Genomic DNA, 72,089 nt, shown 5'->3' on the forward strand with positions numbered 1-72,089 from the left:
CTGGCGGACAGCTACTATTGCACCCCCAGTAGTGTGCAGGATCATTGTGGCAGCATGTGTCCTGCACAATGTTGCAACACGGCGGGATGTACCGGGATGTACCGGTGGACATGGTGGTGCCCCCACATTCACAACCACATGCACAGGCGCTGCCCATGGAAGGGAAAAGGGCACGTGGCGAGGCAGCCCAGACCCAGCTTGTGGCCACATTTTTCACAAAAACTTCCACCCCTGCGGAGTGCACCAAGGGCTGGCACATACCAGGTGACAATCGATGATGACAAAGAGACAGTCAACTGTCACAACCTTACCACCCAGAGAATGTTGCCACGGAAGTGCTACATTGTGTGCATCCCTACCTACTTAAACATAACTAATCCTGTGTGACCAATACGAACACATGCAAAGTGTGTATCACACCACCCCTTGCAAAACAGGTCATGGCAATCAATGGTATGTCACCCAAACCGTCCCAACCGACATCACCCTTGTCTGCCACACCATGACATGGCATGCAACAGCAAAAGCCCAACACATGTCCAATTACGTACGAAGTGACATGTGATAACTGGAAAGAAGCCCGAGACAATCACACCTGACATGGAATCAGATGAAATGACTGACCAGCAACCTCCCACGCATACCAAGTCATACACAAATGCTTGCCACCAGTGGTAGCATCAACAAAAGACTGAATGCCTGTTCTCATGCACATTGGCCAAGCCAAATCCGCTAATCCCTAACCCGTGTGCTATGTGTGTCTCCTGCAACACACTGCTCAGCACACAGCCCAGTGAGCAGCCATTATGTTGGGTATACACCTTGAGCATCACATAAAAAGGACAAGCAACAAAAATAACATATTGATGCATGTACACAATCCCCAAATGGCAATTGATCATGCGCTGCAGGGACACAGCGTGCCAGAGAAGGCAATCTGTGTGCACGTGTGGGCATGGAAGGGTGGTGTACGTGTGGTGGAGCATTGTGTAAGTGAGTGTGTCAGTAGGGACATGCACTCAATATATGCATTTGAAATCAAGTGACCCTCAGTGTCCTGTACACATCACATGTGAACATTGCCCATGTGTACACCCTAGCATGTCAAACCACAACAATCCCCTGACACCTGAAAAGTAAACACAACACAGGAACAGCCATTGACCAGAAGAACGCATCATGTACATAGTACCCCACAATGACAATGTCAGAGAGTGTCCAAACACTGTAGTCCAAGCTTACTGTCCAACAAAAAAAGACCCTCCCTCATTCACACATCACCATGACCTTCTGAACAACTTTGTCTGGGGTCTGTAGCCTTCTTCCTTCTAGTCTACCTGGCTTCGGGATCCCCCTACCCATTGGTCTCCATGTTCCACCTTGCATGTAAATAGGGTCCAGCCCCCTCAGAGGCCACCTTGACTGGTAAAAATACCAAATCACGGGAGAATTCCAAGGAGCCAAACCCCCAAACCAGGGAAAAAGCCTGAAAGCCTGTAACCACCAAAAAACCCTGGAAGAGTCTCCAGTAGATGACTTGAAGTCGCACAAAATGTCCAAGCACATGTCCAAGCAGAATGATACAACAACCAAGGTAGCAGAGTTCAACAATGGTTCAACAGGATGGGTACCATTTTCAGTATACAATATACAATGAGGATGCAACAACTGATGGGTAGTGTCACAGCTCCGGTCTCCAGGCGCAAGAGTGGCACGAACCAACCACCCTCTCTGTGGTCTGGGCGCCTGCAAGGTAAAACTTACACAGGCCTCCGAGACACGGCGGGGAAAGAGGGTCAGGGATCCGTTGTTTGGATAGGCATTGGTATTCAGGATAACCGAAAGAGGGGCAGGAGAGGGGAGTTGGATGGGCAAGGGAAAGTAGGCGCTACAAAATACAACTATTGACAATAACACATACTCAATGAGAGAAGCCATGTTCTTCATGCACATTGTACAAAATGAGTCAAATGCAAGCCAAAGAGAGACTTATCTCTGGGGTGAGTGCTGGCCTCTTGCCCGCACACTCTCAGGTCCAGTAACAGGAGCATTTCAATGCTGCAAAGAGAGCGTGCGTTACTAATCTGTGTGTGTTTTCAACACACACACAACATCCTTCATGCCTCAAACTAAGTGACTTCTCCACAAACACTCTTGTCTGCTCCTTTGTTCGTATACTTTAGCTTGCCCCCGTGATGGTTCATACACTGTATATGCAGTAAGGCAGGTGCACCTGGCCGCGCGGTAAATGGAAGACCAATGTGTCAAGAATCACACATGATAGAATCATCCCTGGGTGAGCTGCAAGACGCGTATGTCGAGGTGCGACTTCAGTACAAGTCATGTTCTGCCAGCCGCGGATTTCAATAGGTAGTGCACGTGGCAATTTGCACATGCAAATGATATACACTGCACTCGAGTCTGTGCCTCGCTGGGTGCCCCTGTGTGCTGTATTAGTTTCTGGCTAGGAACGCTACTGCGCTAATAACTCAGCTTCTATGGAGCAGGGGGGGCTCGAGGATATGGGCGACGGCCCCTGCGTGTGCCCCTGACAACTTGTAAAGCTACTTGGCATTTGTTCCTCAATGACGCATCTTAGCTGTACTGTGCACTTCTTCCACAATGCCTGGCCAAGCTACCGAGCACTGGCGCTACTTAGCATGCATGTGCAAGGGGCCTGGTAGAAGGTTGGCTGGGGTGTGGCCCCTTGTGCTGCTCACCTTGCTTGGAGCTCCTGGAAACACGTCTGCTTCTGTCGAATGTCTGAGCACAAGCCCTGTGCTTCTGCTTACGCACGTATGCGCACATGTACACCAACCAACGTGGCCATGTTTCAGTAGTTCTTGGCCCCGTGTCTGCTGGGAAAGGTAGTCTGGAGGCTCCTTTTCCTGCAGAAAGGGCATACAAGCTATTAATAAGGTTGGAAGGTTCCCTGTGTATCTTCATGCTGGTTGTCACTGGGCCATGGTTGAGACCTACATCCGAACTCCTCCCACCATCAGGGTGATTTTGACAGCCAAAGGGTGCAGGCTACTGTCTACAGCATGAAGTGCATCAAGCACATATACAAGCAAGAAAAGAACATACATCACAATCAACATCAATAAATGGACAGATCAATTCTGTACTCACCAAAATTGATTGCAGACATGCCGTGGAGAAAACCTACGTAATCCCCACACAAGTATTACAGCAGCTGACAGGCCACAGATATGATGAAAGTCCAATGCCCTTGTGTAAATGGTTGTAACACCAAACCATCTTTGCGAGCCCATGGATAAGGGAAGCAGGAGTGGTATATGTGAGTCAGGACCCCAAGCTGCAAACACATACACGAGACAAGCTTAAAGGGCCCAGGTGGAACAGACAGTGGATGCTTTCAAAAGCCACAAAGCACCACACCGTCACATGAATGCACAATAGACAAGCAATTTCTAACTATATTAACTAATTAAACTAACTATAAAAAACGATATTAACTAATTAAACTAACTATAAAAAATCATATTAACTAATAAATCTAACTATAAAAATCAAAAATGGCCACATACCACCTGGGGGGGCACCCAGGAGAGGGGAGGTACAAGGTGCACCTCAACACCCACATGCAATGATGTGAGATAAAAAAACCTCCAAGGGCTCAACGCATGCACAGCCCGACCTGTGTGGGAGATAAGTCGTCGTCCTCCTCACCCTCTGGCTCAAAAAGTTGACCACGCCTATGCACAGCTTGCCCCTCATTGGCAGCAAGTCTGTGGGATGGGTGAGTCTGGTTCTGTGCAGCGATGACATGTAGGTCAGCATGCAGAACCTCACATGATATAGGTGCTTCCTCATGCGAGGTAACACGTGTAACACAGAGTTCTTCCTGCATGGCCTGGCTGGACAACTGATACACCTCCCAGCAAGCACGTAGCTCAGCCGAGATGGTATTAAGATGCTCCAACCTCTCCACTGACCGCTTCCTCTGGGACATCAAGAGCACACCCAGATTAGATCTGAGGGATTCATAGTCAACCCTCATGGCTTCCATGTGTGCCTCTGCGTGAGCAGCAATTGCTTAACGCAAAGACACCATTGCAGCCCAGCGTGCCCTGTCTGAGGCCTTGGACTGTGCCACCCGCTGCTGGAGATCCACCTGCCTAGCAGGGGGAGCACAGATTGGGCCACAAGCTCCATGCTCTGCGCTATATTATCAATTGCTGCCCCTTGTTGTTCAGAATTGGCAAACATGGCTTACTCCCAATCAGTATACCCCGGTGGCGCGTGGCCACCGTGTGGCCACCGCATTGCTGGGCTTGACACCTGCGGGGCCCGAGGAGCCGCCATCCTTGTTGGGTAGCACCGCCCGCGGCTGCAGGACTACATTCCTCCATTGATGTGATGCCCCAGACACATGAGAAACTGGTGTGGAGTGTGACCCTGTGTCCCGATCCACCACAGGCAGAGGTCCCACCACCGTCTGGCCCCTCAGTGCAGGTGTCACGGACAGAGGAGTGTCCACATCAGAATCACTCACCGCTGATGATTGGACGTGATGCACATTGTCGTCAGAGTGATCATCGGGCTAGACTCATTCCCAGCCCTAGACACGATGGTCTGTAACACAAGTGGGTTCTCGTGGTCTACCACCCCATGACCCCCACTTGTGCCAGGTTGCTCGTGTGATAGCAACCCTGTGCCTGGCATGACAACACCATCCTCTGGCTCCATTGCGTCATCATCTGAAAAGGGGAAAAGGGGAAGAAAAAAACATGAGTACACGCCAGAAGCACATAATCCACACACACATACACATCACATTGACAGCCAACACATGAAGCAGACATGTCACACACAAATGAGAACCTGGCATGCATCCAGTGGCCTTGATATGCAAAGACATCCCAAAAGCAGAAATGGATGTGTATGAATAGCAAAGCCTACACAAGTACAAAAAGTAGTATATGAACTCCATCAGACACCACCTCGGTCAGGCATATGTCACAGGCAGAAAAGACAGATGGCAACAAAGAGATGGCACACACCATAAACATGTCTGAACTGCAAATTGACCACTGCAAGTGAATCCAAACACACAATGACACACATAATATGCATGTACACATGCATCACTAAACCATCATCACCAAAATAGGTCCATCCATCTGCAGCTCGGCCCGTACCGGGTGACATGGGCCATGTAGATATAGTGAATGTCCCAAGCAAAGCAAGTGCCTGCAACCAGGCATGAGGGACCATAATACCCAGTACGGTCTGAGCTGCAGGACATGGAGCCTCCACAACACCCCTCAGGGCTTGATTCCTTGTATAAAATCTCCACGGCCAGGCACCACCATATTAGCTAAGTGGACCTGGGCGTACACATACTGCACAACAGTGCACCTTCAGGATTATGCCAGTTGAACATAACGTGCGCAACGCAGAAATCTCACCAGCATGAACGTCAATCAACTACATATTAGTCAGCCAACAAAAAAGCTGCAAAAGACACATGTGTAAATGAACACTTTCACACACACATAAGTGAGTAGTCGCAATGTTGCACTACACAACGTTGAAGCTGCTTGCATATGTACATGTGAAAGCGTTTAAAAACACCCCTTTCCCCATATACCTGTATTGTGAACATGAACAGCATCCAATACAGCAAAGCAAGCAGCTACAATGCTGTTTGCTTTGATGTATGTGGAAGTGTACACATACACACGTCAAGGCAGCTCCACAGTCATTACAACCTGATTGGCAGGCTACATTCAATCTGCGCCCTATGCCAGTTGGTATAGGCTGTAGATTGAGCAATCTACTTTGCTAAACATCCACTAGGGAGTTCCATTACTGAGTACATGTGTCACAGGATGCACCTGTGCCCGTGGCATTCATGACAGAGAAGGGATGAAAATCTGACCATACATGCCAGGTCACTTTGACATTGCAGCAGTGAGTATGTAGAACGGTGTAACACGTCTCAGAAGTGGGTTGATGCAGTGCAGGACATGTGTACATTACCCACTATCTACATGAACTAGTACATTATGATGTCTATCAATAAACGTGAAGGCAGTGTAAGGGCAAGTTCAAGCATCACGTGCAATGTACATGCAATGGGTTGCATAACTACAAACAACCCCCCCCCACCCCCCAAGTGAAAAAGCAGGGAGGCATTGCATGGCAGCGAAAGGGTGACCAGAGACCTGTGTATTGGCAGACAGTGTTGACTAGTGTCAATTGCATCATCTGAGTCAACTGACAACACAGTAGATGATAATGGGACAGTAAGCAGAACACATGATGAACCCTCAGTAGTACACCCATGTGTGCAGAAGCCACTACACCAGTTGAACAGAGTCAGGGGGGCTGAAAAAGGGGGAGGCCTGTGCCCCACACAGACTGTGACACCCTAAACATATGCGTGATGCAGGACTGAGCCAGAGTGGGCATGGAATGGATGATCAAATGCATGAAATGTAGGTCATCCTGGACATGTATACAATGATCATCCTGTCAAGGACACATAGGGGAATGCATGGAATGCACATGGAGCATGAATGGGCACTCATGTCCCTGCGGAGCATATGCCATCTGCATAGTCCAAGTGAGACACCCTGCATCAAGGACAAAGGATGTATCCCACTGTATGTGTCTGGCAGGTTGGCTGGGGGAAGTGTGCATGTACACAGGATCCTTGAACAGGCCATTGCAGTACTCCAACATGATACACACCAGTGCCATGGTGAAAGTGGGGTGCAGGGGGGTGGAGGGGCAAGGGAGCATACCTACGTGGAGTACCCACATGCAGGCAGAAGACACATGCACGTCAGTCATGCAATGACATAGTCCCAGAGCTGAGAGGAAAGACACCCCAGGCTACATGCAGAAGGGCCAGTGAGATGGAACATGGACCGGAGGGGCAGCCGGGTGACTAGCATGTGAGCAGGGTGCAAGTGTGGTGATGAGGACAGTCCCCATCTGCTATACATGTCCAGCATGCTGCACAGCAGGCACGCATCAGTGAAGCATTGCATGACTCGCACATGAGAACCATGTACACATGACATGTAGTGGCAGTCAAGCACAACACATCACACAAGTAACACACACATGGGGCCTCATTACGACCCTGGCTCTCCCGGATTCAAGGGGGCCGATACAGCACCGGCCCCCTTGAATCAGGGAGCGCCGATTACAAGCTTCCCATCGCGGGACCCGGATCACACGCCTGGTAAAACCAGGCATGCTTTCCGGGTCCAGCGAGGGGAAGAGGGAGGCAATAACGGGCCAGATGTAATCTGCCCGTTATTACCTCCCTCCCCATTCCCATTGAGCCCTATGGGGGCTCAAATGGGAATGGGGAAGGGTTCCTGCATGGAGGACTTACCGGGTCCTCCTATCTCGGAGTAACCCAGTAAATCCCCATTGCAGGAACCCGGTAATGGAGCCTGGAACGGTGGCAGCCATGGAGCTAATAGCTCCATGGCTACCGCCATTCTCGTAATGAGGCCCATGTTCTGGACGAACACGTGACAACACTCACTGGACAGGGCATCTAAGTCCTGCATCTCTCCCACTCCTTCGACCAATCCTGCCGGTATGAACCCTGCAACGACTGACTCGTGCGAAGTGAGGTCTTCCTCCTGAGCTGGTGACCCACCGCCAGTCAAGCCAGTCACAGCATAATTGGAGGCACACTTCGCCTTAGCACTGAGACGGAGGTCATCCCAATGCTTTTTGCACTCTTGAGCTGTGCGCACCTCATGTCCGAATGCACTCACACAATCCGCAACTTGCTTCCAATGGGACATACGATGGGCAGGTGTAGTGTGACAATTCGGCCCCACTAGCATATCACGGTTGTGGTCCCGCACGTAGTCCAGTTCCTTCATGCAGAAAGGCTTCTTTATCGACGTGCCAGAGGCCAGAGCTGTTTTTAGGGTCCCAGACTCTATTGCAGGTGCAACCTTCCTCCTCTTGGACAGTGGTCCGGACCCTGACTGGCAAATACCGCCCTGATCAGTATGGGCAGTGGCACTGGTGGATTGAACCAAGGGAGTGGCAGGTGTAACAAGGATGCAAGCCCTGACTTGTGTCAGTGGCTGCTGGGTGCCCCTGACTTGACCCTGCGCAGCAACATCTGCTGTGCTAAGGTCACTGACCGGGACTGTCCTGGATGGTAGACTCACAGCCGGGGTTGTGTCGGCTGCATCTGCCTATGCACGTGCCGACACCCCGCTGCTCGGGGCAGCAGATGACAATCCTGCCCCAGGGATATGTGCCTCGGTCTGGGCAGCACTGTGTGCACTTACCCTGTGCCTCCTGAAATCCTGGAAATCATCCTGGGACTCTTCCGGTGCCAACGCAGAATGTGCTGGCCCACCCTGAGCCTGGGTGGTGGTGTTCACATCTACACCTTCAGCTACCACTACCCTTGAGCCCGTGGCAGTCGATGAAACGGACTGCCGGGTCACATTGGGGCCAGTGCCAGATGCAAGAGCTGCATCTCCCGTAACCACAGGGGGTGGTGGCATGACTGAACCAACATGTGGCACAACATTGTGCCAAACTGGCGCACCCCTGCCTCTTCCCCCTCTGCGGCCACCCTGGATACCCTGGAGTCCCCCTACTCCCTTGTCATCCCGGCCACATCCCTGACCATGCCCGCCATGTGGAGTATGCCCAGCTGAGGCACCCCTCACCTTTCATGGCCAATCATGGCACAGATGGAGTAGTGCCGGCACAGATGGAGTAGTGCCAATGGGAGGTGTACACAACAATTGTCCTGGGCAATTGGGTTGAAGGGGGTGGGTTACAAGATGTTAACAGCACCTCTGTGCACCTGCAAGGCTGTATATGACTGTGGTGATAAAGTGAAAGGTCACGCAATGCTCAGGCACCCCAAAACTGCTGTAAAACCGTGCACGCAACCCCCAGTGTGTGGAATGAACCTCCCTCCCGCAGTACGCGGTGGCACCCAGGGACACAAAAAACACATACGCGTGGGACACGCAGGCTACTATGACCTCAAAAACGGGTACGCGATACATAGGGGCACCCCCAGTGGGAAAAATAGCATGCGCGACTCACCGTCAGACTAGAGTGATAATGAAAAACATGCGTAGCCAATACCCCCGCCAAAAGAAGAGATACGTCCTTGATTCACTGTGGAGTTGTGATGGCGCGCGAAACAACACGAAGTAGCAACACACACGTCGGTCTCCACGAAAGGCACGTACAGCGAACTGCTGGCCCCGCTCACTTTTAACCCATGCTGAGGGAAACGCCTGCGCCCGTCACTTCACTTAGGCGCTTAGGCCCTTTCCTTGAATTACATGCATTAACACACAGACGTGTTGTGTTTTCACATGCTGATTCACTATGCACCCGTCACGAGGGAAACACCTGCGTGCGTTATGTCACAGACACGCTTACGTGCTAAGGGCCTTTCCTCGAATTACACACTGATGTGCTATTTTATCACGTGCCAATTCACTCTGTATCAAGCTGGCCACGCGACAACACATGGAAGACGACGCTCCTGCCCAGAAGGCCATTTTCCGACCCCCCAGAGCCCTGAGCCCGCTCCCATTCGCCATCTGCTGCTGCCTGCCTGCTGGCCACGTGCCCCGCTATTTGGTGCCTGCACGTCAGCCATCTGCAGGGGTCCAGTTGCTTTGACCACCCCTGCTGGAACAGAAGACTCCCGACTGAAGTTCCATCACTCCACAGATCAGCACGAGGACCCAGTTGCCCACCCACACCTGCCTCAGGGGTTGCCATGTCAGGGGAAACACCATCGGAGACCACTGGCAACTCCCAGCCGGAGAGGCAGAGGGCTACCAGCTTCATTGCCGCAGAAGTTGGTATCCCGGAGGAGCAAGTCCTGGTGCTTTATGATGCCCTCTTCGGAAGATCACGCACTGCCAATGAAGGACGGAAGAAGATCTGGAAGGACATTGTGGCTGACATCAATGTGGAGGGGGTGGCAGCCCGCAACATGCAACACGTCTGGATGCGCTGAGAGGACTTCAGGTCCAGGACCCTCAGCAAGGCCCGGCGCCTCTTGGAGGCAGCGCATGCAGAGTGGTGCCGGGTCCATTTTACCAACATCCAGATGAGGGTCCTGGAACGTACACGCCCAGCGCTCCACCTCCAGGCCCTTCAGAGGCAGACCCGTCTGGAGTCAAGCGGTAAGTGTCCATGCGTACTGATTGGATACAGTGCATGTTGAGGTGTGCCAGGAGTGTGCAGGTTGGACATTTATCTTGAAAGGCCCATGTATGGATGTGTATGTACAGGGACATGAGCCTGCCACATGTGGGTCCAGTCATGTGTGAGGCACATCAATGATGTATGTATTCAAATGCATGATGCCTAAATACATGTGGGGGTGCATACATGTTTACATTTCTGTGTATGTACTATGGCATGGTTGGGGTGTGACACATGGATGCTGGTTCCACCTTCATGTACGTGCACGGTATACATGTGCATGTATTTGACATGTGCCCCACTGTGATACACAATGAATGCATGTGACACTGACATATAGGAGGCTGATTGGCAGATGTGATATAGTTGCCGATGATTTCACTGTGACAGGTGGTGGAGATGTACAAATGCATGTATGTCTGGTGGCGTGTGTGCATGGGTTCGGCACTCCTCGTGTTGCATGTGACATCAGGCTGACCTTCGAATGCTCATACTGTTGTATGTGTATGGATGGGGCTACCAGCTGCATCATTCCTGTTAATTTGCGCATGTGTGTGGGTTCAAATGATCTGTGTGTTGGGGAGTGTGATGCCATCTGTGAAGTTTGACACTGCCACTCATGTGCAACTGTCATGTGTGTATCAGACCATTGTACCGTGCCCTGATGCCTGTGTTCTGTCTCTGCCTGTCTGCACCGTCAACTGATGAAGAGGGCAGAGATGGTGCTGTGGAGCACAGCGGCAGGGATCCCACTGCCAGCCGGAGACTCAAGGCCGAGCTCCCCTCCCATGTTGTCATCTCTTCGGGGAGTGAGGAGTCTGGTGCTGCGTCCGCAGCCGCAGCTGCCGAGGGTAGGTCCAATAGGCGGAGGTCGGAAGTGGACTCTTAGGCAGCAGAAGTGGCAGCTGAGACCCCACAGGGTCTTATGGAGGAAGATGGCACGGAGTCATCTAGGTTGGTGGGGGTTTGGTTGAGGAGGAGGCCGTGAAAGGCCCATGCACGGGGCGTGGAGGGGGGTATTCCACTGGTGCTAGTGGTGCAGTCCAGGGGCAGGGACAGGAGGCAGCACAGGCGGCCGCGGATGTGCCTGTGTGTAATCCTGTCCCCGATCCTGTGACTGCATCATCCGGCACCAGCAGGGATGCCTTCGTCCAGACTGGTTTTCAGGGAGGGGATGCGCACACAACAACTGGCCTTTCTCTCCCTGAGGATGTTGCAATCTGGGACCGTGTTGAGCCTGTCCTGGCTGGGGTGGCGTTGCGTCAACGTGGCATTCGGGATGACGTGCAGGGTTCCCGTGTGGACAATGCACGTTATTTCGGATGCCTCGTTGACCGGGTCGACCTACTAGGACGGGTCGCCAGTGCTGGGTTCCTCCATGTGCTGGACCTTCTACCGACCCCCTCCTCAACTGAACCCCCTATGCACCAGTCGTCCTCCATGCCATCTTCCTGCCCATGTATCACCTGGGAACCCTGTGGAGCTGCCCCTGACCCAGCGGCCAGGCTGGTGGAGGACACATCCCTGCCACAGTCGGGAGTTGGAGGTCCAGCAGGGGTGGCCACCCCAACAACTGGACCCCAGCAGGAGGAGGACGTGCAGGCATCGACAAGCAGGGCACATGCACGGCAGCAGCAGCCTCAAGGTGGGAGCGATGATGGCTCAGGCCAACAACATCACGGGGCAGGCATCGGCCAGAGGGCAGGAGGACCCTGGATTGGGAGTGTCTTCCATGTGGCAGCGGTTGGGCTGGCAAATAGATGCGGAGCAACAGCGGGTGGAAGAGGCACGGCTCACAATGGTCAGGGCGGAGAACTCCATGCGCAGGGCGTTGAGGCGGACTGAGTGCCTCGAGGCAACTCGCAGGAAGTTGGAAGAGGCCATGGCTGCGTCCCTGCGAGACCTCAGGGCCAAGGAAGAGGCCCGCCTCCAGGACGTTGAGGAGGAGTTCGATGATGCCCTGGCCTGGGATAGCAACAAGTGAGCCGCTGGACTTGCCCACTGCCTTTGTACATAGTTCTTTAGGGTTAGGTTTCCTTTGTTTTTTCTTTATTTTGGAGTCCATGGACTTTGCTCCACTTTATGTACATAGTTATTTTTATAGGCTTTTTGGTAGGGTTCATTTTGTTTAGGCATCATGGACCCTTCGGACTTTCACAGACCTGTACATACTTTAGTTATTTTGTCATCCCACGGATCAATGGTTTTGAAAAAAAAAATCATGTACTTTATTTGGACATTTGAAATGGACCACTTCCCTTTTTTCCTCTTGTGGATTTTTGGCTTACATTGGATTTTTTTTTTTTTTTGGATTCAATCATTTCTTGATTTGCAAGTTTGATATTTCTTTATGTTTTTTAATTACGTATTTTAATACAAATCATATTTCTTCACTATTGGTGTTGTGTACTCTCATTGTTTTTGTGCATGTCTCAATGAGCATTGCCTCAGTCATGTGTTGCCACTGTATGGCTCTGTTGTACATTTATGAATGGCCATGGTGGTTCTTTTGAGGCTCTCGTGGCATGGGTAATTTGGGAGTAGGGGCAGTGGATGCTTGCGTGCTTGTACTGGGGGGCAGGAGGGATTTGTGTAGGCATTAGGCCCATGTGTCTCTTTTGTTAGAACATGGTGTTTGGTGGGCCACATATCGGGGCCTGCTGGCAGGTGCCCGTCAATGTTGGGTGGGGGACATGAGTCGGGGCCTGCTGGCAGGTGCCCGTCAATGGCGGGTGGGTGTGTGGGGGATATGAGTCGGGGCCTGCTGGCAGGTGCTCGTCAACGTTGGAAGGGTGTATGGGTGGGGGACTTGAGTCGGGGCCTGCTGGCAGGTGACTGTCAATGGTGGGTGGGGCCATGAGTCAGGGTACTGCTGGTAGGTGACCGTCACTGGTGGGTGGGTGGTGGACATGAGTCGGGGCCTGCTGGCAGGTGCCCGTCAATGGTGGGTGGGTGGGGGACATGAGTCGGGGCCTGCTGGCAGGTGCCCATCAATGGGGGACATGAGTCAGGGCTCACAAGTGCATGGTGCCATGTGGGCTGCCTTCAGGACATGGTCAGGGGTGTAGGGTAGTCCCCTGTGTTGTGGGCTTCCTACAGGGCATGGTCAGGGGTGTAGGGTAGCCCCCTGTGGTGTGGGCTGCCTACAGGGCATAGTCAGGGGTGTAGGGTAGTCCTCTGTGGTGTGGGCTGCCTGCAGAGCATGGGGAGGGGGGAAAGGGCACAGCCAGGAGGGCCCATAATGCCAAATCGCATGTATAACTCCCTGTGCACCCCCAGAATATGCACAGGCAGCTCATCCACCCTCCCGATGCCCTGAGGCAGCCCATTCACCCTCCCCATGCCCCACAGGCAGCCCATCCACACTGGGCATGCCCCACAGGCAGCCCACATCACAGGGGGGACTTTTTCCATGCAACTTACCTGGTGCGAGCGGCGTATGTGTATTCCGAGGGGTGCGCAAGGAGTTTTACACGTGATTTTTGCTGGCGCGAGCGGGTTACGTGTATTCCAAAGCAGTGCGCGGGGAGTTTTACATGCATTTTCGATGGCGCGAGCGAGGTACGTGTATTCCGAGGGGTGCGCGGGGAGTTTTACATGCAATAGGCCTGGCGCAAGAGGGGTACATGTATTCTGGGGGTGCGCGGGGAGTTTTACACACATTCTCATGGTTATGGGGCGGTATGCTGGTCCACTGGCCTTTGCGCCATGTACTGGATTTGTGCGATGTTTTTGGCGCACAGGGCAGGGTTGGGGGCGTAACTGGCGCTGCTGCAGGGTCGCTGCGCCACTTTGCACCACAGCTGCTTATGGATGTATAAATCCATGAATACGCCGTGTGCCTGAATGGGTTTTGGGGCATGAGGCTGGCAAAGACTGCCGCACATGCACTCTGTGCACCAGCCGCGTGTGCCACTTGTGCGCCAAAATTCTATGAATTATGTTTGTTTTTCCATAAATGTTTTGTTGCAATCCTGTTGTATCATGCATTGTGTGTTTTAAAAATGTTCTCTGATTTGATCTGGATTTTTTCATGTCTTTCTTGTATATTGTTTTTTCACATTGTATTAGCTCTGTATAAATTCATCTGCATTTGCACTTTATGGTCTGTATATAGGACGAATTTGATATTTGAACAGATGACCTATGTATTGTATTTACCTTCAATAAGTAAGCAATAATGCCACATTCCTTAGGCTTTACCTGCCAGTAATCCCAGAGGCCCGAATTACAGGCCGCTGAAGCCGTCAGAACGCAGTAGAATTGCCATTAGCACCTGAAGCAAACCCTTGAGATGATAATATGAATAGAAAATAAAAACACCTATGCTGCTTCATTCACAACATCGGCCACAGAGAGTCAGGGTTGCCATGGAAATGTAAGGCAGAGCTCCTCTTCCATATCCATGGGTTCAACATGAAGCTGCATGGCCCGGGCGGAGGAGCCTTTAAGAGGTAAGGGGATGATTTGGGGGAATTTATAGGGGTGCGGAGGGGCTGGATTTGGGTCTGGGAGGCAGGGGAGGAGGGAAAACAGCAGTGCCGGGTTTCCGCGACCACATGGGTAGCTCCGAACTTTGGCTTACATCGGTAGATTCCGCCTGTGTTTGGAGCAACCTAATTGACTGCCACACCCATTAAGGGTGCTGAATTGAATTATATTTTCTACACTCCCTTGGTGTCAAGTATAAATGAAATGATATACGGATTGAATGTCTTAAGTAATATATGGAATTTACAAACACTAATTTATTCCATGAAGAGTTCGTTTTTAGATTTTCTGTTCTGTGCTCTACATCTTCATGAGTTAGGGGGACACCTCAGAGTAATTGTAGTCCCTGCTTGCTCTTATTTACATTCTATCTCCCTCAGGGTTAATACAGAGAATGCAGGACACAATTCAGACTAGGAAACTATAATATACTATTCCCATTCTGTTAATATTAATTAGGGAGTCCGGTTTTAGGGTTTACCCCGATATCTAGACCCCATTAATATAAATCAATTACTCACGGGACTCCAATAAACCACAGTAATTGATTAATTCATACTTACTATGTACAAGGAGCAGGATTTGAAGCTGTGTTCTTATGTATTCAAGACAGAAGAGTTGCCAGTGAGCTACACTGGCAGCTCTATGAAAGAGTTGTATTTAATGACTTAAATGATTATGCCCCATATTTGAATGTATGTCCTTTCTGATAGCTTTTTGCATATTATGCACTGCCACAATACTAGGTATATTAGAGAGTACTCAATGTTTTATATAGCTGGAAAATGCTAATCATAATCGTATTACAGAACTATAGTTCTTTTTACAGAGTAATTATACTGAATTCTCCATTTTCCCTTTTATATCCCTGAAATGATTTATACATAAATGTTACAAAAGTGACCTGACATGGATCCCGAAAGATGTTCTGTTCCTGACAATCTAGACCTGGGGAGACTTTGAAAAGGAGACCGTGTGATGGACAATTACACCACATTTTCAGGTATCATTGCTTGATACAGTAAGGATAAGGTGAAGTGGTTACAACATCTTGTGCTGAGAAATATTACTGTACCTATGCACGCAATTAAACAGTAAAATAAAATCTGTGGTTACACTGGAAAAAACAGTTATCCATGTTTTTTTAAAGAGTGACCGGGAAAACACTGACAAACACTGATTGTGGAAAATGTTGAAAACACTGAAAAAACACCCCGGAAGTAAAAATAAAAAAAATTTAAAAAACACCTAAAACAGGAAACCCTCATAATAATGTATGATCCCACGTGCACAGAGACATTCTATGTTTCCAACAAGAGGTCAAATCCCACTTAGCTTTAAATATAATGAAAAAACACTGTTGCATTTCACACAGAAAATATCACTACATTCTGCATGGAATGAGTAACCCCCAGTGGAAACCACCTCGTCTGTATTCTCCCACACTAGGCACTTAGTAGGACAATGATCTTTGCTGATGTATCATTTGGGGGGATTGTTATCCTCACTTTGGAATAATTCTTTAATGTGCTGAATTAATGATGGATACTGAGGAATTTTCAAGAAACCCTGTGTCAACCTCTACTCCCTCTTGGAAAGCAGGTCTGCTCCAGGAAATAGTCTCCTTGATGATACTGTCACCTCCTCCAGTAATATTCAGGCTAAGCTCACCTCTAGCTGGAACAGGTGTTTCCCTCCTATTCATCCTTTTGATTCCAAAGAGACATCCCTATCACCTGTGTGTTTTTCCCTTCGCAATGGATGGTTTCCCACGCTTTGTCATGATTATTTCACACTTTTTGATGGTTAAATATTTTCATTGGCTTGTACAAAGGTCAGAGAATACCTCCCCAAAACTGTCATAGGTGGATCATATTTTCAAATATCAGAAAGGTGGGCAATGCCTGCTCTTACCATTTTTTAATGCAAAACCACATTTATCCCATATTTAATCATAGCAAGGTGCCACATCAATGAAATATGGATTTCTGGAATCCCGTGGCCTAGACCGACGTCTGGATAGGGCCATAAATATGTGCCATTTTTAAAATAAAGTTATTCATATTAATAATTGTTAAAAAAAAAATAAACATGTAAGGAATTTGAATTTGGATTTATTTGATAAAGGAATATTTCATAACACATTTTCGATTTGTTTCTAGGTTATATGGTTGTAGATTTACGATCATACATTATTTTCAAATGTATAAATAGTTTTGATTGAAATAGCCCCATTATATTCTAGCAACAGAATACCAGTCTCAAGTTTGATTTCTTAGAAATGGGAAATCATTAGCCAGCAGGCCTTTCATTAATGATTAGCTTGGATCTGCTCATAAGGGCCAGATTTGTTAGGGTTCCCATTATGCTGACCATTTGGTGTACTGCTCAAGTGTCAAGGTTCAAAGGTAATGCTCTAAGTACAGTAGTGTGCTCTTTGAAGTGTGGACTTCTGGGAACAGGCTAGGTTGTTTTGTGAACAGTCCTGATTCCTATCAGATCAAAACACCATGGATTCAATTTTGGTGGAATTTTAATTTGTATTTATTAGAATATTCTCTTGGAAGGAGCACACAAGCATTGGGCCTCTCATTAACTTGAAGGCCTTCAAGAAAGTCCTATGTTCTGTGAATAACAATAACCTTGTGTTTTCATTTTTACAAGGCAAAAACAAGTTAATTATGCCAGAAGGCCCAGTGAAATCTCCTAAGAATCATAAAGCTGATACAATGTATACTCCATATGGTGAGTGAGCATGAGCCGACAAAAAGAAATGCAAATAATGTTTTAAATCTGCTACTCTTCCGGATCAACACACCAAAGTTCCCAGAGGTTTAATTTCAGGGGCCACATAGTCTTTTGACCACACAAGTGTTGCTGGGCCCACTGGACTCCATTGCCCGCAACATGGTTGATGGCAGCGTTCTGCACCTCCCATTCCTAGGAAGCGCACCAAGATTCCACCAGCCCCAGAATTGGATTGGCTGGTGCACTGCATTTCCACCCACCATCAGCAACGATAGGCCGAAGCCGGCCATTCCAACTAAGGGCTGTGAATAAGGGCCTATCTGTGCCTGTTCGTGGCGGTTTGTGCCATTGGCCAGACACGCTGCCCTATCCCCTGCATGCCACAGTGAGTACACTCTTCTTATGGTTTGCCCACCTGCTGCCCCTCCAGTCTCTGCTGCCCCTCCAGTCTCTGCTGTAGCTTCCATAAACTATCTCTTCGCAGACGCACCTCAGCACCGGGTCCTCTCAAATGCATATCCCGCACTCACGTTCTGCCCCACTGCCCGATGAAAGCATAACTCTCCTGATCCCACGCCGCAGTCCGTTGTCAGGACTTGCTACAACCTCATCAAGGCGCCACTCGCCACTGTGATTTAACTCTGCCGGCAGCATTATGGATAATAAATCCAAAAACAATTCTCACTGCGAACCAGTCTCTGAAATATACACCACCAGTATGACCACTGTGGGCCTGTCATTACCACATCACCTTGTGTTCCCAATGCATATGTACCACAACTATAGCTTGTTTGTACCGTGTTAACACTGGCTAAGCCAGCATTACTGCACATGTGCGATATTGATCCTAGAGGCACTCACACCGCCTGGAATTAGTTAGATAGACTGGTCGAGCTGACCACTTGCAGTCTACTTTCCCATGCATGCCTTGCCTACGATCTGTCGTGATATGCCACACTACTCTTGCTAGCCACCTGATCTGCATTGTCTGTTCGGCCAATTTTACCCTCACCCTCTTTGATGTAAACTTTGAGGTAGTATCTTTGCACTCTGTGCTTCATTGATAGTTGCCTTTTTTGTTGCCCACCAACTGCTTGTATACCTTGCATTGCATCAGACCCTGCAACCACCCATGGGAAGGCAACAGTGACCTACTCTCAGCCAAAATATCCCTGTCCCCCAACTGCACCATCAATATCCACCTTTTATACCGGCCCCCTGGACTAGCACCAGAATTCCAAGGCCACCTCCTCCACATACTCTGTACCAACCTTAAAAGCTGCACCAAATCTATCCTACTCGGCGACCTTAATCTAGGCTTGAATGAACCTGAAGACAAAGCAGCCTCAGCCATAGCCAAAGAACTAAATAATCTAGGGTTCATACAAAAAGTTACTAACCTAACCCAGTGCAAAGATTGCGCTCTCGATTGGGTGGCAGACCACAATTGCTCAACCTACTTTATCTCCAACTCTGCCTACCCATGGACTAACCACAACTGCATCCAATTCACCATTCCCACCACTCCCACCCCCAAAGCTCTCACATATGCCCCCCTAGCACAGCTCAGAAGTTAAAAAAAACTAACCACAGACAACCTTCGTCCTCCTTGATGTCTCTGAACTCAAGCCCCCATTCTCGAATGACCCTTGCATACTTGCAGACATCTACGCCGACACCCTCACCAGAGCTGTCAAAACTATAGCCCCAATCAAATCAAAAAAAGAAAACAAATCCATGCACACCAACTCATGGTTCATGGATAAACTACTCACCCTACGTACCTTTAAGCGTAACGCTCTAACCAACTGGCAATCAAAGCCCAGTGACTCCACTAAGGGAGAATTTAAAAAACTATCCTTGCAATATCAAGAAGCCATAGTCTAAGCTAAATGTAAATCATTTAACCACAGGATTTCCAAGGCTAACTCACAGTCCAAGGAAATGTTGTCCATATTCAAAGAACTCAACACCCCTTCCACTAGCCGCGATAACATCATCAAGGATGAAGCATGGCACGCCAGCATTCAGGCAGCCCTGCTCAATTAAATTGAAAAGCTCCACAAAACAATACAAACGCAATTCAAAGCCTTGCCCAAGATCGACCACACCCCCATGCCTAACCTCCCTCCTCAAACTCCCCCTAACCTTTTCTTCTCATTCCATGATGTCTCAGAATCTGAAGTCCTCGAACTCCTCCAGAAACACAGACCCTCGACTTGTTTGTTTGTTTGTTTGTTTATTAATTTAATAAAGCGCACCAAACCCTTGGGTAGACGGGCGCAGCAATACAAGAATTCTCGAGGCTTAGTTACAGTGCCAGTCTCAGGCAGGTACATACAAGTGAATATAATACAATACAGTATAGTGCGATATAATACAGTATATAATACAGACTGGGCATAGCTTATATTTATGGTGCGTATAAACATGTGAATGCACCATATAATACAATGTATAATACAAGATCTAGCTGATCAAATGTGCAGGTCGAGGAGCGTGGCAAGCATAGTCTAAATGGAGGGTGAGGGAGGAATGGCAATAAAGAAGCCGAGAAGGTTATAGGTCGTTGGTGCAGAGCCAGTTGATAGCATTGTGCCTGAATTTGGTGTAAGGTAGAGGGCGCCTAAGGTCGATTGGTAGTGTATTCCAGGATTGCGCAGCTTTGACTGGGAAACTAGTTCCTCCAGCGGTAGACAGCTTGTACCACAGGGTTTCGAGCATGAATGAATTAGTGGATCTGGTAGGTCGGGTCGTAGTTCTCCTAGAGATTTTTTCTGCTAGGTATGAGGGAGCTAGATTGTTTAGGCATTGAGATGTGATGGAGATAGTTTTTAGGAGGATTCTGTCTTTTATTTTTAGATAATGGGTCTCTTTCCAAGAATTTAGTAATGTGGTCTTTAGTTGGGACGTTCAGTGCTGCTATTAAAGGCATTATTTTGTAGTTGTTGTAGTTTGTCAGTGACATATTTGTTAGCGCCAGAGTACAAGGCATTGCAGTAATCTAGTCTGGACATGATTAAAGCGTTAGCCAAGGTGATACAACTGGCACTAGAGAGGAATGGTCTGGCAGTGCGGATTAGCTTGCATGTGTAGGCTGTTGTGGAGGCGAGGGAGCTGACTTGTTTTTTGAGGGTTAGTGAGGAGTCTAGATAGAAACTTAGTGTTTTTACAACAGTCATGACTGTGATGATATTGTTGTCAATATTGAAGGATCCATAGTTTGGGGGTAGTTTTTTTAGGTTAGTGTCAGATCTGAGGAGCAGTATCTCAGTTTTATCGTCATTCAGGCAGAGGCCATGGGTCGCCATCCATGCCTGAATGAGGATGTATATCTTGTTCACCAAAGCCAAGTCCATTTCATAGTTGCCCGAAAGGGGTATGAGGATCTGGGTGTCATCTGCATAATTTGTGTAGGTGACGCCCAGTCTGTCCAACTTGTCAAACAATGGCTTGGTGAAAATGTTATACATGGTGGGTGAGACACAGGAGCCCTGTGGGAGTCCACATGTTATTTGGATAGGGTCAGCGCAGGTTGAAAAGCTCCATAAAAAAATACAAACGCAATTCAAAGCCTTGCCCAAGATCGACCACACCCCATGCCTAACCTCCTTCCTCAAACTCCCCCTAACCTTTTCTTCTCATTCCATGACGTCTCAGAATCTGAAGTCCTCGAACTCCTCCAGAAACACAGACACTCGACTTGCAAGGGAGACATTTGTCCTCCCAAAATCATCAAAGAATGTGCTCATTCCCTGGCTCCTCTCATCATGGCATTCATTAATGCCTCCTATGAAGCCTGCACTGTCCCCTCCATCCTCAAAGAAGTCTCGGTTTGCCCTCTTCTAAAAGATCCCTCCTCTCCTAACAACTACTGCCACATTACCAGTGTCCCATTTCTCCTCAAAATCCTTGATAAAGCAGCCCACAACCAGATCCAACAGTTCCTAGAAACCAACGCTATCCTTGGTATAAGGCAATCAGGGTTCCGTAAAGGCCACGGCACAGAAAATGCCCTTCTAGATCTAAAAGATCAAATAACCACAATCATGGACAAAGGCAAACCTGCCCTCCGCCTACTCTTGGATCTCTCTGCCGCTTTTGACCTTGTGGATCACAAGACTCTCACCTCCCACCGCACGCATGCAGCACACTCATGGATCACCTTCTTACTTGAAGGAAGCCATGCACAGCTCCCACCCTATATAAACTGTTTACTAAACCACTCTTTGACAAACTAGACTTCCTCGGCATAACTTATACCGACTATGCCAATGATACGCACATCCTCCTACCGCTTTCAGGCATATATGAAAAGGACTCCGCAGCCCTCCTTCAGATCTACACTACCATCCAGGCATGGATGGCAGCAAATGGGCTATGCCTCAATGGCGATAAAACCGAGATTATCATTATAGGCCCTAAAGAAAGACTAGCCAAACTCAGCCAACAATACTGCAACTTTACTATCGATAGCTCCATCATCCCAGTCTCACCAGCAGTCAAGACACTTGAGGTGGTCTTCGACTCCACACTGTCTATGACTCGCCAGGTCAGTGCCATCGATTCTGCATCTGCCCACACCACCAAGCTTATAAACGCAGTCAAACCCTTCCTCTCCGACCAAAACTGCCCATCAATAGCGAGAGCAACCATTGGGGCTATATAAGACTACTGCAATGCTCTCCTAGCTGGCACGTCCGCTAATAGACTCCAAACAGTCTGAAATAATGCTCTCAGAGCAGCTCTCAGGATCCCGAAAAGAGACCACATTACGCAGCGAGCTGCCCACTGGCTCCCTGTTAAGGAAAGAATAACCTTCAAGACTCTCACTCTAACACATAAATGCCTAAGCCTCTCTGCCCCTCCCTACCTATCAGAGACCTTATCCAGAGATATCTCATCAAGTCCAAAAAGAACCTGCCACACAAACATACTACGCATCCCACTTATCCAAAGATCCAAAGCGGGCGGGATTAGCTTTCCAAACCTAGCACTCAAATTTGGAACACCCTACCTAACACACTCAGAGCTGAGACCTCCCTCACAGCGTTTCGGAAAAAGCTCAAAACAACACTATTTAACTAACACACCCTCCCCCTGGCCCTCACTCACTCTGCCTGTAACCAAGTATGTACCTTGCCTCCTTCTGTAATTTAGTGATTTTCCACATTGATATAAGTCGTCTGTAACTCAGTGAGTCTCCACGTTGATGCAAAATGTCTGTAACAGCACCACGATGCCCCGGGGCTGCTGCATGCTTTAAAAATGCTAATTATAAATAAATAAATAACCCAGGGCTATAGTGGAGTTTAACATGTGTTCAAGTCAGCAAAATAAACAAGAACACAAGCATTGGCAAAGCAGTCCCAAGATACCATATTCTTGTTTATACATGAAAGGTGCATTCACTTCTATTGTAGTGAGTGGCTGTAAACTATTCTTATAAAATACTTAACAATGACTTCACTCCTTTTTGTTCCACATTTCCCAACCAGAAGACACGTTTCAGTTTAAGTCATATTTTTCTTTTCTTCATAACTAACTGCTCATATTTTCCATTTGGAACACTTTCCATGTGAGCTTATTCAATTAAAGATGGTTTGCTTGCAGGCTTGAATAAGTTGATGTGCATTTCAACAATGGAAACTAAGGTTTATCCTGTGCTTATCAGCATTTCTCATACTTTTATTTCTGCAATGAAGTATTAATGTTCTCATCTGCATTTTAATGTCTTTATTTGTAGCATGGGGGTGCACCATTTAAAACACATGGTCATCCCCATGATAAAAGTTAAACGTTGTATTTAAATGAGAAACGTTCAACCTACTTAGTTGTGATATGTGCAATTCTGCAGAACATTATTTTAGGGTGAATTCCTGCCTTACAATTCAGTGATGTTTCTGATGTGTGGCACAATATGTGTCATTTGTGGGGTGCTATCTTTCATGGAAGCAAGTAACTACCTGCAACCTCATGAGAAACCTGTTCATATTAACTGGTGAGTAACATTGATGAATGAAGTGTGATATTAGTTGAATCCCTCTTCTTTTTAAATTGAGGCAGTCCCCATGTCTCGTAATCTGTTTCCACAGTTGTTACAAGATAACATATGGCCTGCTGTGCTAGGAAACCCCCTTCACCTACTTCAGAAGCATGGAACCTGGGAATCCTTCCTCATAGACACTGGCCTATACATTTACCAACATATAGAAGACCTCAACAAAAAGCAAACTACCTACTACATATGGGCAGCACGTATACTAAAATTGGAATGATACAGAGAAGATTAGCATGGCCCCTGCCCAAGGATGACACGCAAATTTGTGAAGCGTTCCATACTTTTCTCCCTGCCACTCTAAAACTTGAGGAGAACCATCTCCGGTTCCGGAAGCACCTCAAGGCCTTCCTCTTTGCTTCTGCCTTCGCCCCCCCTCCTCTGCTCATCTGCTCTCTCTTGGCACTGTGCACCTGGCCACCCTCTGTCCCCTGGGCCCAGGTACCTGCTCACCTTGCCACCCTCCTGCACTGCCACCCGGCCACCCCTTGCACTGGGGACTGTATCTGTACCCATACAGCCCCCCCTTTTTCTTTTCTTCTTTTTCTGCACTTATCAGACTACCCAGTCTGCTGCCTTAAACACAGCACTTGCCACTTGCCGGCTGCACTACCACTGTTTATTGCATCAATGTTCTATTTATTATTTATTCTGCTCTCCTCTACTCCGCACTTTCCACTCTCCCCTTCCATGCACTTTTTCCCTTTTGCCCTTTCCCATGCACTTGCGCGTTCTCAACGTCACTGGGCCTAGTAAGATTGCTGTTGTGTTATGTTCTCCCGTGTTCCCCTCCCTTGCCTAGTCGCGCTCTGAAACACTTGTGTACGAGCGCGATACAAATAAAATATCATATCATATCATATCATATCATATCATATCATATCATATCCTCAGAAAGATACTCCCGTTTGGATCTTACACAAAATATTATCATCACCAATGCCCTATTGCTCTCCAAGCTAGAAAACTCAGATTCTCTCTATAACTTCCAAATGATCCAAAATAAAACTGCAAGATGCATAGTGAACCTCAGGCCTTAATACCCACCAAAACTAACATAGAAATAAAAACCCAAAACATTAATCACAGGCAGAAACCTGCACTTTGCACTGCACTCTACTTGTGATCCCTCCTTACAAACCATCAAGATCAGGGGGGTCCATCTTCTTTGTCCAAGCCCCCTCAATGTGGAACTCAATTCCACTTAGCATCCACTGCATAGAGGACCACATTTGCTTTCCAGAGGGCCCTCAAGACCTGGCTATCCCCCCTGCTTCCTGACAAGCCCTTGCATCCTCCTCAGGTATGTTAACCTGCATCCAGGTAAATAATGAACCCACCATGAAATTTACAGAGAGATGGAGGGAATTAATTCCAGCAGACCACAGGACAGATTCCACACCATATTTACGAAACCAAGAAACAAGCCAGAACACACAGATACGTATAACAGTGCGTGCTTATGAAGATAGCCAAAGGCAAGGCCAGCCAAATGCACGCATCTGCTATCATACACCACTGGGAGACGCATACTCTCCAAACGACCTCATAGCACCCATCCACATACCAGCTCGATATGGGTAATAGGCATGGCAGGCAGGGGATTTAGCAAGAGAAGACAGGGGACAGGGAAAGATGAAGCATAATGGGTGTTATGTGTTCAAAACATGGATTTAATACCAGTGAATAGATCCCACATTGCAAGAATCCTGATTGGTTGTGATAGCCCACAGACTACTGGACAGTAAAGTACAATACACAACATTCTAGAACAATAACATGCCCATCCCATTTAGAATATGTAATGCAAGAGAAATTGTTCAGTGCAAGCTAAGGTGAAACCCACATCCTTATAAAACATCTACACACTTAACACCTCATGTTTGTTGAGTCTGAAACATAACAACTCATGATTGTCGAGACGTAAAAATGCCCCTTAACCTAATTCACTGGGAGAGAAAATCACTTGGCCCAGTGAACTATCTTGTGTGCCATTTTAACTGCATTTTCATGAATTGAGGATGGGGAACAAAATCGGCACAACCTCTTCAACTAGCTCCACGATGAAAATATGCCTGCCTCTCTGCCCTATGACATGTTTATGCTGACGGAGAGACTGGAATCGCTAGAAATGCTGTCTGTTTTCTACACCAGTAAAGGCCAAAGGCAATCCATGTGGATGAATTGTCATGCTGGCCACCATGCTCATATCTGGTGGCAGGCAAACCACGTATTATCTCTTAGGGGATGTAAAATGGCACAGGAACATTGGACCACCAGGATTCAATTGCATTGTGTGCATCCCTAAGGCAAAACTACCACAGAGAAAGTGCTGCAGAGACAAATAATTTAGTGATGGAGCCCTTTTTTTAAAATGTACCTCTTAATGTACACTGGTCTAAATGCTGTGTAAAAACTAACTAAACTTTATTTAAAAAAAAATGTTTACAAGCACACTGTTACATTTTGTCCATGACAACTGACACAATGGTTTACACGTTTTAGGCCTCGATGGAGAATTTATCATGCACCGATTTGGGTTAGCCTGTCAGTGACATGCGACATTCAGAGGGCTCTCGCCAGAGTAGCAGTTCAGGACTTCGGCATCACACCCCTCCAATCACCCAGCCACTTTAAGTTTCTTTTTTGTTCACTTTAAGAATACATTGCACCCAAAAAACACCTATGGCAGCTCATTATTCTGCACATGCAGCCTATTTGGTTTGGGAATGCAGCCCCATTTGTATTTACGTTGTGCATAATTAGTAGAGATGGTGGGCATGTGTTGTTGTAGTGTCATGTTCAGGGAAGCAATGACCATTTCAGCGATAAGCAAGTGAAGCTACTCCTTTACTTCCACCATCTAACTGATTGAGATCCACGCACCTGTCATCATAACCAAACTGTTCCCGTTTGCATTGAAACAATCAAGTCTCCAAGAGTTATGATTTTAAGCCGTATGTGTCACTGACTTGTTCCAAAAGGGAATCAGCTCCTGCAGTGGCATTTTATAAATTTGTAGCAATATAAAATTCATATATTATTTGTCAAAACAAATATATAGCTTGATTTGCTGCAAACGTTCATGTTTATATTTATTGCAAATAAAGCACATTTCATTCGGAACATTATGCGATTAGTAATATAGAAATCTGTTTATAAATGGATTTATTTGGAGTCCACCTTTTACGTTATTGGTTGGTACATTAATGCATATGTAGATGTGCACTGTACTGCTGTTCATTAAAACTGTTCACTTGGATCTGCCCCAATTTAATTCACAAATTAATCTCAGTGTCCTATGAATTGAGAAGTTGCTTGAGGGGAAGAATATTACATTTCTGCATAGGAACCTGATGTCAGAATTGATAAAATTACAAGATGAGAAAATGGAAGTTAATGATCCACCTTTATCACTCTGTTTCTAGAGAAGCTTAGACGAGATCTTCTCATTCCAACTCCCGGAACATCCTGTCTTTTTTTTAATATACTCTAAGCACATGCTACAAATGAATAAACATCATTTGATGAACCAAAATATGATTTATGCAAGTAGGTAATGAAGAAAAATCTACATTGAAAGTAATTTGCCAACAGTCTAAGCTGTGTTTAGGTGGGCCATCATCGACGGCTTCTATGGTGAGACAAATCCACCTGCATGTCACAGGTCAAAAGGAACAGGTGGGTAACCTATTTCTGCATGTGTGGAGCCATAAAATAATACAGTCTTCCGACTAATCCAATGTCGCCACCAACCTTTTCACAGACAAGATTGACTAGATGAGGCAACACATTAACATAGTTGTATTGAATCATTGTGTTACACTCGTGTTACCCTACACAACAATTCTATTGGTATAGCTAATTATACTGCTGACCCCATAACCCATAGCTAGACTGACTCTGTTTTTGCCTGTAATTATAGGTAACATGTTGACGCATTATGGTTAGACTGCATGGCATGGCTAGCAATTGTGTAGACTAAATCTATGTTTATCATCCACTAAATCTGTAGAGCTGACTATATCGTTGCATACATAACACATAATATGCTGATCATTAAGTTAATCATCACATTTGCTTCTCACCATACTGCTCACTGCATACCAAACACTGTGTGTAATTTGTGAAAGGTTCATGACACAGAGAAATAAAAACAACTAACACATAGCTACATTTCACTCTTTGTAATTGCCTGCATACCGAGCACATAGCCACATAGACTGTTTTGATGCACGAATATACACAACAAAGAGCTACATTGCATTGGCTTCACACTTTTATGGCATGTACACTGCAGCCATACATATCTAGCATACAATTGAATTATACTCGACCTCTACTGGTTAGTTGACTCACTGTTTGGCCTGCTCCTAAGCACTTAGCTAGATTAACTCAATTGTGTTCATACAGGCATCTATAGCAACTGTTTAACTTAATATCAATACATAAACATCTAGTGCACAGTCAGATTTGATTCTGCGTACTTGCCTGAATACCAAACATATTAGGAGCTTTCTCATAGTGCTTTGCTCATAACATCTGCATGACAGATTAACTGACTTCTACACCTGCCGAGCTACTGCATAATTCATCATGTGGCTATATCCCTAGTAATTAGTGAAACTGTGGAACACCCTACCCAAAACGCCCTGCCTGGAGGAGAACCACCTGACTTTCAGGAAACAGCTCAATAATTGGCTTTAGAACCAACCACTTTGAAAGAAAAGGAAAATAATAGCAACGACTAGAAACTTTGTACCATAACCTTGGCTAATTCACGAGAAGCCGTTTTGAAACTCTTGGCACGAACATTGTGGGAATCAAGCTGACTCATGGAACATCTACTGCGTATCATGGTTCTGCAGTTTTAATCTCAATGATTTCTACTGCAAAGGGCCATGAAGTGACAGCACACTCACCCCCAGTCTCCAACCCCTCATCCCTTAACTAATTCCTCACTACTAAAATCTTGTATCCTTACACCTGCCACACTCCTACAGATGACCTCGTATGTTTAGTGTAATTAACAGATTCAGACCCTTTCCATCTTTTATCAACAACCATGCTGTTATTATTTGCACTCCACAATCTGAGGGCTGCCCATATGGCTATTCTGCCCGGTCAGAACAAACCATAAACAACAAAGATGTCCATATCGACACACAGGTATAAGGAACTTCGGACCTGGATCCTTCAACACCAACAGTTTCGGCATCTGCCTTCCCACTACCCGACTAACACACCTGCCCTCTTTTCTTAAAGAGCCAAGTGAAGCCAAAACACAACTCGCCCTTAGAGTATTTTCCAAAACCGGTCTCCCCACAGCTGAGCTCCTGTCGGTAAAAGTCCCTCTCTCATCCACTCAGACCATTCTACTACATCTCATCTACTGAACTCCTGAGCCCATATCTTCCTTCAAGCAAGATTTAACCCCCCTACTGACCCAAAATACCAAACCCGGCTCACAAATTGTTTTGCTGGGAGTCCTCAATTTAGGCCGTCATGACCCTAAGGATACCAATGCTACAATTATAGAAAACTCTATCACACAACTTGGATTCAACCACAGTATTACTGAACCTACACATAATAAGGGCAGAACCCTGCATTGGCTGGCAGATTTAAATTGTAATACCACAATCATTAACAATTTTCTGTGCGCCTGGTCAGACCACCACTGCATTACATTCACATTACAGGAGATCACCAGCAGCACTACGTCCTCTTCCATTGCACCACAAACCATATCAAGAAATAGCCGCAACATTTCATTAGATAACCGTTACTTCAGACTATTACTGACCCCTCAGCTATCCTGGACAAATACCCTTCTTCGTTGGTAGACCTGCACAACAATACACTAGAACAAGCACTAAACAAAATTGCCCCTCTTAAACTGAGAAAGGCGAAACCCACAGCACATCTAAACAAATGGTTTACGGCAGACCTAAAAGCACTCCATAACACCAAAAGAGCCTCTGAAGCTAACTGGAGAAAAACACCCTCCATTCCCAACAAGGGCAAATTTAATAATGCCACCTCTACCAACAAACTGCCATCCTTAACACTAAAAAAGAGATATATAACATGAGAATCCAAAATGCAAAATCTGGCATGAAAGAAATCTTTACCATTCTAAGGGAATTGGAGTCCCCTACACCACTGACTGAAGCCTGTGTGAAAGATGTGGCCTGGTGTGCTAACATTCAAAAGTTCTTATCCGATAAAAATGCCTTACTGCAAGACAAAATTGAGACAAAAACCAATAGACTTGCATTGAGCTCTGGCTCTCACAAACAATCTGACAAGCAACGTCCTCCCTGTTGCCCGTTTCACTTCTCTCCAGTCACCACGAAAGAAGTTGAAAAAATCATCTTAGGTATAAAACCTTCACACTGCCAGGGTGACATCTGTCCAGCGTAAGTGATCAAGGAAGGAGCAAGAGACGCGCGCACCAAGCAAGTACCACAAGTACCTCTTTGCCTCAGGACGCCGCTTGTGGATTCAGGACCAGCTGCTGCCTTTGTTCTTTGCAGCGTTCTACAGGTGACATTTATGGACTGAGGTGTGTGAAGCCACGCCCCCTCAAATGCCGTCCTCAAATACAGACGTGCGCGCGCACCAAGCAAGTACCACAAGTACCTCTTTGCCTCAGGATGCCGCTTGTGGATTCAGCACCAGCTGCTGCCTTTGTTCGTTGCAGCATTCTACGGCTGACATTTATGGACTGACGATAAAGCACCATTCTCAAGAAGAACTATAGACTTTGAAAACGTTTAACTTGAATATTCCATACTAAAATATCACTCGTTTATTTTTTTGTAGTGTATGAAGCCACGTCCCCTCAAACGCCGTCCTCAAATACAGATGTGCGCGCGCACCAGCGCATGCGCACCAAACAAGTACCACAAGTACCTCTTTGCCTCGTCGTCGAGGCTGGAGGTTTTTCTTGTGGTACTTAAATTCTCAGTGTTATCTATACAAACAAGCTCGGGTGGCGTGGCCTATCTCACCATTGACACGCTTACAACAATGAAAGCATTCAGTTTAAAAACTAGAATGCCGCCATCTCTCTGCACAGCAACGGCATTAGAAAATCTTGGAGGTCTGCAGCAAACGTCCTCGAATTTGAATTCAACACCCATCAGAACCAAAGGTACCAAAGGTGGGCTGCCCAATATGGACATACGGTCGTTTTGTAGTGATTCTCTAACAGCTCATAGAGTAAAATCTAGATTGAAGAATGAACAGCTTACAGAGGAAAAGAAGATTCCTGGTGCTGCATCCTCTGGCCCTGTGCCTAAAAAAATTGTTATGTTATGTTATGTTACCAGATGCCTTGGAAGGCACACCAAGAGTGCAGCCCTTGAAATCTTTGTCGAGTTAATCTATCTTGGACACCGCTTTACTTGAAAATATACCTGTGACTGTCCAACCCATTACATCCATCTATCTGACCCCAACCGCTAAAGATGTAGCGGTAATTGACCTGGATCTCAATGATTCGTTTTTTTCCAACAAAATGATGTCTGAAAATCTTTCTAAGTCCCCTATAATGTTTTCCGAGGTGACCCACACCTTCATAGAAACTGTTTCCTCCATCTCTATATCAGAGACAAGTGTCGTACAGACCAACTCACAGGGAATGAATACATCATTATGTTTGGAAAAAAGTAAGTCATCTATAAATATTACGTTACAGGCTATGAATTCAGCTATTCAGGCACTATGGAAAATATATCAAACCATAGATAATCGAATCACAATGCAAGAAACACTCATGCAGAAAATGTTACCATCACATGAATTACCAAAAAGTGAAACTCAACTGCATGTGGCTCTTAACTACAAGAGTCTGTCAATTTTGACAGTCACTAATTCTGAAGCATGCCAGACCGATAAAGTCTCTGAGCAAGGCAATCTCAGTGTGATTACCGTGGAGAATGGTGAAAGTGGAAGAACAACCAGTGTTTTACCATACATTGCTTCAATTATATATGATCCATCAGCAAACATTTCAAACTTGTCTAAAGAGACAGATACAGATCCACTGATTAAATCGGCTGTGGTTCCCAAAGGTGCATTATACCCGATGTTTACACCAAGGATCCCAGAGGTATGCAAACAAAAAAATAAGAGAAACATGAAAGCAATGAGTTCCTGTGAGGAGTCATTGCCTCAATCAGTGAATAAGGGCATTAAGAAAACCAAGAAAGCAAATTTAAAGTTATCTTAAATTGAATGCTCTACAAAACACACGGGAGACTCTGCCACCAAACAATATTTGAAAGCTATTACGCTCCCTAAAAAGAACCAAATACTCACCTCTCAGGCTATTATGAAAAAGTATGCTCAGCAAATGCACATTAAAAAGAAAATGGAGATATGCTATTTCCATCCTGTTCAAGAACTGAATTATCCTCCTTTGAATGAGCTCTTACAGGCGCTAGGTTCTCAAAGTACAACTTGCCCCCCTCCACCATGTGACCTAGTAAATTTTAATAATCCTAAACCAAACGTGAGTAAGAACTCCAATAGTAAGATTATATCAAGTGCTGACCATGATAGATTGGAAATCAGGACAGCGGTTGATGCTTATATGTCCAGTCATGTTCAACCTCAAATTTAAATAACTAAGAGAGCCTATGAATGCATCGAAAGTAAAGCTACTCAGAGTCAGAGTAACTCGAATTCAGTGCAGGAACAGGTGTCATACTCAATGTTAGACAAGATGAGCTTAGCCTCATATCCTAACAAAACAGCGTTTGAGACCTCTAAAAAGGGAATGTCTGTTCAGATGAATGTCCTATGGTTGATGCACGAGTGAATGACGCATTTCCCTCGAATGATCTGTCGTGCGCCATCATACGACTAATTGAGGGTGCACTGGGGAACTTACATAATGGGTAAGGAGATAATTGAAACTAAAAAAATCCAGTAAAAAGACTTTGGCTGATAAAAGTATTCCCACTAAGGCGAAACCAGCTCCTCACTCGTTAATCCTGGCCTGTAAACCACCCCCAACCACTCAATACGATCTAAATCGGAGAGAGGTGATGGCGATATTCTTAGACATTCCACAGTTGGAAGACATTGTATCTGCCGACTTAGCATTGGTGGAGTTCGTGCAGAACAAGAATCTAAACACAGTGAGACTCTGGATACAATCCAGGGTGGTGCAAAATCTTATTTGGCAGTCGAAGGATTTCCTGGCTGCACTGGGTTTTGATCTTACTATCGATCACTCTAATTCGCAAGGAGCTTTAATTAAGAGTAATCAACTTCCCTATGCGCCCTTACCTCAGAGACAGCAAACTAATTTGGATCAGTCGAAACATCCAATGCCCAATAAAACAAAAGGTAATGCCACTTTTAATATACCTTGCTCCTGCTCGCACAATACTGATCAAAGATAGCTAAGCCCAAAAAATGTGCAGATGCTTACCTTGGTCAGTTGGAATACTAGGGGCCACAAGCATCTAGCTAATAATGATCAACATCAGTTAAACAGCTATGACTTGGTGCTTCTGCAAGAAACTTGGTTGACTGCACCTCTGATTTGGGATCGTTATGAGGTGTTTTTGAATCCAGTTATTAAAACGACAATGGGTAGGCCAATGTCTGGACTCCTCACAGCTGATAGGAAAAAAAAATGATCTTTCTTCACAACTGTGGGTGATACCCAATGGATTTATGATATTGATCAAAGTTTGCACTCCTGTTGATAACTACGCCGTGCTAAATTTGTACTAGAACACGGAAGCAATAAGTGATGACTGTTTTTTCAGAGATCTGAATGGCCTTTTTGACATTGTGACTGGTGATCGGCAAACTTGATTTCTCATCCTCGCTGGCGATCTGAATTTAAGATGCTTGGAAAGCATGAATGAACAAGCTAGTCAAAGAAAAATACGCTGAAGATCACTAGTACAACATAGAGGTCTGCATGTTTTGAATGGAGCTTTTACATCTGACATACCAGCTGCTCCGACTTGGCACACAGGTCCTGTGTCGTCAATTATAATATCTATGTAAATGCGGCTCTGTGGCCAAATGTTCAAGATTTTACTGTCATAACTTCAGAAGCCAGTGACCATAACATGTTGACCAGTGAATTAGATGATCAAATGCAATGTGATCATGTTATGATATGGCATTTGTGATATGGCATTTGTAACGCGCCTATACACAAGGGTTTCAAGTGTTTCAAGGCGCGACGAGGCAGGGAGGGGGGAACAGGGGAAGACAGACAACGATCCTACTAGGCCAGGTGTCATTCAGATCGCGCAAGTGTAGGGGTAGGGGGAATGGAGAAAGTGCGAGGGAAGGGGAGGGGGGTGTGCAGTACAAGGTAAGTAGAATAAAATAAATAGGGCCAGCTGGTGGCAAGTGCAAGGTAAGTGCAGACAAGTGCTGGGAACGGGGGCTGTAGGGATACAGAGACAGTCCCGCAGTGCAGGGGTTGCCAGGGAGGCAGTGCAAGTGGAGAGTGGCTGGGCCCAGGACCAAGGTCGGCGAGAGTGGCCCAGTTGCAGATTCGGTGCAGATTTAGCGAAGAATTAGCATGGGAGAGGGAGAGAGAAAGCAGAAGCAAAGAGGAAGGTTTTGAGGTGCTTCCGGAACCGTAGATGGTTCTCCTCAAGTTTCAGGGAGGCAGGAAGGCTGTTCCAGAGGGAGGCCCCTGCCGAGGAGAGAGATCTACCCCCAGCTTGTTGCTTCGAGAAGCGACTGACCCTGAGGGAGTTGGAGACGGATTAGCGAAGGGCTCGGGACGGAAGATATTTAGGAAGAGAGAGTTGAAGGTATTTAGGCCCCAGGCCCCAGAAGGCCTTGTGTACAATGCAGAGGGTTTTGAACATTATCCTCGCAGCCACTGGGAGCCAGTGTAGAGACTTCAGTCCTGGAGAGATACAGTCCCTGGGCTTGAGGCCAAGGACAAGTCTCGCAGTTCTGTTCTGGATGAGTTGCAGAGGGCGGAGAGAGGAGGCAGGAAGATTAAGATAGAGGCTGATACAGTAGTCCAGCTTTGAGAGAACCAGGGCTCGTGAGACAGTGAGCTTCTGGAGGAAGGAGAGGAAGGGAAGAATACTTCTGAGGAGGTGCAGCTGGTAGTGTGACTTCTTAGAGATGTCAGATATATGAGGAGAGAAGGAGAGTGTGGAGTCGAAGATAACCCCGAGGTTTTTTGCCGTGCAGGTAGGAGCAGGAAGAGGGCCAAGAGAGGCCGGCCCGAGAGTTGCAGGGAAGGAGGGAGTGGGTGTGCCGATGAGTAGAATCTCAGTCTTACTGGCATTAAGGCAGAGGTCATTGGCGGCACACCATTCCTGAATAGCAGACAGACAGTCAGAGATGAGGGAAGGAGAGGAGGAGGCCGAGGGTAGCCTGAAAATGAGCTGGGTATCGTCCGCATAGCACTGAAAGTTGGGGCAGAGAGCGGCGATGCGGTGGGCAAGGAGTGCCAGGTACTGGTTGAACAGCCAGGGGGAGAGATTTGATCCCTGGGGGACACGACAGGTGGAGAAAAAGATGTCAGAGAGGAAGGACCCCAGTTGGACCTGGGAGGGTCGATTGGAGAGGAAAGAGGTCAGCCACGCCAGAGCCTGACCAGTGATACCCAGGTTATCACAGAGACTGTTGAGCAGGATGGCATGGTTGACAGTGTCAAAGGCAGAAGAGAGATTGAGCAGAATGAGAACACACGGAGTGTTGGAGTCAAGGTTCAAGAGTAGGTCCTCACGGATGTTCAGGAGAGCAGTTTCCGTGCTTCTGGCAGCTCTGAAGCCAGATTGATGGTCATGAAGACTGCCAACAGATTCAGCATGGACGTTAAGCTGGGAGATGGCCAGTTTCTCCAGGAGCTTGCCCAGGAAGGGAGTGATGGAGATTGGGCGATAGTTAGCCGGGCAGGAGGGGTCAGAAGAGGGTTTCTTAAGAAGAGGGTGCACAAGGGAGTTCTTAAGGGGGGATGGGAAGACTCCAGAGGCGAAGGAGTGGTTGCAAAAGTCAGCAAGGGCAGGAGCCAGGGCGTCGATGTGGTCCTTGATAGTTTTGGAGCAACAGGGGTGAACCTGTTTAGACGAGACTTTCATAGATCAGACTTGTCTGGAAACCTCGTCAGCAGAAAAAAGGGGAAAGGCAGAGAAGCAGGGAGGAGGGGTGGCTCTAGAAGGGCCAGAGGAAGAGCCAGGAAGAGAGGGAGGGAGGTGATAGGAGGAGAGTGAGGACAGGATGTCCTGAGTTTTAGAGATGAAGTGAGAGGCAAGTGCAGTGCAGAGGGCCTGGGAGGGGACAGGAGAGGTAGAGACTGCAGCAGGGTTGGCAAGCTCCTTGCAGATTTTAAAGAGTTCGGCCGAGTTGTTAGATGCCGCAGAGATGCAGGCTTGGATAAGGGCTCTCTTCTTGGAGAGAACGGAGAGACGGTATTGCCTTTGGAGCAGGCAGCAGGCCAGTTTGTCAGAGGATGAACATGAAGCACGCCATTTCCTCTCTGCCACCCTGCACTTGCGTTTAAGGGTGACGAGCTCCGAGTCATACCAGGAGTTACATTTGGCTTTGGGCTTCAGGCGGATTCTCATGACAGGGGCAAGGATATCAAGAGTATCAGATAGAGCAGAGTGGAGCATGGAGAGGGCAGTGTCAGGGTGGGAGTCAGCCGAAGGGGGGGGTGCGAAGGTGGCAGCGAAAGCCTCAACTGACACGCGCTTCATGAGTCGGATGACCGAGAAGGTGGGTGGCAGTGATGAGGGTGGCTTTGTCAGTGGGGTAGGCAGGGTGAGGTGGGAGGATAGGAGAAAGTGATCACTCCAGGAGAGAGGAGTGGAGAGAGGGACGGAGAGGGGAAGGTCAGAAGAGATCAGAGCATCAAGAGTGTCCCCTGCAGAATGAGTAGGCCCAGACGGGAGAATAGAGAGTGAGAGAGGGTCGCAGAGGTCACAAAAGAGTCCCGTGGGGGGACAGGAGACATCCAAGTGGATGTTGAAGTCACCAAGAAAGAGGAGTTGAGTGGTTGAGGACAGGAGTGAGGAGGAGAGGTCAGCCCACTCAGAGAGGAAGGAGGAGATTTGACCTACCAGATTTAGTGAGGAGAGCAGGGTAGTCAATAGAGAAGCAGTTAGAGAGGATAGGCGAGATAGAGAGCACCATGGAGTAGGCGGGAGTGGGGGAGGAGGACAGACGATACGAGAGCACGCAGGCAGTAAGAGAGCGGCCAGCCCTAGTTTACCACATTACAGAACAGTGAGTGCGTATTAGGTACAGAGGCCACCTAAGTTTGAGAATCCTGAGGGGGGAGAAAACCCTGGTTACCACAATTCAGAACAGTGAGAGCGTATTAGGTACAGAGGCCACCTAGGTTTGAGAATCCTGCGGGGGGGAGGAAAACCCTGGTTAACACAATTCAGAACAGTGAGAGCGTATTACGTACAGAGGCCACCTAGGTTTGAGAATCCTCCGGGGGGAGAAAAAAACCCTAGTTAACACAACTGTGGGACACAGTGAGGAGAAGACACCATGCGAAGAAGTGACGAGGAATAGATGGGGTGGGCCAGGAGAGGTGGAGAAGAAGTGCAGGCGCCTGGCGTCCCCTGCGGACACCTGCAGACACACAGGGAGCCGCAACCGTAGGAGCCGCCCTTTGCCTAAGGGGCCCTTAGCCGAGGGGGCTGCCGGGCAGGGGGCTGCCCAGGAAAGGGGTGGATATAGGCAGAGTGAGGAGGGTAGGGGGGTGTGGGCAGGCATGGAGGCGGGAAGGGAGAGGAGGACCAGGAAGTGGGAGGGGGGAAGCAGCACAACAATGCGCTCAGAGCGCGAGGCAAAATTTCAATAATTGTAGCAACAAAACTCACAGAGGCCCACAGGGCCAGGCAGGGCTTCCCTAAGCCTGCAGATCCCCCAGGCTACCGGCGACTGCTCTCCCATGCTCCGAAGAAACAAAGAAGAGAGTGGGGGGAGCAGCCGTCGAGTAGGCCAAGAGGGAGGCAGCCAGCCAGCCAATCAGAGGGGGGGGTGGGCGGGCAGGGAGGTGGGAAGGGAGAGGAGGACCAGGAGTTGGGAGGGGGGAAGCAGCACAACAACGCGCTCAGAGCGCGAGGCAAAATTTCAATAATTGTAGCAACAAAACTCACGGAGGCCCGCAGGGCCAGGCAGGGATGTTTAGTAACGAACTCAGGCAGGTGTTGTCTCTGAAGGTCGGAGGATGCCTTAATGTATTTCAACGAGCTCCTTAAAGAGTCAAATATGAGCAAGGCTAACATGCCAGATAGTTCTGGCATTGTGTATAGTAACATGCTCCAAACATTTCAGCAGACAAAAAGCCTCACTAATTTGCAACAGAGTCATTTGCACACATTTGACAATTTGGTACGAATGAGGAAAACTGCCTATTGGGCAGAGTTAAGGAAGCTCGCCTTGCATCCCCCCGCCATCAGAACGAATTTGGCAAAGAAGTTGCGCAACTGCTTTAAAAACTGGGTCAAGTGTCATTGAGGATTGCTTTATCAGAAAGATGGAGCTCAAATGTTAAAAACGCTTGCTAGTTAAAACATCTCCAAGATGTGGGCTACTCTGAACCAAGCTCTTGGACAGCATCAGGTCTGTATTCAGTCCTCTGTCGTTGATACACACACATGGGTTTCGCATTTCAGTGAACTCTATGCGGCACCAACTAATAGCACCCTCTCGCATATACCTGACAGTTTAGCCCCCTTCAACCTTTCGTTTGATGAGGCGTAGATATTTCAACTTATAACTGCCAGTAAGTCCAAAGCAGTTGGCCCGGATGGCTTGTCCAATTTCACCATGCAAAGGCACCCTGAATTATGGGCATCCATTCTGTTCCATATTTTTACCGCTGTCAATCATCATCAAAAACTTCCATCTACATGGACTCAAACAATAACGGTACCAGTTTATAAAAAGTGTGACCGGCTGTCTCCAGATAGCTATCGCCCTATCTCACTATTATACGCCCCAGGAAAAATCTTCTGTAGAATCTTACTGAAAGAATTGAATGAGTGGGTTGAAAAGAAATCTTTGCGAGATCCGTTCCAGTCAGGTTTTGTGAGAGGTTTGGGGACTATCCCAATATTTTCGCGCTTACCATGGTGCAAGCTCAACAACTAGTGCAAGGACAACCATTATATCTGGGATTTATTGATTTCAGAGCCGCTTTCGACTCAATTGTTCCTCACACCTTGTTATCCTTAATAGCACTGCTCCATTCAAACACATCAATGCAAGTATGCATAACCCTTGATGGGATGCTATCACCAAGGATAGTCACTCAAAGGGGCCTAAAGCAGGGATGTGCCATGGCCTCCTTCCTGTTTAATTTCTATATATTAGAAATCAGTGAATTTTTTACCAAGTGTGTGGGAGATCCCTCTAAGATAGGAAGGCAAAAAGTCCCGTATCTATTATATGCGGACGACTTAGTTCTACTATCACAGACACCAAGAGGACTGCAAAACATGCTAGAACAACTTGGCAGTTATGCTCAGATTAATAACCTAAACATCAATAAACATAAAACTCAAATAGTTATTTGCAACCCAAAGATAAATTTTAAGGTAGGCAATCACAAATGGCAACTGCAGCAGTGTAAAATTCATATTGTTGATCAATATCGATACCTAGGTGTAATTATACAACACAAAACATCACTAGCACAGTATAAGTGCGAAGTAAGAAATAAGCTACACTCTTTGGTATCTCAATCGCAAATACTTCTTCGCAAGTTTGGGAAGTTCTCAATGAAACACATCATCATGTTCTAAAAGATGAAGGTAACACCCATCTTATTATATGGTGTTGAAGCTTGCCTCCCTAAAGATCGTATATTTTGGGATGGCATAGATTCCTCATATTGGAAGCAAGTAATACAACTCCCACCCTGCACACCCATAGCATTGACTCACTTTGAGCTGGGCCTCACATCTCTCTATTCATAGGTGGTGTGGAAACAATGCGCTTTTTCCGGAAAGCGCTAACTGGCCTAGAAACTCCGACTATTCTGAAGGTTGTAGTTCACAATTTACTTACGTCAAACAACCTCTTTCCACGGAAATGGCATAATCATGTTTTAGATGCTCTTAGTGATGCAGCCATAACCATTGATTTACTCATATCAAATCCCAATCGAGCAAAAATTAAAGTATTTCAGTATGATTGGGCAGAAAACATAATAAAATGTACAAAACATAAAGACTTCAATGTCCTCCTGTTTGGATTGAAGAAGCATGGGATAATGGCATCTTATCTTGAAAAATGTCCGTGCCTTCTCATAAGGAGGAAGTATATGAGGTTTAGGTTAAATTTACACATAACTCGTGACATATTATGTAGGAGGAAAATTATCTCAAATGAGCAAAACTACTGTCGGTACTGTGAGAACATAAATCAGATTGAAACTGTGCAACATTTGCTGATAGATTGCGAAGCAGTAAGTGAGGCAAGAAGGAGATGCTTCAAGGATAAATTGATGTTTCTTAATCACCTAACCCAATTTCAAAAATGGCAAACACTCTTCTCCAATCCAAGAACCTCAATACAAATAGCAATTTTTGGACATGGTATTGCCGGATACCCTCCTGAGTGAGGATGAGAACTCTGTTTTTTTGTAAATCATAAAACAACGACAGTCAGGGTTTAATTTCATTCTAGGGATAAGGGAATTAACTGTGCTGCCTTTGATGTAGTATTTCATATTTTATATCTCAGTATTTTAGTTTTTTTTTCTTTTCTTTTTAGTTTGGTTGATTCATCAGGAAGTATTATTATTATTATTAACTGCTTTTCATCAATCTAATTTGTGATTATGTGGTATTTTATATTTATGTTCTGTCTCAATCATGGATGAAATTGATGAAAATTATATGTATCATGAACTCAAAAAGAATTTTAGTTTTTTTAAAAAAAAAAGGAAAACAAAGGATAATTTGGACTGTGTAAATAATTTGAAAAGTTGTTTTACGACTAAACAAAGTAAATTACATTTTTTTTTAAAAAAAAGCAAGAGATCTGGCCCCCTTCATCACCACCTTGATTAATGCATCTTGTGAAAATTGTTCAGTCCCCAACAATCTTAAAGAGGCTTGCGTTATGTCCCTCATCAAAAAACCCAATCTAGACCCCAACATACTGACCAATTATAGACCTATTACAACGGTCCCTTTCCTCTTAAAAATAGTAGATAGAGCAGCCTATCTACAAATTCAAAAGCATCTAGAGGATAACAATCTGTTGGGCCTGTGTTAATTTGGCTTCAGACAAGGCACGGTACAGAAACGGCCCTCTTGGACCCAAAAATCCAAATGGATGATGACAAAGACAAAGGCAAGCTGGCTATCCTCGTACTGTTTGACCTCTCATCAGCTTTTGATCTTGTTGACCACCAGATCTTCACTTGGGCTACGTCATTCTCCTCAAACGCAGCTAGCTGGATCCTATCCTTCCTCTCAAATAGAACAACAAGGGTCTTTGCACCTACAGCATCTGGCGAGCCAGTACCCATCCATTGTGGAGTTCCACAGGGCTCCTGTGTCGCATATTCACCAAGCTCCTCTTTGATCACCTTGATAACCTGGGTGTCACCTACACTAATTATGCAGATGACACCCAGGTCTTCATTGCGCTCACTGGTTGCTATAACGAATATTACAAAAAGCTAAATGACATTTACCTTGAAATCCATGCATGAATGGCTGCCCATAGCCTGGGCATCAACAACGACAAGACGGAGCTCTTGATCATTGGATCCCAAGCCCATCTAAACAGACTTGACACACCATATAGCACTTTTAATATTGATGGAAACATCATTAATGTCGCCAACTAGGTCAAACCGCTAGGAGTGTACTTAGACTACACCCTATCCCTCAAAGAACAGGTCAACATCACAGCCTCCACTACTGCTTATACCAATATATTGATCAATGCATGCAAACCCTATCTCTCGACCAACATATTTCTGACGCTTGCCAGGGCATTAATCATGTCCAAGTTGGATTACTGCAACACCTTATTCTTAGGCTCTTCCAAAGATAACCTGAATAAACTTCAAGTTCTTCAGAATAATGCTCTCAGGTTGGCACTAAAACCCACGGTCCAATCATATCTCTGCCACCAGACGTGATGTACACTGGCACCCAGTGCGGGACAGAATATCCCTATGTGCGCTAGTCATCAAGCACAAATTCCTGTCCAACACAGCCCCGAAATATCTGGCTGATAAATTCTCTAGGAATTCATCCTCCAGACCATCTATGCAAACTGCCTTGTCATCCTGAAATACAAACTAAAAACTGCCGGTGGGTCCAGTTTCCCGGTGTTCGCCGCTAAGCAATGCCACTCTGCCCTTGCAGTCATTAGGGATGAACCTTCTTTCAGGACCTTCAGATCTAAAGTGAAGGACTGGCTTTTTAACCAGTAACTCCATATGCAACCTTTACCTACTATGCTTAGTTGACCCTGCTTATCTCATTGTTGACCTTTGAAATCTGCTTCCTTTTCCAACTGTATGTAATGTTTACCTTTATTTATAATGACACTAGCATGATTGACCAACCTGTAACCCAGTCAATTAGCTTAGTATCTATTGTTATTGTTTTTCTGCTTTCTTTGATTATATTCCTGTAACATTCAACTATGCTTTAGCTCCCATATACCCCAGGGTTCGGGGTGCTCCACAAATTATAACCTAAACTAAACTAAACTAAGCAAGGCCAACATTATTAGTAGAAGCGCGCTATATAAAACCACGTTAGATTACATTACATTACATTACAGCTGGGAATAAACCAAAGATGTTCCCATGCCAGCCCGCTACACATCAAAATTCACAACTGCTACACAGGACCTGACAAACACTCTAACAGCGCATGACCCCACAATCTACACAGCCCAATAGTCTCCTATGCTGTTGTGATGGTCATCATAGGACAAGCACTGACACCACTACCCAATACCATCAATGCATTCCTTATTCAAAGCAACTTCCCAGTACACTGAAATCAGGAAGATACACCGCCACGGAAGAGATCCATCATCCAACTGTTCTCCATCATGCATCTACTGTTTCTAAGGAATATGACCGAAAATACTGTTGGTATCTAGATTCACAAAAACATCATAGAACACAATCGGGTACAGAACTACCAAGCAGGATTATGATCACGAGACAGAAAAGAGACTGTCAGCAATCAATGTATCGTCATTGGACTCCACATTCTGTGCAAGGGAGAGCTGGGCCTATTCCTGCTTCTCAACCTCTCTGCCATCTTTGATACTGTTAACAGTTAAAACCTCCAAAATCCTTACCACTCACATGGAGTCTGATGAAACATTCCTGCAGTGGTATGCCTCCTACCTTTGCAAAAGATGCCAACTTGTCCAAATCGGACTCAACAGATCCATGCTCTACCAAGTTAAGGCTCCGTCCTGTAGAGAGGCCGATGTACACATCATCTATAGTGCCTGCCCCCTCACCTCTGTCATATTGGAAGAACAACAAAAGAGCACTGTGTGTGACACCTGGTATCATCCAATACCACATCGAAGGTATGAGAGACGTTATGCACTCAGACAACTGTATCGTATGTATCCTCGAACTGAAATGGTAGACATGAGTCTGCAGACACCACTGGACATAGAAGAGCTATAAGTGAAGTCGACTCGAATAGATGTTACGTCACAAAGAAAGAAGATACATGGACGCACTGAATCTGCTGAATAAATGTCTAAAGAATGAAGCAATGAAGTAAACATGTAAGTGAATATGAAGAAAGCCGTACACAAGAAGGAGATAAGTGACAAGAGATGCATTAGATGTATATACGCAGAAACACAAGGTAAATAAGACAATGTAGAAGCTTGCTAAATTAGGACACATAACACGAGTAAAGCAGCCATGTTAAGAAAATGGATGTCTGCATCATATAAAGGTAAGCAAGAAATCTCGAGGAGAGAGACCAAGGCTGCAGAGCTGACAGGCGCTGGAATACAGCTTTGTGCGAGAACAAAGGTTATTTGCTTGGCTTAGGATCAAGGATGCCTCAGCAAGAAGCAACTACAAGGAACGAAATGAGTCAGAGAGGTATTAAGCTCACCTGGTATCTGCCGAGGCGTTGGGGCATAGGTGCAGCCCTCACTGATCTTGAATCAACCCCTTCAGGCCTCTCCCTCGGTAGAGAAGCTGTGAGCGGTGGTACGTGGTGATACTGCTCCTGTGAATTATGGAAGGTAAGCTCTCCATCCTGCTACTTCTAGCAGGGCCGCGTTGAATGGGATCTAGTTCCTTCACTGAACCCTGATAAGGATTAGTCCAGTCAAGCTGTGACTATGCTTCTCCTTATGATTGTCTCTTGAGCTCTTGTGATTCTGTTTGTTCTGTTTAATGTCTTTATATGTTGCTCCTTATGCCCGCAATAATGTCTCTCTTCTGTTTTCTTCCCTTAGATGGAAATGCGGCCTCAATGCAGCTGTGAGACTCAAGACGTGGCTAGATGGAAGATTGATGCTACCGCAACATTCGACAGCAGGTAACTGATGGTTTAAGTAAAATTATGAAGTATGGCGAAGCGCGACCTTAAACTGACTGTTTTTCCGATGTATAACCTTGTCTTCTGTTTTTCCTTGCAGGCACTGCTGTCGATGATGGAGCGCGTCGTGCTGCGGTGCCAAGATGAAGATTTCAGCATTCCGGAAAGTGTAAAGATGAATGCTCGGTTCGCCGAAGAGATGGACAGGTAAGAACACCTTCCCCCAGTTGGTATGTATGCTGGCATGAAGCAGGATGTCCAGGAAGCAGGGTCTTCAAAAGGTAAGCAGGTCTGACCTCAGGCGACGGTGAGCGTTACGCTGCTGGTAAGTGCAGAATAACACGAAGCGTCTGTCTTGAGGATCAGGGCAGCTTATATAGCTGTGAATCCATTAGCAGCCACACCCAAGAATACACTTGGGGCTGCGTAATGGATGGAATGTTCAAGGCTAATGCATCTGAAGTGCTTAATGGATAGAATGTTCAAGGTTAATGCATCTGAAGTGCATAATGAAAGCTTTTTGGTGTTAAATGGATGTTCTTGTTTACTTTTGTTCATGAGCCTGGCGCCAAAGGTGCCAGGACAGTGTCCACCCAGGTCTCCTGTGCATGTGACCCCTGCATGCCTGTGCCCCTGACTTCATGACCATGACAAGAGGATACGCCATCTATGTAAGACATATTTCTTTCAGAGTAAGGAAAGGATTGAATAATTATGAGTGCAAAATATTGGACAATCAAAGATGCAGAAAGAGCATGCAAGACGGAGCAATCAAATCTGCAGATGCCAAGAGGAGTAACAACACCAAATATAATTGAATCAAATAGCACTAAATAAAAGATCAAAATGGCAAAAATCATGGAATGGATAAAACCTGCCTCAAGATTCATCCTCCTGGGCGATATGAATCTGGGTCTTAACCATCCCTCAGACGACTATGCACTTTCCATTACCAACTCTATAGAAGCCTTAGGCTTCACCCATCATAACACTAACCCCACACATGAGAAAGGTTACATGTTAGACTGGCTGACACTAACTGCAACATCAACATTCTCTCAAACACCCCTTGCCCTTCGTCAGACCACAATATCATCACCTTTACCATTTCGAAATACACCCAACAGAATTACACTCCTCAACAGGCAAAATCCGCCCTCTTAAAAAAAAACACCTGCAACATCACTGCAACCAATTTACTCCCTTTGTTGCAACTTCTAACACACCACACACCCTCCAGCAATGACACGACCACCATGGTAGAACTTTATAACCAAACCCTCCTAGCTGCGATTGACAAAATAGCTCCGATGAGCATGCACAAACCTAAACCTACAGCCCACTTGAACTCTTGGTGAACACCTAATCTCAAAGTGATGTGAGCCTCCAAGAGAGCAGCTGAGACACCAATAAAGAGCTCTTCACCGCCACCTCAAAATGCTACAAACACGCCATTCTACAAACTAAAAGTATGACCTACAATGAGAGAAAGCTAACTCAGGCACCAACACACATTTCACCATTATGAGAGAACTTGAATCTCCGGCCACTACCCCAGACGACTGCCTTAAAGACATTATCCGGTGCTCAACTATCCGGAACAAAATAGCCACACTAGAATCCAAAATTGTGGCAAAAGAAAATAAACTAACTCCAATCCAAATACTGCAAGACTCTTTGCCCCCAACACAGATCTCCAAACCCCTGTTCAAGTTTACTCCGGCATCAATCTTAGAAGTCACAAAAATCAAAAAAGGCCTTAAGCTGTCCAGATGCCAAGGGGACACCTACCCTGCTTTGATCATCACATTCTGTGTGACCAAGCTTTCCCCCTTATCACTTCACTAATTAACACCTCCTTTTCAAGGGGTACAGTACCAGTGAATTTAAAAGATGCCTGGGTCGACCCTCTCCTCAAGAAACCCACACTGTACCCTAATATACCTACCAACTATCGCCCCATCACAACAGTGCCCTTCCTTCTCAGAATACTGGACAGAGCAGCCTACCTGCAAATCCAAAAGTACTTGGAATTCAACTACCTCCTGGGCCTGCGACAATCTGGCTTCCCACCGGACCACAGCACGGAATCCGCTCTTGTTGATTTAAAAATCCGAATGGATGAGATCAAAGATGATGGCAAACTAGCCCTCCTCATTTTACTAAACCTCTCATCAGCCTTTGACCTTGTGGATCACAAAATCCTCTGCCAACACCTCTCCCTGGCCACTACTTTTGTACCAAAGCTCTAACCTGGATGGAATCCTTCCTATCTAATAGAACCATGCAGGTTTTTTCCCCTATGGCAGTGGCGCCTCCAGCAGCAGTAACTTGCAAAGTTCACCAAGGCTTCTGTGTCTCCCCAACACAGTACAACATGTTCACGAAACCTCTCTTTGATCTCGTAAATGATTTGGGTATCACCTACACCAAAAAAAACAGATGATAACCAAATCCTCCTCCCCATCTCAAGCACCTACGATACTGACTCTAACTCACTCAGCAAAATGTACCAAACAATCCAAGCCTGAATGGCACAGCATGGCCTGTGCCTAAATGATGAGAAAACTGAGTTACTCCTTATAGGATCTCAATCTCGGCTGATCAAACTCAATGAGAACTACAAATCCTTCATCATTGATGGGAATGTTATCACGGTATCTAAAGAAGCGAACACCTTCGGAGTATAATTACACTCCTCTCTCTCCTTAACCAGAAAGGTAAATCCCATTGCGTCTGTGGCAGCATACATCTCTAAACTCATCAATGCCTGCAGACCATTCCTTAGTTCCGACAGCTGCATCACAATTGCGAGTGCTCTTATTCATTCCAGGATAGACTAATGTAATTCCCTCTTTGCTGGCTCAAATGTTCACAACATCAAGAAACTACAGATCATCCAAAATAATGTGATAAGAGCTGCCCTCAATATTCCTAATAAAAGTCACATATCTAGTGACAGATGGAATGTCCCCTGGCTCCTGGTCCATGATTGTATTGTATTCAAAACCCTCTCCATGACTCACAAGTGCTTGGCTAACACTGCCACTAGATACTTGGCAAATACATTTTCTAAAACACAATCAAACAGACCTACACGCGCTGCCTATTTGGACCTACTCACTATCCCCAAATCGGCAGAAAGCAGGGAGTCGTAGCGTAGCTTCCCAGTGGTAGCTGCTAAATACTGGAATGCCCTTCTTCTCTCACTAAGATCAGAAGCCTACATGTGGTCTTTCTGCAAAGGATTAAAAACATGGCTATTTACGCAAGTCCTGCAAAACTAGCTGCGTTACCACAGCCGCTTCTGCATGAACAACTAGAATCCCAAAATAGCTACATTTATTATGCATGTATGTATGTATCACTGCCTTATCCAAAATTTTCAAAGCAGTAACCTTTAAGTATGTATGTAATTATTCCCCACTTCCGCAAGCTAGCGTCCAGATGCCTTTGGTACGCTATACAAATGTAAACATAAATAAAAAATAAATACATAGGCCCTCATTAGGGCCCTGGCGGAGAGGGTTTTACGCCGGCGTAGTGCATGGCGTACCTCTCCGCCAGACTACGAGTTCCCGTAGCGCCATGGATGATTTTTACGCCTGCTTTTTGCAGGCGGAGTAATCCATGGCGCTACGGGATCTTGATGTTAATTACGCCACCGTAATTTACGGTGGCGTAATTAACTCCTTCCCCACTCCCATTATACCCTATGGGGCAAGAATGGGAATGGGGAAGGGTAAAATGGGGATTGGGGACTTACCGCCCCGCCAAGGTCGGCATGGGGCGGTAAGTCCGCCAAGCACCTTGGCGGAGTTGGCAGCTTTGCGCCATGGACCATGGTGCAAATTGCACCATGGTCCTCCGCCAAGGTCCTAATGAGGGCCACGTGGTGTAAGAAAACAAGGCCTATTCATTTGTATTTGTATTTTTTATTATGTTTTATATAGCACCTTAAGCCAAGGCACTGAACAGAGAACAGGGAGCGGTACAATAAAATGAATAAGCAAAACATAATAAGAAAACAATCAATCAAGCAAATAAAGAATAGAACGAGATAGAATGTAGGCAGGCTATTCCAGTCAAAGGGAGCTAAAACAGTGAAAATTCAAAAACGAGACTGAGCACAAGGGGGCATGTTGCCACCATTACAAATTGAAAGGTGAAGCGTAGAGAATGAGAAGGGTTATAGAAAGATACCAGCACAGGGAGATGGTCAGGAGCAAGACCATGGAGGCATTTGAAGACGAGGCATAGGAAACTAAATTTAAGTTGAGAGTGAAAAAGATAACCAGCCAAGAGTAGCAAGAGAATAAGGGACAGAGTCTTCGAAAGGGAAGTAGAAGAGGGAGACAAATAGAAGAGTTCAAAACAGATTTTATAGAAGCAAGACGAGAAATTGGGAGCCCAAAAAGAGGAACAGTTAAAGAGTTGGGAAAAGATCAAAAAGGAGATCAACAATTTAGAAGCTTGAAAAGTAAGAAATAGACAAGCATTATGGATATTGGAGACTAGCTTTATGGATATTGTGTAGGTTAAAGCTGCAACTGCATGAAGTTAGAGAAATGTGTTGAGAGAAGGATAGACTAGAATCAATGTAGAACCCAAGATTGCGGGCCGTAGGCAAGATTGGAAGCTGGGAAGGGCGGAAAGAAATAAAGGACGGGGGAGAGGGAAAAGGGTGTTAGCAGGAAAGAAGTGCACCTCAGTTTTCCCTGCATTAGGTGTAAGATAGTGAGAAGACATCCAAGATTTGATGGCCAGAAGACAAGCAAGAGTGTGGTGAATTTCAGAAGAAAAGGAGAGACAACATTGCGTGTCATCAGCATAAAAGTGGTGTTACAGGGCAAAGGAAAAAATAACAGCAGCAAGAGGGGATGTTGTAAAGAGAGAATAAAAAAGGGCCCAAGACGGACCCTTGTATAAAGCCATGGTTAAGCAAAAAAGATTTAGATGATTTGCCAGTCAATGAAATAGAAATGTTTATATGAGATAGATTGAAACCAGCATAGGCTTGAACCCGCAAAACCAAAGGAAGAAAGAGATGTCAGTAGAAGGGAGTGTTCAACAGTGTCAAACGCAGCAGACAGATCCAAAAGAATAAGAAGAGATAAGTGTTTAGAATATTGTGCAGTAAGAAGTGAGTCCAAAACAGAAAGTAGAGCAGTTTCCATGGAATGAAGAGGATGAAAGCCAGACTGGAATTGTGGTAGAATAGAAGAGTTAGACACAAAGGTGGAAACTTGAGAATAGACCAACCGTTCAATTAATTTAGAGAGATAGGGTAGCATGGAAATATGACAAAATTTGAAACGATTAATGGTAGGTTTCTTTAAAATTGGAATGATAGAAGCAGGCTTAAAAGATGTAAGGAAAGTGGAAGTTGAAAAACAGATATTGAAAAACAAGATACTATAGGAGGTTCAACTTTGAGAATGAGTGCAGAAGGGATTGGATCAGTAGGAGAGGAAGTGGGGGGAGCATTAGCCAATAGAAGAGAACTATTCATAGAGCTCCAGATGAAGTTAACAATGTATCTTCACTCCCTTTAAAGTTCAGAAGAAGAGAACAGTCAACAAGGTCAACTATTATTTTTTACTTGCTGCTAATGAGCCAAATGTCCAAGGTTGGAAGAGAGTGCCAGCCAGTCTTGAGGGCTTATGTGGTGAGAACTACATACTGTTGCAGAAGCCTATCTGCGGCCAGCATTATGCTATTATCTGTATTTTATGTAGTTATGATATGTTATGATATGATATGCCATTTACAACAGGCCTATACACAGTGTTTCAAGGCGCGACAAGGCAAGGGGGGGGCAGAGGGAAGACAGGCAGTGATCCTACTAGGCCAGGTGACATTGAGATCGCGCAAGTGCAGAGGAGGGGGCAAGGGGAAAAGTGCAGGGGGAAGAGGCAGTGCAGTACATAGGATGACAGTAAAATAAATAAAGACAATAAATAAAAAGTGCAGCCATCAGGTGGCAAGTGCAAGAGTAAGTGCAGACGTCAGGTGTCAAGTGCTAGTAGGAGCTGTACGGATAAAGAAACAGTCTCTGAGTGCAGGGTTGCCAGGGGGTCAAGTGAAGGTGTGTAACTGGCAGGGGGAACTGGGCCTGAGATCATAGGGTGGCCAGGTAAACCAGTGCAGTTTCAGATTCAGCCAGAAGATCAGCAGGGGAGAGGAGGAGAGAAAGCAGAAACAAAGAGGAAGGTCTTGAGGTGCTTCCGGAACCAGAGATGGTTCTACTCAAGTTTCAGAGAGGCAGGGAGGCTGCTCCAGAGGGAGACCCTGGCAGAAGAAAGATATCATCCCTGGGTGTTTAAGACATGCCTACCAGATAAGGGCCAGCCAATGATGTTACTAACAATTATATAGAATAGAAGCATATATGCTCCCCTAACCAATGTCTTCACCTGATAGGTTTTATTGTTTGCATCTTAGGATGATGTCATAGCTGACGTACATTGAAGTATAAAGGCTTTTGTATAATGGAAATGTGATGAGAGTGTGTGAACTACACGTCGTTTATTTGCCAGGTTTCCCTACTTTACTGAATTGATAATACAGTAGTGTTTTGCCATTTTCTTTGAGTTCTTCCGGTTATTTGGACCTGAGATCATTTGTTTGGTAATCCCATTCAGCACTTGGAATGCTCCAGGTGCTAATGCACATTTTGGTAGCAGTGAGGATGGTTCAGATTCACACTCTCTGATTTTTGACATCTTCTAACATAGGCCAGAAGATCGCAGAGTTTCCTGTGGAGAGCGGAGAAAAACACACGTGTGAAAATGAGACGGTCGGCAGGTGCTTCTTTGAAGAAATTCCTGTCCGGTCCTCATAGGCGCCCGACGGATTGAAGGCGAACTTGTCAATTGGGGAAGAGCTGATACCGAAGGGCTCAAACTGATCAACGGAAAGTAGAACATTGAAGGTGTCAAATAAAAGGGAAAGGGATTGTATTGTAAGCATAAATGTATATAGTAAGGAAACGGGAAATGGTTAGCTTTAAGAGAGAAAGTTTACCTTGATTCCTATTCTCAACGAGGTAGAAGGTAACGCATTACACTACTAGTGGCGTATTTTTTAGGGATTCCTGAGTTAAGGCAGAGCCGAAGAATACGTTGCAAACTCCAAAATGGGGTAAAACTGAGATGAGATACATTTACTAGAGAAAGTAAAGGAAGACAATCGTAGAAATTGTTGTGCACATTTGTTTGGGGTCATGAATATGTCAGTGTAAAAAGTTGATTTATTTAACTAAAAACATAGAACGATAGTAATAATCTAGATGGTTATCAGACCCTTAAAAATAAGTGATTGACGTCAATCATAGGATGATAACAGTTGAGAGAAAAACTATAAGCAAAATTAGATTCTAAGATTGTCAATAATAAAATAGCAGGACAATGAAAATTTACAAAACTATAAATGAAGGATTAAAGAGAATGATATTGTGAAGGCTTGAACATTGGTTGAAGAATTATTTTCTGTAATTGGTGGCGATTGATGGTGCTTGCCCAAATTGATTGTTGTGATATAAATAATTGAAGTAACATCAGAATCAAAGGTCTGGTAAGTATTGCCAGTTAAAAATGACTTGTCATTATGGAGGACACTTACATCTATGCAAAACACTACCAAGGTAAACACCTCAGATTAGGAAATAACATGCTGAGTGGGTAAGAGGTACGGCACGGCTGACAAAATGTTCATACCTTGGCCTCAAGTGGATTCCCTATCAAGAACAGCATTACATCATATGACAACATACTTACATGCTGTGCAAAGGGAAGAACTGACAAAAAAGGTTAGTGATTTTAGAGCTATGGAAAATGTATCATAGCGAGAGAGAAGACCCACATGCGAGGGAATGGATGCTTAATGGATGGATGCTTAATCAGCATGAAGGCAAGAGTACAGACACTGTGAAACAAGGATTTTATCTTTTAAAGGAGCTAAAAGCAGCAGTGGGGTATATTAATCTGATATACGCAACCGCTGCTTATAGCAGCGAAGATAGTATAGAGGAAGTAAGGTTAAAGAACACAAATATATGTCCAGACATAGTAAAAGTGAACAGTGCAACGAGAGAAGGGATAGATTGATAGAGATAGAGACATAAAGAAGAGAAAGGTAAAGCGAGTGAAGTGACAATTGCACAGAATGAGTGAAAAGGAGGACAGATATTACTCACATTAGATGGAAAGTGTATTGACAAAGTTAAAGAAAGAAAAGAAACAGAGGAACAGGAGTGAAAGGAAAAAGAATGAGAAAGGGCATAAAAGGGTATTTACAAAGTTAAAGAAAGAAAAGAAATAGAGAAACAGGAGTGAAAGGAACAAGAATAAGAAAGGGCGTATGGAGATGAGAAGGAAAAAGAGTGGAAAAGAAAAGGAATAACAAAGAAGGTATCACGAGCAGATAAAAGAGAAAGAGTGAAAAGATGGGGAGAAAAAGAAACATGAGGAAATGGAAACAGAGATTGAAAGAATAGAGGTTGCAAAGAAGGCGAGAGGGAGAAGAGAAGAGGGAGATGAGAAGATGAGAAAAGGAAGAACAAAAGGAAATACGAATAAGTAGAGGACAAATGGAAAACAAAATAGATCACATTATTAACATATGTGTAATACCAGTTGGAGAACAGGAATGATGGGAAGAAGAGAGAGGGTCGCAAAAGCCCCAAGGGGAGCAGCATGACATACCTAGAGTGACAACATGGTCTGATGAGTGTGAGGCAGAAGGCATAGAGAAACGGATTGGGGAATTATATGGACAGATGAGGAAAAAAGATGGTAACTGGACCAGAGGGATTATCGAAGGATCTCCACCAAGAGAAACAAGAGATAGATCGGACGATGTAATGATGGACAGGCATAGAACACTGTCCTTAAGCAGATAAGAGCTTGATGAAGAGGAAAGGGATAACAGCCATACCAGTTTGGGTATAATATTGTCAGAGGAAGAAAGGGAAGGAAAAGGGGTAAAATAGTCAGATTTATAAGAACCAAAAATTAAAACACCAGAGCCTATATCGTATCCCGAACTACCACAAGGACATTTGCATAGTTTTGGGGAAATGTCCCTGCCAAATGTAAATAGATTGAGGTCAGGTTGAAGATGGGTGGACAAAACTCGCCCCACCTGGAAGACAAGGAGTTTAGGTGGCTACTATTGTAAAACAGTGTTCACACAATTTCCATTATTAGAGAAAGCGGGAGGACGGCCACAATATATGCTGTGGCCGTAGATGGATAAAGATGGATAAAGATATTTAGAAATGTAAATTACCTAGTTTGACTGAAGTAGCGGGTAAATGGATTTATGAGCTAGAGAGAATGACAGCGGGAATGACATTAGCAGTGGGTGACATAAAAGCCCTAATAGCTGCTATACTAAGGGAGTGTGACAGCACAAAACATGTCATATGTTGGAGTACCATATAATAATTGCAGAGCAAATGTATGGAGGGCACTTAGGGTACAGTATCCTGATATGCCAGACATGGGTGTGATTATGATTATAAGGAAAATGGGAGAGAATGAAGACCCTGTTGCTCATATTCAAGAGATTCAAGTGCGTTGGCATCTCAATATGAGGTAACTGTGGGATAAAATGGTTGCAATATGTTATCATATTTCATGTCAGGGACTGCTCGAGCCAGTGCACAGGCAAATGCGAGGATGGAAGTGAAGACATGGCCAGAGAGACAGTTGACTATCATACATCATTGTCAATTGTTACAAGAGTAGGATAAGAAAAATGCCTAGATTAGGAAGCTTGAGGAAGCAAAATTAGCTCTGAAAAAAAACTGTTGAAACTCACCATAGAAGGTGCATTGTTGCTGAGTTGTGAAAAAGTGGTTAAACCAGAGTTACAGTTTACACAACCAATCAATGTAGGGTACCCAGTAGATCAGGGTGGGCATCATTTTTGGCCATGTGGAATAGGGAGTGGACTTAGAGGATGAGGAGGCGGATTTCAAAACCCTCAAGGGGGAGGGAAGATTCAATGGAAGACAACCGCAGCAAAGCTGGAATTATGGTGGAATGGGAGATATGGCCCGCACATGCAGAAGTAGCGAGGGCATGCAGAAGAAGTGGCAAGCTCCAAGATGGGGGGCGGGCTATTTTCCACAGTATAGTACAGAACCCATGGAATATTATGCCCAAGATCATATGCAGTATCAGACACTTGTGCCACAAATGCAGCAACCTGAGCAGGTACCTATGCAAACACAGCAAGTACAGACCCAAAAGTACACTCCAACTCAACAGGCTAAAATACCACAATGGAATCTGAATACAGGAGCCCCACAAACACCTACACCCAGGATAGGGAATGTGAAAGTGGTGGGAGGAAATCTCTTTACGGGTACAGGGGTGAATTTATATTCACAATAGGAGAGCCCACAGAGCAACTTGATGTGTTCAGTACGATAGGTGACACCAAACCCCCAAGCGGAACCAATGGTCAGGGTAATGATAGAAGGCAAGGCATTTTCATTTCTTATACAGGAGCAACTCATTTCTGTGTTTGAGAGGGAAAGTACCCAATGGGTGTCATTCTGAGTTGGGGACGGTAAGGGATTCCGGGCACCAGTAAGGAGACTGGTGCCGGTAATCCCTTACCGCCCAATTCCAAGGTCCTTGGCGGGGACCGTAAAGGATGTGTGGTCGGACCACAGATTCTTTACGGGACCCATTAAGGATTCTTGGAGCTAATAACGGGCCCTCGATTAGAATGCTTTCCCCCTTCCCATTGAGCCCTATGGGGGCTCAAATGGGAATGGGTAATGGCATTTGGAATGAGGACTCATCGGGTCCGCCTAGGGCGGAATGTCCCGGTAGGTCCCCTCTCCACAAGACTGGACCCGGACACAATTTTGGAGGTAGCCATGGCGCTAATAGCACCATGGCTACCTCCAAACTCGTAATGAGGCCCAATGTCTGGCATTGTCATAATGTGCAGGGATTCTCTGGGGCTATGAGTTTAGTTCCTTTTACTGATGAATTACCAATTTCAAAAGGAAAACATGACGTATTTATGCCACTATTGTATTCTCGACAGACACCAGTTAACATATTAGGACTTGACTTGATGACAAAACGTAACATGACAATATCATTTACTGACAAAAGGGATAATATGTCCCACTTCCGGAATACATTACATGCATATAAGAGAGTTTAAATTAGCATTTACAGGCCAAAAAGCATTTTGAGGTGTTCCTTTAGACCCAGAAATATTTCTGTATGGAGTAAACTGTTTGTTAACATGGCTTCCTGGATTGGTAGGTAAATTGTTCAGGATACCTGACAAATTTTTGTTTAGACCACAAATATCTATGGATGATGAGGAAGGACAGGTTATTCCCATAGAACTAGAAACAGTAATAGTAAGTAAGAAAGGGGAGCTTGCTCATGGAACAGATGAAGAAGGAAGAACATGGAGAACAGTAGTAGCTCTTGATGAAGGGTAGAGACTACTCGACTTGACAGACAACGAGTTGTTTAGAGACGAGTATTCAGACGATGAACTAGTATTTTTTTATAAGCCTTATCTATTGAATACATGTTAAGAATAGAGAAATACCACAGAGAATGGCATTGGTAAGAAAAAGAAACCCTCATTCTTCCAGGAAGTTTTAGAAAAGGTGCCAAACATATTATGGATCAACAGTCTTTATGGCGTGGGTCTATGGAGTGGAGCAGGATCCGTCAAAATTAAGCTTAAGCCAGGAGCACTTTCTCCTTGAGAAAAACAGTATCTTATGTCCACAGAAGCATATGATGGTATATTTGAGACAATGTCTGCTTTATACAGCAGGCAATATAATTAACATCAGATTACACATGTATGCTGTGTAAATTTTAAAGAAATCAACGGGGGGTCATGGAGCTTTATTCAGGATCTACAACCCCCTAAACAATATTGTCGAAGCAGAGTTTTCTCTGGTTCCAAATCCAGCTATGATATTATGTAACGTTTCAACTACAACCAAAATTTTACAGTAATAGATTTAAAGAACACTTTCTTTTTAATTCCTCTTCATGACGACCCCCATGATCTGATCTTCTTTTCATATAGAAACCAGCAGAGGAAACATACACGATACCACAGGGGCACTGTGAGTCCCCGTCAATCTTTAATAGGGTTCTTCAGGTGGACCTAGGCAATTTACAGCTCGAGAGCACAATAATTCAGTATGTAAATGGCATATAAGTGTGCAGGGAGAAAGAAGAACAATGCAGAAAAGTGCCAGTTCAGCTAATGACCGTATTGGCAGAAATAGGATACAAAATAGACAAAGGGAAATGACAGTATTGTCAGGAAGAAGTCCTGTATATAGGACAGTTAATCATTAAAGAGGGGAGAAAAGTGACACCTGATGGAGCGGAAGAAATCATGAAAACTCTAAGACATAAGGCAGTGAGGGAAATGCAGCAATGTTTCGCCCTATGTAATTATTGTAGAGCCTGGGTTTTTGACTATAGTACAAATATCAGACCACTTTTGAAAGTACTTAAAGAAGCATAGACAGGTAAATATGACATAAAATGGACAGATGAGATGACAGAAGGATTTGAAGCGTCAAAAAAGCCCCTGTGTTAGGGATCCCAGATTATAACAAATTGTTTTATTTATTCTCACATTCAAATGGAGTTGTAGAGCAGCCGAAAGCATCTGAAGGATGTCCTGCCCCTAGTTTGCCTATATGTTGGAAACAGTAAATTGTGACATGTACAATATCAGTAAGAGTACCTATATCGTGAGAAGCCTTTGAGACAAGGTATCCACTGAGAAAACCCTATGTAATGTTTCCCCGCAAGGATGATGGCCTCCTAGGAGCGATACCAGAGGAAGTGTGAAAAGATGGAAAGAAGAAGCTGGTGAAGTCACAGGAATTGAGCGTGATTCATTAAGAAGTATGACCAGAGAAGAGAATGCATAAACGGTATAGAATATGATGGCGAAGTAAAGAATTGAGAAGACGTTCATGTTTGGAATGAAGATTACACATGTGAAAAAGCATTTCAGAAAGTGCAAGTCATTTTATAACTGTAAAGATGCTTTAACGCAAGTAGACTAATAGACTAGTAATCATAAGGTTGGCTATATGTAGTGAATAGACTGCAGGCAGTGCCACCAATATATATATATGTATATAGAATCTGGACATTTGATGCTATAATTTTAGTAAGCTCAATCCATGGAGAAAGGAGGATGGACAGCTGTGTGTGTGTCGCAGCAAAGAATAAACAAAGGCTTGTAGATCGCAAAGCGCAGCCAACACTGGTTATCAGTCCTCAAAGAACAAGTAAGCAAGAGAAGTCGAGGCGCCCCTTGTTAAGTTGCAAAGAGAGAACATCCTGTGAGCCAAGTTCTTCATTAAAGACAAGTAAATGCTATGAAATGGGCCGATTCATGGTCTCTGATCACGTGAGTCCAAGATTAGAATAAACGTGGGCATACAAGCCTCAACTTTGATAAGAACGTGCTCACACTCCCTTATAATCCCAGAGAGAGAAGCTACTACTAGGCCAAGTTCAAAGACAATACGAATGGCAGTGTGATGAGAGATGATGGGCTAATTGGGTGGGGATGTATGGCCAAGTCCACCCACCAGCACCTGGGGTACCAGCTTACGTGCTACTAGAGAATTGAATGTTCCAGATGTTCCAGAAGGGTACAAGCATGACAACCAATTGTAGAAGGCCACATAACAAAAGGCTTTATAGATTGAGAGCCAGTGAGGTGTGTTTCTAATCACAGTCGAGGAAGACCTGCACTATGACTTGCACTAAGGGAGGACATATGTTGCCCACCTGACTATAGCGACCCAATCACAATCCTATCCCATACAGAAAGTATACTTAGATGTTCCCCTTGAACCAACCACAATCCCCCATAGGTCTTTGTAGTTTGCCACATGGTCTTACGTCACATATGACAAGTGTTTGCTATAAAAATGTAATTCTTTATAAAATGTGTTGAGATCGTGCTGTGCCATTGATGTTAGTTGTACTCCATGTTTTAGATAATTGATATTAAAACAGAGCATTTTGCCAGCTTCCTGAATCGGTCTTCTTGTTTGGTGTGAGAGTTATTCTCCATCCCATCCTTCGTACAATGTGTTACCTTACTTAAAAGGACCACAAGGGTTCACTTGGTAGCATGTCTGATGGTTGGATAGAATGACCCATCAACCTATAGACTCTAGAGTTTCGAACGATTGGATACCCTCAGCCATCTAGCTGGAAGAACGCAAGATTTCCTGTGGATGGCGTCCGATAAAGAATTGTTGCAAGAAAATCGAGACACGGGGAACGGGTCCCTCTTTGACGAAATCCCTCCTGGTTTCCACACACTCTTTGCAGATGGAAGGTGAAAGTGGTCAATTGGAGGGGCGTCAATACCGAAGGCCTCACGCTGAAAGAGCGAATGGTGAGTAGACTAAGGGGAATGGCAAATTGAGTGGACAGGGTTGTGGTAGTTAGAAGTAACAGGTAAAATCAGTGTGGGATTGTGTATCTGAGATTATGAGAGAATAAGGCCTGAGAGTCCCAATCCAAGAGGATTCTCAAGGAGCTATCAAACACTTCAGTCAAAATAATCTAAGCTATGGATGAGTAGGCTTGTTATAAGATGACAGCTCAAATCCTATGATCAGGATATAATTCGGGGCGGAAATAAGAGGAGTGATCACTGCGAAAAAATGTGAAGAGTAGACTGGTCTGTCTGCTTGTGTATTTGTTGTATACTGTGGTGTCGAAGAGCGACAATTGTGTAAAAGGAGTTGGAAAAAGGTAAAAAAGATATAGCATCTATTTAGAGAAAATGTCGTTATTTTGTGTAAATACTGGTAAGTATTGACAGTCAATTTAGACTTGTTGCAATGGGAGATATCACACCTTTGATGCATTTAAGACATTGCTAAAACATATGCCCAAGCTCAAACCGTACAGTGCAGAATGGGTGAAAGGCATGGCAGATAAAATGTTCATGCCATGTACACAAGGAGGATCATTGTCGAAAGCAGTATTGCAACACATGACTACATACTTGCACGCTGCATACACAGGAAAGAAATTGAAGAAAACGTTAGCTATATTAAAGCTTTTTAAAATGTATCAGGAAGATAGAAAGGACCCAATACCTGCAGATTGGATGCTTAATCATTGTAAAGAGGAAGGGTCTGAGCCTTCTGCTCCCATTGCCTCGCCTGAGGTAAAAATCTATAGCACAGAAGATGTAGAATTGTATCCGTTAAAGGAACTGAAGGTGGCGACGGGGTATATTAATCCGATATACAAACCGTCTGCTTATAGTAGTGACGATGGTCCAGACGAGACCAAGAGAAAAGAGGAGATCATTAAGGTCTTACAAAAACAGGCAAGAGAAAGGCGAGCGATCAAATGTATCGGCAGATATAGAATGGGAGATCAAGAGATGGAAGTGAGGGAAGGACAAAGATGATGAAGTAACGCTTGTACAGAACAAATTGATGGGAGGAGAGATATTACTCAAGCCTGATGGGAAAAGCATTGAGGAAGTTAGGCAAAGTGAAGATCAAAACACACAGTATAGCAATGACAGGGAACGAGAGGGCAGATTGAAAGAGGATGTGTATAAGAGGAAGAGTAGAGAGCAGTGAGAACAGATGTATCAGGAGGAGCAACAAAGGAAAGAAGGAGAGGCAGAGGAGCAAAGGATGTATGACAACAGACGGAGAGCAATAGAGGAACACAATAAGCAAGAAAGAAAGAGAGACGAGGTGGAAGCGCAGAAATTAAGAGATAAACGAATACCAAGATGAAAGGAAGAGGAAGAAAGAAGAGCGGGGGTAAGAAGAGATGAGATGAGAAAGGAAGAAGAAAGAGTTAGATGGGAAGCAATTAAGTGAAATGAGGTAGATGAAGAATTAGAACAAAAAAGGAGATGCGGGATCGTGATATTAATCGCATCCAAAAGGAATTAATGGAGCCAAATCCAGTAATACAATGGAGCAGTATGGAGGAGCAGCGTCAGGGCGTTCCAGAGTGACCATAGAAGAGAATTTCAATATAGCGAGTATCAGAGATAGGATAGATAAAGCCAATCAGGATTTAAGAGAAAGTGGCAAATTGAGAAGCTGAGGGAAGGGAGAGCAAAACCTAGTGACCAATGAGGGAATAGATTTTTACGAAGAGGTGGAGGCATGGTTGTAGAGGAAGGGGTGGATTTCAGATTGTGCAGCATGAGAATCAGAATGTTCAAGGAGGGTTTAACCAAGGGGGACTAGTTAGATGCAGTCCTCATATATGGTGGACATGTAGGATGACTGGGCATATTGCGTGCACATGTGGAAGTTAAGGGTAAGTACAAAATAGGTAATTCTCAAGAGCTTATCCTCCAACATATAGCTCATGAGATGGGGAAGGATTTTCCCAATATCAGACAGTAGATCAAGCACAAGCGCCGCAAGTTCAGCAGGCACATCATCCATAACAGTTACAGCAAACGCCAGTGAATCCACCACAAGGGCTGTCGCAGCACGGCCCCATGCAGATTCAGCAGAATGCAAACACAGGACAAGGACAAGTACAGAAACCTAGGATATGGGGTGTCACTGTGGTGGGAGTGAATCCTTTCACAGGTAGAGGGGTGTGCATGTATCCACAATACAGTACTATCCGTGACACCATACCCCCAAGAGGAACCAAGGGTTGATGTGAAGATAGGAGGCAAATCATTTTCATTTTTAGTAGACACTGATACAACTCGTTCATGTAAAATATCCAATGTCGGGGAATTCCATGAATTTTCAAAGATTCTCTGGACCTACAAGTCGAGTTCTTTTTACTGACGGATTACAAGTTTCGATAGGAGAATGGGATATATCTGTTCCATTATTGTATTCATGGCAGACACCAGTTAATACATATTAGGAAGAGACTAATGACAAAACCCAACATGACAATTTTGTTTACTGACAAAAGTATAGTGTGCTCCAATCCTGGGATACACTATATGAATGTGACTGAGTTTATCTTGGCATTTACAGGGCTAATGGCTCTACGAGGTGTGCCAATTTAACCTGAAGTTTTCCTTTATGGAGTGAGCATTATGTTAACATGACTATCTGGTTTAGTGGGAAGGACCATGAGGCTACCTGATGAATTTCAGTTTAGACCACAGGTACCTATAGACAAAGAGGGGGTGGCAGACCATCCCTCTAGAATTAGATGCAGCCATAGTACAAAGGGAAATGGCAATGCTCGAAGGGACAGATGATAAAGGTAGGCCATGGAGAACAGTAATTGCTATCGGGGAAGGATACAGATTGACTGATGCCACTAATGATGAGATTTTCAGAGATAATCCATCAGATGATGAAGTGGTGTTCTTTATGAGCATTGCATATTGGATCAGAATAGAGAAAAGAGAGATTCTATAGCATATGGCAATAATGCAGCAGCTTCCAACATTTTTTGATGAAGACTTGGAGAAAGTGGCAAGTGTTTTATGGACTAAAGGCCCTTATGATGTAGGCCTGTTAAAGGGATTAGTGGAGGTGAAAATAAAGCTGAAACCAAGAGCAATTCTACCTCGAGTGAAACAGTTCCCAATGTCTCAATATGCAGATGAGGGCATTTTTGAGACTATCTCAGCATCGATGAAGAAAGGGATTCTGGTACTGTCAGAGTCATCACTGCAGCGTACCCTGTGAAGAAATTAAAGGGAGGGTCGGGAAATTCATACAAGAAATGAGACTGATTAACCAGATTATAGAGGCAGAGTTTGCTTTAGTTCCTAATCCAGCAATGATACTATGTAGTATTCCAGCAGAAGCACAATATTTCCTAAAGTGATTGAAGTGATTTGAAAAATGTGTTTTATTCAATCCATTGCACAAAGATTCACATTTTTGTTCTGCCAAATCCACCTGAAGCTCACATGGCTGCCTCAAGGGTACTGTAAGTCTCCATCGATCTTTACCAGATTCCTCCAGATGGACCTAGGCAATATTGATTTGAAAAGCACTGTAATACAGTACGTAGATGACATTTTGATTTGTAGCATAAAAGAAGTTGACTGTAGACAAGATTCGATTCAATGGATGAATATTTTAGCAGACAAGGGATATATAGTAGATAAAGAGAAGCTACAATATTGTAAAGAAGAAGTGTTGTACATAGGCCAGTTGATCTCACATGAAGGAAAGAAGGTGACACCTGAAAGAACTGAAGCAATTCTGAAAACTGTAAAACTGCACACGGTGAAGCAGATGCAGCAGTTTCTAGGATTATGTAATAATGTGAGAGCATGGGTGTTTGATTACAGTTCACATACAGGATACTTTTTAGAGGTTTTAAAGAGAGAACAGGTGAATAAGGAAAAAATAGTATTGACTGAAGAAATGGTGAAAGAGTTTGAAGAATTAAAACAGGCAATTTGCACAGCTCCTGTTTTAGGAATTCCCAACTATGCTGAGGAGTTCTTTTTTGCTTTCACATACAAATGGGACAGTTATGACAGCAGTGCTTACGCAGAGGACCACACCGGGGTACAAACCTCTGTCATATTACAGTAGGATTTTTGACCCAGTTATGAAAGGGCACTTTCCTTGCGAACAGTCAGTGGCAGCCACTGCATTCGAAATTGAGAAATCTACAAGTATTGTAATGGATTGTTCTATGATGCTTTTTGTGGAGCATGCCTTGTTTGGCCTTTCGGAGAAAACTTAGGGTCCATTGACATCTCAGAGAGGTTCTGTATATGAAGTAATAATATCAAATCCAGAGATTAAATTTGTCAGGTGTACAATAGTTAAGCTTGCCACCTTTGTGGCAGAGCTTGAACATGTGCATGATTGTGCAAATTATGGGGAGTTTTACAATGACATACCACACGTTAAAGAAAATGCACTGGCAGGAGAGGAGATTCTCTTTATTGATGGCTCTTTGAAAATTGATCAGACAAGTGGAGAAAGGCATTCTGGCGCAGCTGTAGTGAGGCATAGAGTGAACAGAGAATTTGGGGTGGTAGTAAGTGCAAGACTACTGTCGCACTTTTCAGTGCAAGCAGCAGAATTGGTAGAGATTATTGTCGCGCTTGAGAAACACGAAGAGCAGGAGGTGATGGTGTACTTTGACTCCACCTATGTGACAGGGCTAGCACATTGGAAGAGGAGGAGTTACCTCTGTGCGGTTGGCACTCCAGTGCAGCACACATCTTTATTGGACAGGCTTATTATGGCACTAGAACTCCCAGCAGCCATAACAATAGTTAAATAGCAGAACTGTTAGGGAGAATTCTCACCCAAGTGCTACATTTCCTCTACCTTAGAGCCCTCCAGCTCTTTTGCTATATTTTGGGACTTTGAACTTTTCATTTTCAATGTGTTTTACTCTTGTGTTCTTTGGTTATGGAGTTTTAGGTAACCCCACAGGAATCATCTTTTTATTTTTTTATTTTGTTTTATTTCTGTTTAGTGCTTACACACCTTTACAAATTCTTAAAAATAGTTTTTACATAAAAAAAGAATTATACATTTTTACAACACAATACATATTATGACAAAAAAAGAAAAAAACTGCTTTTCTAAAACAGTATGCACAACTATTTCTACTTAACAAAAAAATATACAAACAAAATAAATGACAGTTAAAAAAACAATCATCATAAAAAGAATAAAACATAAGACATTCCTTGCTCGCATAACATCTTAATAAAACTCTTATAAACACAAGATGAAACTTTCCCAGGTTATACATACAGCAACTGAGATTGTGAGAGTCTTCTATTTCTTTATAGTTTACAAGAAGATAAAACGATAGAAGCATCTAATTCGGCTTCAATATGACGTAAGAAACGGACAGTAGCTAGAATTACGGCATTGCTCCTGCCCTACATGCATCCCATCCAAATGAGATTTATAGCTGGAGCTGTGTTCGTATTCTTAAAATCTTTCAACATATGCAGTCTGATTTTCTCAAAATGTGGACAGAAAAGAAAGAGATGTTTTGTGGTTTTGTTGGCATCTATACAACAACAGAACCGACATATCGTATCATGAATAAACTTGTCATTAGAAAACCAATGCTTGGTCCGCATATTTGTGTGCAATAAATCAAAACGAAATCTCATGTATCTTTTACATGATTTATTACAGGGAAATAAGGTCAAGTATGAAAGAGGAGCATATTTAGCGTGTCTAAATTGCGCATACTCATAAAAAGAAGCATACGCAGAAATTAGATCAGAAGTAGCAGCCCAATCATTCAAAAAATGTCTTTTTTTGGCAAGACCCATCTGCAATTTGCGGTCATCAGGCTGCAAATTAATCTGTTCCAATAAATTGAGCATACGTTTTTGAAAATGCACAATTGAGACAGGCTGAGACTTGGCAAGCATTATGGAAAAATCCTCATAGAGCGCATTCAAAGGAGGAAATAGGATTTTTGTAAAGTTAGTAAGCAGTCTCCAATTGAATCGAGAGGCCAAAGAATTAAGCCAGAGTTAATGCCTCACCATCGCATTTGGAAGATAATTGGGAAGACCAAGCGTGGCTTTCCAGATTTTACCTTGAAACTTATTTAAATAGGTGTCAATTAAATAGGTGTCAATTTCAACAAGGCATACATCTAGTCCATAAAAATTCAATAAGAGGTGTTAGGGAGAATTTATAATATTTAAAATATATGAGTTTGATTTGTCCCTTAAGTGGCAGTACTTTTTCAGTAAAAGAAGCCTGCCATTTCATGAGTCAGTGTTATTTGACAAGTTATAACACAAATATGTTAAATTTTGAACAAGATTGATTTTGTTTTCATTAATTGACCATCTTTTTTTTATTTTTTTATTTTATTGGTTTGGTTAATAGAATCAACCTTTCAAATATTTTCACCATATTAAACTACAATATTACAAATAGTGCACTTGAACTTGATATTACATTTCATTGATGGTTACAGATAGAATTGTGCAAAAACAACAATCGAAATAAGTGGTTTCAGCAAGGTAAAAAAAGATCTAATGATCTATGGCAGCACGTTTTAGATTACAACAATACTTTTCTCTCGCTAATAGCATTCATCGGGAAACACAGCATCCAAAAATTGTACAGTGGCTATCTTTATAAATAGTTTAGATGATGTGAAAATATACTGCCACATATCCTTGTGTATATACTTATTTTGTTCATCAAGATGATGTTTAAAGTACAATTTACGAATAGTTTTCAGTTGAGGACAGTACACCATAAAATGTTCTAAAGTCTCTTTTTGATCAAGGGTTTTGCAAAAGCGACAGTAATTGTCAGACTACGAGAAAGGACATCTAAAGTTGGCCACAGGTTCAGACGGAAGCGAAGAAGCTTCTGTCGTAGTTTTAGACATGGGAATTTGATCAAATCATCTGCCATGATTCTGTAGCGCTTGTGACCAAATAAGTTTCGTTTGAGGTCCTCATAGTTTAAACAACGATTTTGGTTAACACACCAGTCATTTTGTTGGATTTTCTTTTTTGCACTGCCTTCATTAGATAAAAGAAGCTCCAATGAGATTGATGCGTCAGCTAGTGCATTTAGAGTTAAACCGCACCATTTTTGAGAAAATATTTGGTTTCTATTTAACAAATGGGAGTCCACTTTGCCTAGAATATCTGTGCGGTTAAGGGAAAGAAGACATTTTCGAAAGAATGCACAATATTTCCACGTGACATATGAAGACATAGAGAGGGAGCCCAATTCAAAACGAATCAATGGTAATGGAGTACATGACGGTAGATGCAAGACTTGCTTCCAAAAGGAAGATTCTAATCTGTCCCACCAAAGTTCATTTTTTGGGGATTGTGCTTCCGACCCAAATGTTAAGATTGGAAGGACATTGCATATATAAAGTTAGTACGTGTTTTATTGTAAATTTTCCATATTTGTCCATTAGTAATTTCGACTGGGCAACTAAAGATCGTAATTTGCCCTTGGTCTCTGTATCTTGACCTGGGTTTGCAAGAGTATCAGTGATTAATATACCCAGGTATTTATAAGTAGGTATCTTGACAAGGGCAATGTCATGCAATTTCCATATGAAAGGTTTTACTTTGGCTCCTGAGTGCCATTTGATGACCATTATTTGCGTTTTATTTGTGTTTATTTTTAAGTGTTTTTTATCCACATAGTACTCCAAACTATCTAAGAGCTTTTTTAGGCCACTTTGAGTTTTTGAAATGAGAATCAGATAATCTGCATAAAAAAGATATGGAATTTTGAATGGGCCCATAGTAGGTGAATCACTGCTAATCTGCTTTAGAGCAATACTCAGATCAAAAATGAAAAAATTGAATATAGAGGAAGCTAAAATGCACCCTTTTTTCAATCCTCTAAATGTTTTGAATTTTGCTGTCATGTCACCTCCTAAAGCAAGTCATACCTGCATGGTGGTGTTCGTGTGAAGTAAAACTATTAAAGAAATCAGAGAAGGTGGAAAATCGTATTTAACTAGTTTGGTGTATAAAAGAGATCTGTCAACTGAATCAAAGGCGACCTTGAAGTCAACGAAGGCCAAAAACAAAGTTTGTCTTCGAGTGGCATACTCAGAGAGAAGTATATTTAAAGTGATGATATTGGGAATAGTGCCTACTTTTGCTACAAAGCCCTCCTGAAAGGAGTCATTAAGTTGAGCCTGCATTGTCCACTTATGAAACTCTCTCAAAATCAAACGAGAACAGATCTTCCCGGGGGCGTCCAATAGCACTATCGGTCTATAACAGGATGGGTCCTTCCTGTTCCCTTTTTTAAAAATGGGTATGTGTCCAGGATGGTGGAAGAGTTTGCGTTTTAATGATCATGGTGAAAATTTGAGAAACAGAATTTGCGCCCATATTTCTGGGTTTTCTTTCAACATTTTGTTAGATAGTCCATCTGGGCCACAGGCACCAGAGCGGCTAGCTTTCTTGATAAATAAACGAATGTCATCCAGATCAAAAATTAGGTGGAAATTTGTCCAGCAATTGGTGGATGTTAAAGCAAACCCTCCATCTGGGACATTATATAAGGCTGAGAAGTAGGTAATCCAGTCAGCCTCAGAGACTTCATTAGCTTGGACTATTGCCTGTGGCCCGGTGGTGGTTTGATTGAGAAGTGACCAGGTGTTGGCAATGTTCTGACTTTGAATGGTGGCCAATAGCAATTGACTATCGGTGTGAAATAATTTGGCACGTCTAAATTTGATCCAATTTCTGTACTTGGTTTTGACGCTTGACAGCTGGGAACATTGTATGCTAGCAGGTAGTTTCATCGCTTCCCTCTTTTGAAGTCTGAATAAATTCTTTCGATTTCTGACTTCAAGATCGAAAATATGCAGTGAGGGGGATCGAAACTTGCATTTAGACGTGGTACGGGGTAATGAGGGGCGGATGGATTGAATCATGTCGAAATAACAGATGTTAGAGTTACCTGAGTTAAGGTGGTATTTTTTAACTTCACGATCCAGTTGTGCATGAAGACAATCCAAAGCTTTCCCCGTCCATCTTAATTTATTACCTGCATTGTTAGTAATAAGTTGGGTGTGATGAAATGTATCTCTCTGCATGTTTGAGTCACTATACAACACCCATTTAGCAGTTAATTGATTGTGATCACTTAGGTTAGAGCTTACAATTTGAAAGTCTGTTACATCAGAAAAAAAATTGAGGTTCATGTACATATAGTCAATGATGGAAGAAGACTTCCCTCTGTGCCACGTCGCCCCGGGGGGATATTGGATTTGAATGCTCCAGTTAGTCTGTAAAAATTATGATGTTTCACAAATTGAGTCCATTTTTTAGTTCGAGTTTGATTGTTTTTGTTGCTACTAGTTATACAATCAAGATTTAAATCGCCCGCAATCACAAATTTGTGCACCGTTTTGTCTAAAATAATGATGTTAATCATATCACTGAAAGTATCTAAGAAGCATTCATCTGTTATCCCCACCGGGTTCCAATATACATTTATAATGGCTTACGATGAGGCAACCAATTTGAGATGTGACATTTGAATAAAGGGATTGGGTGAAGACCAAGGAGTGAGATTGGTATTAATATTGGCTTGTATAGCTGTCAATAACCCACCAAATGGTCTACCACAAGAGCCCTTATTTGCCGCGTTTATTAGGACATCATGTGCGTCCCAAATCGGCGTGGCGGTTAACCAAGTTTCTTGCAACAAAATCAAATTATATTTGCTTAAGGAGCTAACATCATTATTCAGAAGATGAGCGAAGCCCCTCGAATACCAACTCAATAGCGTGAACTCACTTGATATCAAAACTTGATCTAGTTACTGCTGGTGCTTTGTGTCAATTGGGGGTCTAGGATCTCTATGACCACACGAGAGTCTTTCATAGGTGAAATGTTTGGTCTGACTGAGAGGGTGTTGCTGTTGAGGAACCTTTGCATTAACATTAGGTTCCAATAGAACTTCAAAACCAAGGTCAAACAGAGCCCTTCTTGCTAACCATATGGCGTTCTGGATAACTCGAGATTGCATCCAGAGTCTCATTGTGTGCAAATTGGGTTTCTCAAAAAAGTCCACCAGAGTTAGATCATCCGAACTAATGTCTTCTAGTGCCGAAACGTCTGCAAAGATATTCAAAATAGAATTTCGATTTAGTACAAATTGTTTGTACGGCAAGGATCTGCACTTTAGTACTAGACAGAAATTGGCCAGGCGTTTTTGTGCAATTTGTCTGGTGGTAGATTTTTTGTTGCTGACCAATGGTATGGGAGGTGAAGTTTTGAAATCTTGGGATATGGCGGCTTTTAGTAAATTGAGTAGTTCGGGGGCAATTTCGGCCAAGAGAGATTGATTGTGATTACTAGATTGGGCTTTGGGCGGGAGGCATGAACCAAGACAGTACTTATTGAATGATGTCTTATGCTCACAGGGAGTGGACAACGGGCCGCTCATGGTGTGAGATTCTTGGTTGGCCAAGGCCAATGGGTGCTTGTTCTGTGCCATTTCGGTCAAAGAGAAAGACCTAAAGTCAGCAACACTCTGACCTGACATATAGGCATCAACAGCCGGTCGAATTTCCATTCGATGCAGCTCAGATGAGGGATTAGAGGATAGAGGATTCGAGATGATTACTGGCTTCTTTAAAGGAGCAGGCTTTGGAGGTTTGGAAGCATCGATTGATGCGACCAAAGCATCCAGGGGAGCATAGGGAGGTATAACTGACGCACTCACTTGGTTGATAGCCGGAGAGGAGGTTGACGTGCGCAACAGAGCCATTTGCTGATATTTTTCTGACACTGCCAAAGAAGCAATGAAAGCATTTTTTTGGCAGAAAAATTTGACGGATAAACTTTTTAGTTTTCGATGAGTTATCTTGCTTGACAGCTGCCTGATTTTTAGTTTTCTTTGTTTTTTTCCCACCATTCAGTAAGGAGGGGCCCTTGCCACCATCTGTCTGCGCTTTGTCACCAAAAAAATCATAGGGGACATTCGCTGCCAGCGAGGGCCCAGGACCAGCCAGAGTGACAGCTTGCCCTTGTGCAGAAGCACAAGGAGAAGCTATAGCATCGCAAATAATGCCTTCAATGAATGGAACTTCCGCTTTTGGGAAGGACGTGGCCGGAGTAGTATGCCTAATGTGATTGCTCGCAGAGGCATGTGAAATGAAAGAAGTCTGTGTACCTAGAGAGACTTTCGTCACTGAAGGAGTGTTTCTTAAGTCACTGGGGTTAGATTCACAGACAAATATATGAAATAAGATGGGAACATTCTCTTGCCATGCTAATATCCTGTCCAACTTTTGAGTTGCTCAAAGGATTTGCCTGTCCAGGAATCAAAAAGTTTAATTAAAGTTTGCAACGAGAGATGCATAGCAGATAGTGTCAAAATCACCAAATTATTGTTTGCCATTTCTGAATCTGCCTTGCATGGTAAAACTGGAGACTGTGCACATTGCCGAGCAGTAGGGGCAAGGTATGAAGCATCAATAGCAGAACAATTGGACTCACTGTCTGAAAACATGATTGGAGATTCAGACAGACGTTGAGAGGCACCTTCAGGAAATAAATGTGAAGAAAGATCTCCATCACTCATGTTCAAGTTGGTAGTGACACTTTTTGTGGGAGCGCAGGGTGTAAACTCTGTCACAGACTGAACTGGGGCAGATGGGGGCATATTATGTAACATCATGCTGTCATAGAGCGAAACATTGTGAACGTGCCCAGTTTGTATAGGGGTAGCAGTTTTACTTACTGCTGTTGTGCTTTTGGTATCATTAGGCATAGAAACGAGAACCTTCAAATGTGTGGGGGTTTGTTCAGGGGCTGCTCGAATTATAAGAGGGGGCCTTGAAGAATCTGACATGGGCCACTTAGTGATGTCTTTACAAAATTGTCGGATGTCTGGCAAAGGGGGCCCCTTGCGACCAACCTTGCGACCTTTGCGTGTTCTACTGGCAATCGGCGTAGAGCAAAGAGTCAAGGGTGGTTGTTTCTGTGCAATCAGTACGATGGAATTTCGTGAGCACGAATTGCGCCCAGCTTGTATCTTTGGAGGCAACCCCGTTTTTAATGAGGGGAGCCGCGACTGCATTATGCAGATAACAATGTAAAATAAGCTTTAGACGTAGATAGAGGTGCAGAAAATATGATAAGTCCAAAATGCACTTAAGAGAGCTTAACTGAGTAGCAGCAGCGGAGTTAATGCTTTAGGCAAAACATAGGCTACCCACCCTGCTCACCAGTAGTCAAAAGTTCTACTATTACACAGTCGGGATTGGAGAGGATTCTGGTACTGGGTTGCCGACTGCTCAGCACATTGCGCCCTCAGCCGCACAACAGCCAGTGGGCTTGGCGCCACAAGGGTGCTTGCAGCTGTGTTAAATGCAGTTCCAAGGTCACGTGATCCGTCATGTGGGCGCTGTCGGGCTCCGCCTCCTCCTGAAGGCGAGTGCGAGCGTTTTCCAGCAAGAGCCCCCTGTTGCTCGCAGTGCTGGCAAATGTAAAGTCAGCCTTCAGAGAAACAAACGTTCGCTTTGCGATACACTCCTTAATGAGGATGTATGACCATTTACACCATTTTTTGCGGGAGGAAAAGATTAGAATATTAGACTTTAGGGGGTTAACAGAAAGATTATTTTGGTTACAATAGAAAAAAAACTCTCGAGCCTATTTTGAAAACCTGATTGTGTATGATCAAACAGAAGGACATTGTCCACATAAGCCAACCAAGAAATATGTGAGGTACCCAGGTGAGCCGCATTTGATTTTAATGAGTCACAGATGTGATCGATGTCAGCGAGGTAAAGACTGAACAATACCACAGCAAGGTTACACCCTTGTTTGACATTGATCGCAGTGAGAATTGCATCAGTCAGCATGCCTTCATGAGTAATCCGCACCTTGAAGTTGGTATTGTGGTGGAGCAAAGCAATGAGTGCAACTAAATATGGTGGGAATTTGTAATCAAACTTTTTCTGCCAAATCAGACCTCTTACTACACTGTCAAATGCTGACGAAAGATCTAAAGAGGATATAAAAATAGGACCATTGGCAGAGTGATGAGACGACAAAATGAGGTGAGCTAAGATACTTGCATTTAATTGTGTCTCCATTGATTTTCAAAAACCCACTTGTGCTTTACAAAGAGTAGAGTTTGCCCTAATGAAGGTTTCTACTTCACTCAGGATTAATAAGGCAAACATCTTTGCGGCAACATCGATTAACGCAATCGGACGAAAATTATTGGGGTTGTTAAGAGGACCTTTTTTATCTAATTGAATAATAATAAAGGTTAGCCACGAAACAGGAATTCTTTTGGATCTAAAGATGGAATGAAAAAGTTCCAAGAAGATTTTTGCCCGGAATTGTGTATCATCCTTAATAACGCATGGTGGAAGACCGTCCGGGCCTGCACATTTAGAGGGTTTTAGCTTATGAATAGCGTGGACAATATCTGTGTATGACCATGGACACAAATCAGGAATATGATGAAGTACAGAAGAAACATCAAAGGAAATAAAGGATGGAGGGAGAGAATATTTGTTCTTCAAAAAGGTAAACCAAGTAGA

The 72,089-nt window shown here is 44.4% G+C and overlaps 1 non-coding gene across 1 annotated transcript; it reads left to right on the top strand.

The window, feature by feature from the left end:
* The first annotated feature begins 23,683 nt into the window (after positions 1-23,683).
* LOC138460437 (U6 spliceosomal RNA) lies at positions 23,684-23,791 on the top strand. Its single transcript, XR_011263147.1, has one exon. It is a non-coding gene; the product is annotated as a U6 spliceosomal RNA (small nuclear RNA).
* The last annotated feature ends 48,298 nt before the right edge of the window (positions 23,792-72,089 follow it).

Source organism: Ambystoma mexicanum, chromosome 4p, assembly GCF_040938575.1.
Source record: "Ambystoma mexicanum isolate Mex_15411 chromosome 4p, UKY_AmexF1_1, whole genome shotgun sequence".
Taxonomy (NCBI): Eukaryota; Metazoa; Chordata; class Amphibia; order Caudata; family Ambystomatidae; genus Ambystoma; species Ambystoma mexicanum.